Below are 72,089 nucleotides of genomic sequence, written 5' to 3' on the forward strand. Positions count from 1 at the left end.
TTATACGAGCAATCATGATTATGATAGCCAACAATTTTATACTTATTGGTACTTACCAGGCGCTATTCTAAGAGCTTCATGTGCCAAGCATCTTGCTAGCCTCTGGGGTTACCATGGTGAGCAAACCTAACTCAGATTTTGTCTCATGCAGTATTCAGACTAGTGGAGGTGGAAGCCATTATTCCAATGAGTTCACAAATGAGAGGACAATTGCAGACTTGTGTAGGTTTTCTAAGGATGAGTCAACCATTAGTGATTCCATTATTTTCAGTACTGTTCACATACTAAGATAGGAAAGTATACATTTTCTGGAGAACTTTTTGCTAAAAGGGTCAGATTGCTCCTTAACATCTCTGCTCCCTGATGCTTCCATCTGGCCTCTCCCTCTGCGGACTGAAGCAGCTTTTAGCTCCCTGTGTTGAGCCTGTCTCTCCACCTCATTTTGACAGGCTAATTTTTTCTTCTCATCCTAATATTTCTTCCACCTGTTGGGCTTGTTTGGCTACCAGCCCTCCTCCTGTCTCTGGTATAAAAAGGTAATTACAGAGATTAAAGGGAAAATAAGTAGTTAGCTAATTATTAAGTAGCCTTTCCTAAGAACACTGAAGACATTTTAAAATTGTACACAGCTATCTCCCCATTAGGTCATGCAGGCCTGAAAAATAATGAGTAGTTTAAAATCTCTCCAAGGGGAGCATGAGTAGAAAACAACCTCTCCAGGTTTCCAAAACAACCTCTCTAGGACCCTAATAGGTTAATGTGATGGGACTCCGCCTTCATCCCAACTGACATCCTTCCTAGGGAAAATCCAAGTCAGGTGACAGCCAGTGCAAAGACCCTAAACCCTAGGAAACAGCCTTGTATGAGTGACTATTAGTGTTATCCATTAGAGAACAGTGTTTTTTTTGGGGGGGTTATTGTTTTGCTTTGGGGGTTGCAATTGGAGGGGGTGGGAGTCTTTGATAGACTTCATGAGTTTTCTGAAGTCATTATGTTTACTCATTTCACACAGACAAAAATTTTGCACTCCCCCAAATTTTGACTTATGGGTCTTGGCTCTTTAAGAATGAACATGTGTTATGGTCTGAATATTTGTGTCCTCTCAAAATTCATATGTTGAAGTCCTAACCCCCAAGGTGACGATATTAGGAGGTAGAGCCTTGGGAGGTCATTACGTAGTAAGGGTGGAGCCCTCACAAATGAGATTAGTGGCATAGTAAAGAGAACCCAGAGAGCCCCTTTGCCCCTAGTGGTGACAATCAGGAACGTCAGTTGTGACCCTCTTCCTCACTGCCTCTAGAAAGTGAAAGAATGCATCCTGTCTGTCCCTTCCACCACTGATGGTAACGTGCTCCAAGGTGTCTGGGGTGAATAAGACTGTCAAATTGATGCATACCATGTGACACAAGGTGTGCATATTGATTATAGCCATAACCATGATTTTTCTCAAATTAATTTTATGTTCACACATAACATAGTTACTGTGGGATGTTGAATTTTCCAAAGATGGCCAGATTATTCCACATGCTCTCCTTCAATGAGAACTTGCTGTTCTTGATCATGTGGTGGAGTCTGTTTCTCCTCTCCTTTTGCCTGGAAAGACTCCGTGCCTGTTTTGATCAAAGCCACACAGTGGAAATGACCTGGTGCCAGTTCTTGTAGCCCTTAATTGGCTTGGCATGCTGTAAGGTCAAGCTGTGTGCACAGGACCTGGAAGATGAAGCATTACATGGAAAGAGAAACCAAGGGGCACGGAATGGGCCAGACACAAGAGTGAAAAGCTCTCTCAGGACTGGGTCCTCCAGCTGTCCCAGAAAACATTGTGTAGAACAGAGATAGTCTCCCTCAAATTCCTGACCTGAAAATCATGAGCAAAATAAACATGGTTGCTTTAAGCCATTAAAGCTTGGGTCATTTTTTTTCCTAGTCTCAGATCACTCAAACACTGAATAATAAATATTTGAAAGTGACCAACAATTGTCTTTTTTTTAATCACCCTATATTTAGACTCTAAGTTGCATGTTGCAGGCTTTCACAGACTATGAATTCCAAAGAGATCAGATTAACATCCATCTCCAAAATGCAGAGGCCCTGAGCCACCAGCTGCCTGACTGAAAGCCCACAGGCCTTGCCCTGACCCTCACTCTGCTTCACTCCCCTGGTTACTTCTAGGAGCCCAGGTGTGTGTATGTGTTAGTCACTTAGTTGTGTCAGACTCTTTGCAACCCCACGGACTGTAGCTTCCCAGGTTCTTCTGTCTACGGGGATTCTCCAGGCAAGGATACTGGAGTGGGTTGCCATTTCCTTCTCCACTAGGAGTCCATGCTGCTGCTGCTGCTAAGTCACTTCAGTCATGTCCGACTCTGTGTGACCCCATAGACGGCCTCCTACCAGGTTCCCCTGTCCCTGGGATTCTCCAGGCAAGAACACTGCAGTGGGTTGCCATTTCTTTCTCCAATGCATGGAAGTGAAAAGTGAAAGTAAAGGAGCTCAGTCGTGTCCAACTCTTAGCGACCCCATGGACTGCAGCCTACCAGGCTCCTCCATCCATGGGGTTTTCCAGGCAAGAGTACTGGAGTGGGGTGCCATCGCCTTCTCCACTAGGAGTCCATGTGTGTCCTCAAACCATACTTCTGGCAGCAGTCACCATGGACTGTGTGGTGTTACTCCTCTTAGGTTCCAAATCCCACTCATTTTTGTTCATTGCCACTGAGAGCTGTCTCGCCATTGCCACTGCTGAATGGCCTTGTCACCGACGCTGTCCCAGGGCTTGTCTCAGCCACTAATCTCTGGTGTGAGATGGTCTCAGAACCTCACCGTCTCTGATGAAGCCAATCGCTTCACTGCTTGTCCTCACCCCCTAACAAAGCCTCTGTCCTGCTCAAGGAGCCAGGCGGGAAGCAGCTAGTCCTCAGCTGGTCCCTGTCTCCTGAATCTGCTTCTCTCCCCTGGCTGCTACACAGCCCATTCACCTGACTCGCTCTTCTCCTCCACCACTTCCCAAACCAGTGGCTCCCAGGCAATCAGTGGGTGCAAAGGAGCCATCAGAAGGAACCCTGTGGTCCTTTTTCCCAGCTACCCTGCCAAGATGCCCTGTTTGAACAATTCACCAGGATTTTGGGTGAGGGGAAGAGCAACAAATGAGCAAACACTTATAAGTGTTCCTACACTCAATCAAAACCCTTTTTAAGGAGGATGAATTGGAAGAATTCTTAACTACATCTTTCCTCTTAGATTTTTGCATCCCTGCTTGTGTTGCATGACCGCATATAGATGTGGGAAAATGTTCAAAATCTGAAAGGTATCCATACCATATGATGGCGAGCAGCCTCAGAGAAAGGAGTAGAAAAAGAAGATGAAAAGGAACGGCTGAGAGAGGAAGGGAGAAGGAGTCATGGAGAAGGCATCCGGGTTAGAACTTAATAATGCTCTCTGGCTCCTCGGGGATACCCTGGAGCCTCCATCGCTGATATAATTGAATTATTGATGGGAAATATATGATGCTCTGGCTGGAGTTGACAGCTGGAAGACAAGTTGACAGCAATTTGAATTGATTCTGAATCTAACAAAGCGGAGACATCTCTGATTTTCAGAGATGCTCAAGGCCCTTTTGGGCAGAGATGGTGAAGAGATCCAGGTTTTCAAAGGGTCTGGGACTCTCCCTGACCAGGTCTGGAAGCAGCAGGAGAACTTGTCCAGAATCATGAGCTTGCCCACTGATTTTTTTTTTAGTTGGAGAATATTTGATTTACAATATTATGTTAGTTTCTGCAGTACAGTGAAGTGAATCAGTTATGCATATACATATAGCCACTCTTTTTTAGGTTATTTTCCCATATTGGTCAATATAGAATATTGAGTAGAGTTCCCTGTGCTATACAGTAGGTCCTCATTAGTTATTTATTTTATATACAGCTGTGTGTACAAGTCAATCCCAATCTCCCAATTTATCCCTGCAACCCCTTCCCTCGCAATGTTCTTTATGTGTGAACTGCCAGGGGCTCCTCTAGGACTCTGGGTATTTCTCAAGCAGTGTGCAGCCCCCACCCGAATCTGCTCCCTCAGGTCTACTTCCAGTTGGAGCCTGTACTAGGTTGCTAGGGTTGATGTAACAAGTATAGTCGAGCCTCAGTTCCCAGAGGAGATTGGTTCCAGGATCCAAAATCCTATAGTCAACCTCCTGTACATGCCATTCTGTATCCAAGGATCAACCAACTGGGATCGTTTCATACTGTATTTGCTCTTCAAACAAATCCACGTATAAGGGGTCCCACCTAGTTCAAACCTGTGTTGTTCAAGGGTCAGCTGTACCACAGTCTGGGTGACTTAAACCACAGAGGTCTATTGCCTCAGTTCTCGAGGCTAGTAGTCTGTGATCGAGGTGTCAGGAAGGTGGCTCTGTCTGAGGATTCTAAGGGAAGCTCTGTTCCACAATGCTCTCCTTGCTGGGGGTGGTTTGCTGGCACTCTTTGGCATCTCTTGGGCTTTTCCTGTGCCATCCCAACATCTACCTTTATTTCAGCTGGTATTCTCCGTGGGAGTGGGTCTGTCTCCACATCCAGATTTCCCCTTTTTATAAGGACACCAGTCATATTGGGTGTCCTCTAGTGACCATAACTTGATTATCCATTTGATGATTCTATTTCTAAATAATTGTCCAAATAAGGGTTGGAAATATCTTATTACCTCAGTTTGAAACATAGAAGTGTATCAGATCAACACGTGCACACCTTGCTGTTGTTTGTGGTTCAGTCGCTCAGTCGTGTCCAGCTCTCTGCAACCCCACGGACTGCAGCACACCAGACTTCCCTGTCCATCGCCATCTCCCAGAGCTTGCTCACACTCATGTCCACTGAATCAGTGACGCCATCCAGCCATCTCACCCTCTGTCATCCCCTTCTCCTCCTGCCTTCAATCTTTCCCAGCATCAGGATCTTTTCCAATGAGTCAACTCTTCACATCAGGTGGCCGAAGTATTGGAGCTTCCGCTTCAGCATCAGTCCTTCCAATGACTATTCAGGACTGATCTCCTTTAGGATGGCCTGGATGGATCTCCTTGCAGTCCAAGGGACTCTCAAGAGTCTTCTCCAGCACCACAGTTCAAAAGCATCAGTTCTTTGGCGCTCAGTCTTCTTTATGGTCCAGCTCTCACATTCATACATGACCACTGGAAAAACCATAGCTTTGACTATACGGACCTTTGTCAGCAAAGTGATGTCTCTGCTTTTTAATATTCTGTCTATGTGTGTTGTACACCTTAAATTTACATAATGTTATATGTCAATTATATCTCAATAAAACTGGAAAAAAAAGAAGCAGCCAAAAAAAAAAAAAAAGACTCTATTACCAAATAAGGCTCCATTCACAGGTGTGGGGGCTTATAACTTCAACACCTTCTTGAGGAACACAATTCAACCTGTAACAGAGCCCTTTACACCAGATTTCTGCATTGACTCTGGTCCCTCTTCGGATAGCAGACTCTGTATTCTGTCTGCTTCCTTGGCCCAGCCCAGGGGCATCCCAGCTCACTCCCAGAGCTCCATGCCTATCGGCACCCAGCTGGCTCCAGAGTACTCTCAGGTTGGCACCCCAACCCTGAAAGCCAGGGTTTTTGAACAGTATAGCATCCTGGGTCACCGTTGCTAGTCTCATCAGCTTCTACACAGCCCAGATCAATTCTGATCCTCTAGCGTGTGCAGGCACCAGCCCAGCTAAGCTGCTGAATCACACAGAGCATAAATTAGGGAGATAATCAACATCAAGGAAGTGTATTTGCTACAAAGCTCTTGTTATCTCAGAAGAGAGAGAGAAAAAAAAAAAAAAACCTGATTTTCTCAGTCTCTAGGGTCGCCACCAGATCACAGAACTAGCTCTCAAAGAATCTGTGTACCAGCCCAGCCCCCACCTACCATCAGAGTGGCTTTGAGCAAATCACTTATCTTTCTGGCATTTTCTTCTCTCACCTGAAACAGACATGCACTGAACTAGTTGCACTGAACGGACATGCATTTCCAGGTTCTTCAGCTCTGTGATTCAAGGAGGACAGGCAGGGATCTGGCAGGAAGTGCATGTGATACATGGTGACATCTATTTTTCCTGGAAGCTACACAGGGCAGATAAAGTCTCTGTGGTCCATTGGTGAAACTTTAGGGCCCAGCATACTCTCTGGGGGTGGGTAAGGTGCTCAATTGATATTTGTTGAATAAATGCAAGAATCAATTAATGAAGGAATGCCACAGAAATGCAATGTTTTTCAGAAGCTCTACTCTTTTCATCTTGTCTGAGACAAGCTTGAGCAATAGGACCCATTGAAGTCATTTTTGGGTCCCCTAACTAGATCAGAGCAGCTCTGGCATTAGAGGGACTGAGTGGTCCCCTAACAGGGAGCAGGGGCGCCAGTAAGGACACCAGTGGTGAATGGCTTTTTTGAAACAAAGTTTGTCTGTAAGTTTCTAAAATATTCTTTCCTTAGCTCCTGCTCTCTTATTTGGCATCAATTCAGTAGCTTAGCCACCTGAAACTCTGCCATTTAACCAATGCCCCACCTCAGGAAAATTCTGGAAAAGTGGGAAAGCTTTGAACAAAACAGAAATGATGGTTTTGGGGCACTTGTTTGTAGAGGGGAATCCAAGAAAACAAACAAAAATTACCTCAGGATAAAAAAATGTACAATTTTGGACCTCCCTGGTGGCACAGTGGATAAGGATCTGCCTTCCAATGCAGGGGACACAAGTTCAGTCCCTGGTATGGAAGGATTCCACATACCACGGAGCAACTGAGCCCACGTGCCACAGCTGGTGAAGCCCGCAGACTCTAGGTCCTGTGCCCTGCAACAGAAGAAGCCACTGCAATGAGAAGCCTGAGGACCATGATTAGAGTAGCCCCTGCTCTCTGAAACTAAAGAAAGCCTGCGCAGCAATGGAGACCCAGCACGACCAAAATAGATAAATAAAGCAGCATGTACATGTCAGAAAAAAAAGATCCTTTACAAAATGCACAATTGTGTTCCTCTTTCTGCCCCTTCATCTCACTGTCCCTTTCCGTGCTCCAACCTGGACCCTTCCCCCACCCAGGGGAAGGAAAAGAAGATAAAGGAAGTGCAGGAAAAACAGGAGCAAAGGAAAAGGAATGGACCGAAAAAGGATATACAAAGTTCCGGAGAGACTTTGGTCCTCACCAGAGAAAGGGGACTGTGTACAATCAGCAGCTCAGCAAAGAGACTGGAGAACTCTAGCCGCCTCCATCAAACCCTTGCACAGTGTGCCTTTCAGAACTGTCTCATCTGGCCTGGGGCCCCCTGACCGGCTGCGTATCTGGAACACTGTCTGGGGAGCTGGACCGAGGGGCTGGGGTGAGGGTGCAGCTGCCTTGGGGTAGGTACTGCAGGCTAAGGGCCAGGTCAGGAAGATCTAAACCACAACCCACTCCAGTGTTCTTGCCTGGAAAACTCCATGATCAGAGGAGTCTGGCAGGCTACAGTCCCTGGCGTTGCAAAGAGTTGGGCATGACTGAGCACACATGCACGCACTGGGGCTGAGTCTTGGAGATGCTCAGATGGGATGGCAAAGGCTACAGCAGAGGACCAGCAGGCACCCCGGGGACCCACAGGAACCAGCTCTTAACTTTACGTGGGGGCATCAGGGAGCCTTCACAGAGGACCTGAGATTTGGGTACTGAGATAGATATTTTGTTGTGTTGTTAGTCATTCAGTTGTGTCTGACTCTTTGTGATCCCACGGACTATAACCCGCCAGGCTCCTCTCTCCATGGGATTTTCCAGGCAACAATACTGACGTAGGTTGCCATTCCCTTCTCCAGGGAATCTTCCTGACCCAAGGATCAAACCCATATCTCCTGGATCATTGGTGGATTCTTTACCATCTGAGCCACCAGGGAAGCCAAGGAGAAATAGGTGTTTGCCAAGGAGAAAAACAAGGAGAGCATTCCCATCAAAAACACAGCATGTGCAAAGGCACCAAGCAATGATGGGAGCTGGAATATTCTGTCACCAGAAGCAGTTAATTCATGCTGGAGGGCACACCTCAAGGTAGGAAGGAGCAGAAGGTAGGGTCAGGCTGAAAGCTGTGAACTGTTGTTTAGGTGCTGAAGGAGGAGACAGGAATGGACCTGTGAGATCTGCGATCTAGCTAGAGCATGATCTGAGGTCAGGTGACCAGGAAGAGGCATTGCTATGGTTTAAATATTTGCATGTCCCTATACTCATTTGTGTTCTGGCCTGGAGAATCCCAGGGACGGGGGAGCCTGGTGGGCTGCCATCTATGGGGTCTCACAGAGTCGGACACGACTGAAGTGACTTAGCAGCAGCGGCAGCACACTCATTTGTTGACTCCTAACCCCTCATGCGAAGAGCTGACTCACAGGAAAAGACTCTGATGCTGGGAGGGATTGAGGGCAGGAGGAGAAGGGGACAACAGAGGATGAGATGGCTGGATGGCATCACCAACTCGATGGACATGAGTTTGAGTGAACTCCGGGAGTTGGTGATGGACAGGGAGGCCTGGCATGCTGCGATTCATGGGGTCGCAAAGAGTCAGACACGACTGAGCGACTGAACTGAACTGAACTGAACCCCTAAGGTGGTGGTATCAAGAGGTGGTGCTGTGGGAGGTGCTTAGGGTATGAGGCTGGAGCCCTCTTGAATGGAACTGACCCAGAAAAGACCCCACACAGCTCTGTGGTCTCTTCTGCCACGTGAGGACATGGGAGCCTGATCCTGGAAGAGGGGCCTCACCTGACATGCCAGCACCTGGTCCAGACCCTGAGGAGGAAATTCCTGTTGTTTATGAGCTACCCAGCCTCTGGTATTTTGTTTCTGTAACCTGAATGGACAAAGGCAGGAGCCAAGAAGAGAGTGAGCTTCAGAATCACCATAGCAAGGCGCTGGGGCCAGGGGCTCGGCCGATGGCGCTCCTTGGCCCTTAACCTCTCAGATCTCGTCTGTGAAATGACAGGGGATCTACAATCGAAGGTATTGTGATCCAATACATGAAGTGTCCAGAATTGGTAAACCCATGGAGACAGAAAGCAGATTGGTGGTTGCCAGGGGTAGAAGGGAGCAGGTGTTCAATGGACATTCTATTTCCTTTTGGAGGGATGAAAATGGCTTGGAACTAGACAGGGGTGATATTTACACAACCTTGTGAATGTGCTGTGACACTGAATTGTTCACTCTGAAATGATTAACATTGTGTAACGTGAATTCGCATCAATGAAAAAAATAAGAGGCGGTTATTTTTGTGGCGCATAAAGAAGTGTCTCTCATAATTTGGGGATTTTTTTCCCCTTGTTGAGAGCTTAAAGAATATTTTGCATTTTTCAGAAATGACACACACTGGCCTGTCATGGAGGACAGTGCAGAATAAGAGAATAAGTCATTTTCTTTGACAAACTCTATAGCGTTTACAAAATGCTAAAATGGTTTTAATTGCATTAGTTATTGGGATGTATTCAGACTACTGGTTTAGCATATATATTCCCAGTATTGTAAATGTCTCATATGCAGGGGAAAAGCCACTAATGTGAAGCATCTAAAATTTGGAGATTCCACTTAAAATGCTGTAGAGACTTATTCTTTTATCAAGAACATATTGACCAGAGGGTAACATTTTGAGAACTAGACATCCCATGTGTTACTGCTGGAAGGTGGGGAGGAGTGGCTAATAGAAACAAGGAAGGGTGAAGCTTGCTTCTGGAGCTTAGATGCTTCATTCAGCGTTCTCAGTGGTACCAAGACCTGGGAATCATGGGGGCTGCTTTGGTAATGAAATGGATGAGCTAAGGAGGGATTCTGGGGAATGGGGAGAGCGCGAAGATCAGAGGCCTGATTACTATGGTTTTGTGCAGGGTTATAGCTGGGGAGAGCAACCAGGGAGCCAAGTGTTGCTTTGAGACGGCAGAGCCGCCCTAGTTCCTAGAGAGCTGATGATGTCCTTTAAAGCCTTGCCCTAGATTTGCTAAGCAGTCAGTCCTCAGAGCAAGGTGAGAACGCTCAGAGGTGGGACTGAAAAAGCCTTCTTCAAGGATCGTCTTAGCATTTCAGGGTGATTGTCACAGCCTAAATTTCAATAAGGTGGAGATAAATGCAAGGATTCAGATTACAAGTACAGGAAATACCCCGATTCGAGGTCAAGAGACCCGACTTCCAGGCTCAGTCATGTCACCAACTGTGTGACGTCAGGCAGGTCACTGAACTGCTTCATTGCCCACGTGAGAGGGGCCTCAGAAGCCCTCTCCAGCAGTCAGCTCTAAGTCTGTGTCATTCTAGAAGAATACAAACAGGTTGACCGGGTCATCTATGAGCTAGAAGCCTGGGGATGAACGGGTTCTATAAGCTACAAAAGTCATGCAAAGGTAAAGAATTTTTACTGGAGATGGGAAACATTAAGATATGCTTAATTCTCTCAATCATCTATGCGGCAACAGATACTTAGTGAGCTCAGTGCTGGGTGTTGAGAATACAAAGAAACATAGAATAAGCCCCTGACTTGGAGGAGACTTGGACCTAGAGAGGAAACAGCCAAGGACGGTGAGAGTTGGGAAGCGCGGTGGGTGGGTGGGTGGGGGTCTTAGCATGAGGCGGCACTCAATCTGAGTCTCAAAGAATAATATTCTAGCCAAGGCTGATCTGACTTCAAGGAATAGAAATCTCTTCAAATGAGGAGTTGAGGGATCTCCTGGAATCTAAGCCAGGAAATGAGTTATGTAGCCCAGGGTCATCTATCTGAAACGGGACACTGGAAAGAACAGAGGAGACACATGGTCTCTCTGATTTTGAAAAAAAAATTCCTTTTAATTATTTTTGGCTGTGCTGGATCGTCACTGCTGCGCAGGCCTTTTTCTCTAGCTGTGGCGGGTGGGGGCCGCTCTGGTTGCTGTGCTCGGGCTTTTCCCTGCGGTGCCCTCTCTTGCTGCACAGCACAGGCTCTGGGGTGCACGGGCTCAGCAGTTGCAGCTCCCGGGCTCTAGAGCACAGGCTCAGTAGATGCACAGGCTTAGTTGCTCCACAGCATGTGGGATCGTCCCAGATCAGGGACCAAACCCGCATCTCCTGCACTGGCAGGAACCACCTGGAAACCACCCTCTGAAGCACCGGAAGAGTCTGCCTCTTTTTCATTCTCTCTCTCCTGCTCCTACCTTCTCTCCCTTCCTCCACCCCTCACTGTCTCTCATTTCTGACTCCCTCTGTACATCTCTTCCTTTTTCTTTGTAGATCAGCTTCTCTGTGGGCTCATCAGCCTGTAAGTGATCCCCAAAATTGCTGCCATAGGCTCCAAGCCCAGAATCCATATCAACTTCTAGTACTGTTCCTGACTTGCTTTGTTTTTATTTGCTTTGTCACTATCTGACCACAAGGTACAGAATTCATTTGAATTCTAGAATGATTGATCTAGCTCAGTTGTCCAATCCAGGACAACCAACTCACTAGCCAACCCACTGGTCAACTGTCTGGGGCTCAGCTGACCATCTCTGGTCCAATCAACAGAGTGCATAGTATTGGGAAGTCTCTCTTCCAAGGGCCAGGCAAGCTACAGGGGAGTAGCGGGCTTGTTTGTCGATGCTGAATCTAGTGGAGAAGAGAGGAGAAGAGAGAGGGCAAGGAAGCAGTATGAGTGAAGGACCATAAGTTTCTTTTGGCATCATGAAGCATCTTGAGAGGTTCAGTAAAGGGCGCCTCCATCTAGAGGTACTATTTGCATAATAACATCTTAACTGGAAAGGCCTGGCTGCCAGCCTATTAGAACAGGCAGTGGCTGTCAACAGCGGACTGGTGCTTGAATTCGATGATTGAATCCAGCATTCAAGGCTGAATCTCACGCCTGTCTTTAACTGTTATGAAAGCTTTTCATGTATCTGCATTGTTACTGAAGGTTGTGGCCCTCTCTTATCAGGCTCCCCTGCCCTCACGTCTTCCTTTACCAAGTGAATGGTTCTCAGACTGAGGAGTAAGAGTCGGCTCTCCTGGGTCCGGACTGGTTTTCACCTCCAGGCCACCTGTGAAGTGCACAGCACAGCTGTTCCTTCCGGCTGCTGCTTGGGTCTGAGGGGACTTGACTTGCCTGCAAGGATTTTGAAGCTGCATTTCCCCTTTTCAGCCTTTCTGGGGATAAGAAGAGGAAGCTATTGTGGTTGGATGGCACCACCAACTCAATGAACATGAGTTTGAGTAAACTCTGGGAGTTGGTGATAGACAGGGAGGCCTGGCGTGCTGCAGTGAATGGGGTCACAGAGAAGCAGACACGACTGAGCAACTGAACTGAGAGTGTTTGAGCCCCATGGAGGCTGCAGAGAATTCTGGATGAGTGAGCACTAAAAACGGGGGAAGTTTCTGAAAAGCGTTTCTCAGCCAGCAGTACTTTAGCCCTGGCTGGGGTGAGTCTCTGCCGTGCTTTGTGTACAGCTGACTCATCTGAATGACTCCTTTCCTCGACAGAGGGGCTACTGGTTCTTATGGGGCATTTCCTCTGTGCTAGACACTGAGCTAAACATGACATGTATCATGGTATTCAATCATCCATAGTCCACACTCAGATTCACTGCACAAACTTTTCCATCCCAAACATCCTCAGAGTCTACCTATTTCATATGGAGCTCTTGGTACTCTCTGTAAAAACCACCATTTGGAAATAACGCAGAGAAGATGAAAATGGCACATCCTTTTCACATCAAAGCAGGTAAAAGAGCAGTGGAGAGTGTCTAGAATTGCCCTGCCCAATGCAATAGCCACTAGCCACTCTGACTGTGAGCTTTTGAATGGTGGCCTCTGGATTGAGATATGCTGTTAAGTGGAAACTCTAAACTGGACTTCATAGACTCAGCATGGAAAAAAATTGCAACATAGCTTATTAAAATTTTTCATGTTGATTCCATGTTGAAGTGATAATATTTCAGATGTATTGGGTTAAATAAAATTTATTACTGGAGTTAACTTCAGCTCCTTTCTAAATATGGCTAATCAAAAAATTTAAATTATGTCTGTGGTTTGCATTTTATTTCTATTGAGAGGACTGGTCCAGTGGAACGTACTTAGTACATCTCATTGTTTCCTATTGATTAAAAGTTCTAGATGTAATGAAGTTACTTGTTAATTTATAAACTTTTTTCCAATAGAGATGCAGATAATTTCTGTTGAGTGGAACAAATAACCCTTAAGATTTCACTGGTTTTATATCTAACCCAGCAATTGTGTCCTAACATTTCATTATTCAATCATTGTTAATTCCTAACATCTTGGCTTTTCATGTGTTCTTTATACTGGTCACAACATCTTATTGGCTCCCTAATTAATTAATGAGTTTTTAAAAATCCTTGACACATGTTCACTTTACATTTAAGAGTTTTCTCTTAACTTTTTGAAAAGTTTTTTTTTTTTTTTAAATAAGTGATTTTTACTTTTTAGGCCATCATTAATAGCATGCAAGCCACAAAGGTCATTTAAAATTTTCTTGTGGTCACATTAAAAAGTAAAAATTAATTTTAAAAATATATGCCTTTTAATTCTGTATGTGCCAAATATTATCATTTCTACCTATAATCAACATAAAAACATTATCAAGTTTATTTTACATTCTTTTTTCATACTAACGCTCAGAAATCTGGCCCATCTCAGCCTGGACCAGACATATTTCAAGTTCCCAATAGATACACGTGGCAAGTGGATCTTGCATTGGACAGTGCAGGGTTTGACTCTAAACTTAGAAGTAAAGGAATGTAACCAACAAATAAAGTCAGCTCAAGATATCCAGGGTCCACATGTGAGCTGGAGGGCGGTTGTCTTTACAAAGACAACCAGAGGCCCCAGGGCAGAGTAGAGCTGTACCTGATGAGAGTGTGCCCCAGTGCTCAGGAAATGCTCATCCCACCTTTGCGATGAGCATCCTCTGTCTACCCACCAGCTGGGTCCGCCTGAAGAAAATCACCTTTCTTTTGGGTTTCTCTCATGAATGAGTGCTGAGTCACCTCAGTTGTGTCTGACTCTTCGCGACCCTATGGACTGCAGCCCGCCAGGCTCCTCTGTCCATGGGGATTCTCCAGGCAAGAATAGTGGAGTGGGTTGCCATTTCCTCCTCCAGGGGATCTTCCCGACCCTGGGATCGAACCTATGTCTCCTATGTCTCCTGCATTGGCAAGTGGGTTCTTTACCACTGGCGCCACCTGGGTTTTTCTCGGTTTCCTCGTTTGTCACATGAAGGGGTTGAAGTTCTCTGAAGTCCCTTTTGTCACTGATGTGCCATCATTCTCTGAACTCCTCCTTGGGAGCACCCTCTGGGGAAGTCAGCCACTCACTCTTGGAAGCTTCTGGGTACTTCTGAGTCTTCCTCTTGTTCTTGTCATCTCTTGACAAGAGGCTGGGAAATGAATATGGAGCTGCTCGCTCAACCCAGAAGAGGCTGCTCCCTTTGGGCCGGTGGGTAGGATCTCTTGCTTCATGAAGTTCTACAGTCAATCTCACGCAACAGAAGATGAAGGAAGTTAATTCCCTTCTGAGGATTCCAAGACTGTGAAAGAAATTAGGAGCCAGGATGTAACAAAGAAGAAAAAGAAACTCCAGGCTGATGGCTCACTTCAGGAGCTGTTAACTGTCGATTTCTGCAGGTGAAATTCTCTGGAGCCTTAAGATTAAGACCAGGGATTAGTCTGTAGATGTTCTTACGTAAATCAATGAGGGGAAGCCAAACAGATATGCCTTCCTCCAGTTCAACAAGATGTGTATTCTGTGAGGATCCAACAACTAAATAACAGGGAGATGCCTCACCTGCTGGTGCCCAGCGCGAGGGCCTGTGGGACAGAGGCTCAGGGAGGTCAGTTTCTGTATGTAGGTATAGGAACTATCTGAAGATGGGAACTTCCTGTGAGTCAATGGACAGCCTCCGAAGGCTGGGTGATACAGGCCTTTGAGGTTCCAGGCAAATCCACCAGGAGAAATGTTCCAAGTGGAGGCTTAGGACCTGTCCAAGTGCTCCCCTGTTTAAATCACCTTATATTGTTTAATAACAGTTGTGCTTGAATTACTGATCACATGTGGGTCCTACGCCTTTTATTTCAGCTTCTCCAGTGACCAGCACATTATCTGGTCCAGAGAAGCTACTCACTAGATGCTGAATTCATGCATGAATCTATCAAACAGTTCAGTTCAGTTCAGTCTCTCAGTCGTGTCCGACTCTTTGCGACCTCATGAATCGCAGCACGCCAGGCCTCCCTGTACATCACCAACTCCCGGAGTTCACTCAAACTCATATGCATCGAGTTGGTGATGCTATCCAGCCATCTCATCCTCTGTCGTCCCCTTCTCCTCCTGCCCCCAATCCCTTCCAGCATCAGGGTCTTTTCCAATGAGTCAACTCTTTGCATGAGGTGAGGTGGCCAAAGTATTGGAGTTTCAGCCTCAGCATTAGTACTTCCAATGAACACCCAGGACTGATCTCCTTTAGGATGGACTGGTTGAATCTCTTTGCTGTCCAAGGGACTCTCAAGAGTCTTCTCCAACACCACAGTTCAAAAGCATCAATTCTTCGGTGTTCAGCTTTCTTTATAGTCCAACTCTCACATTCATACATGACCATGGGAAAAACCATAGCCTTGACTATACGGACCTTTGTTGGCAAACTAATATCTCTGCTTTTTAATATGCTGTCTAGGTTGGTCATAACTTTCCTTCCAAGGAGTAAGTGTCTTTCAATTTCATGGCTGCAGTCACCATCTGCAGTGATTTTGGAGCCCAGAAAAATAAAGTCTGACACTGTTTCTACTGTTTCCCCATCTATTTCCCATGAAGTGGTCAAATAGTTCACCAGTGGATAAAGCAATGAATAAATAAATACGTGATTCTTTCATCAAATAGTTATTGGACTAGGTGTTTTTTTCCAGGCTTGAGACTGGAGAGTTTAATGAGCTAGGAAAGTAGGAGAATCACCCCTTTCTTAGGTGCTGGACAGTCCTTTCTTCTGACAGTTTCACGGAGCAGAATGGCCAGGAGCTTGTGAAGCAAAGGCTCCTTTCCCTCCTGGTCCACGACTTACTGAAGCCACCTCCAGACAGAAAGAGGAGGCAGGGAGGGAGAAGCAGGGGCAGAAATATTTTCTGTCACATCTGGACTTATCCATTCAGGCCAGTTCCATGTGTCACATCAAGTCACAGCAGGGTAGGCACCTTACATACAAGGGCAGCATTATGATTCGTGAGATGCTAGAGAGGGCACAAAAATAGCTCCTCCCCTGTTGCCTGAAATCCCACCATGAGGGATGTACTAATAATTTCTTTATATCTTAAAGAATAATTCTGATTTTAGGAGTTCTCTATTATACTGCATAAAACCCTGGATGAACAGGCATCCTTAGTGCTTATCAGCTCATGTCTTAGGGTCCTGTAGGAAAAAAAGTCATAGCACAAGATGCCTGAAATAAACTCTGCTGTCTTTGTCCCCTATTGCTGCAGAACACCAGGCCTTTTCCTCCCTGGAGCTGAAGGGTTTAACATCGGGCCAATTTATGGTGAGGGAAGGCAGATATAACACTGACTGCAGGCTATTAAGAGCCAAACAGATCCTCGTGGAGGTCCTTGTGTGAACAAGAGCAGACCCCACCAATCCACAGGGCATAGAACAGACATCTACAATAAAGCCTACCTTGAACTAGAACCCTAGGAGCCAGGTACATCTTTAAAATACATCCTAAGCCTTCCAAATTTGCCAATAACTCAAAGTGATACTACTATTATCATTGCCCCTTGAGGCTATTTTTTATATTAAAAAATAGTTGTTAAATATAAAATAGACTTTGTTCTGGAAATACGGTCTTGGGAGCAAATTACAAGTGAGATTCATTCTCCTAACAATAATTTTTGAACACCTATTTCTAGTAAGTCATTGTTGCGTACTATGTATGCGTACAAAATTGCTTCAGTAGTGTCCGACTTTTCTGTGACCCCATGGACTGTAGACCACCAGGCTTCTGTCCATGGGATTCTCCAGCAAGAATACTGGCTTGGGTTGCCATGCCCTCCTCCAGGAGATCTTCCAGACCAGGAACTGAACCCACATCTCCTGCATTGGCAGGTGAGTTCTTTACCACTGGCGCCAACTGGGAAGTCAGTTAGGTGTTTGCAAAGCCAAAAAGGAAAAAATCTTTTTGTTTGTTAGTACAGATGCCAGAGGAGGTTTAAGGCTTACTTACGATTGTTTGCTAAGGATCTACTCTGCGCCATGTTCTATGCTGAGTGAAGAACAGAATGATCAGTAGAACACAGTTGTTGCCCTTTAGAAGCTTAACTCACTGTCCCTATTGGGTGTAAGTTGGCTGGGGTGTCTCCAGAATGCTTGCCCTGAGTAGGGAGGGTACACTTTTCCTGGTGTCCTCTTGAATGTGCAGATTCTAGCTGAGCATGGTTTATTTTTTCATTGTTGAATTCCTGCCAGAGGTCAGGATAATTTTGGGGTCTCCTGTCAACAAGGAGTGTGTGGTATTTGGGCAATTTATTTATATAATTTTAAAACAATGAGAATGTTGAATAAATCATGAGCCCTCTACTTTCTTGGGCTTCCCTGGTGGCTTAGAGGTTAAAGCGTCTGCCTGCAATGTGGGGGACCTGGGTTTGATCCCTGGATCAGGAAGATCCCCTGGAGAAGGAAATGGCAACCCACTCCAGTATTCTTGCCTGGAGAATCCAATGGATGGAGGAGCCTGGTGGGCTACAGTCCACGGGGTCGAAAAGAGTCGGACATGACTGAGAGACTTCACTTTCACTTTCTGCTTTCTTAAGAGAGGATTTTTTTCTTTAACAGCATCAGTGATGGGGTGGAGATAATAATGCCTCCTGTTACGATACCCTGAAGCCCCCACTTCTTTTCAGCGCAACTCTGAAAAAAGGGCACAACCTGAAACTAACAAGAAAACATCAGGGAAAAATAAAGCACACAATCGAAAAAAGATACAGCCTACAAATCAATTGGTCTGTACTCTGAAAACATGCCAAGACAAAAACCAATACCCTGTTTCAGGTTAGAGGAAACTAGAGAGACATAACATCCTGGATTGGATCTTAGACCCAGAAAAGAAGTCATTAGCAGAACAGACAGATTTGAATAAGGTCTGTAGATTAGATTTTAGTATCACAGGTGTAAATTTTCTGGTTTTGATAATTATATAAGATTTTATATAAGATTATCTTATTTTCTTTTGTTTTGGCTGTGTGGTGGCTTTCAGGACCTTATTCAAGATGTTAAGACCCCTGACCAGGGATTGAATCCAGGCGCCCCCTGCAGTGAAACTGTCGAGTCCTAACCATTGGACTGTCAGGGAATTCCCGTGACTGTCTTTTCTCTTTTCAAATAAATAAACACTCAAGCATACACTGGTAAAGAGGCATCACCTCTCAAATTTACTCTCAAATGATTCAGAAAAATTACTTAGGGAGAAAAATATGGCAATATATTGACATTTGGAAAACCTGGATGAGAGGTACATAAAAATTCTTCATATTATTTTTAAAACTTTTCTCTAAAATTTTACAAAAGACTATTTCATATTTGCTACTCTTGTTAAGAATATGCAGTCAAAAAAGGTTTTTAACTCTGAATCACCTGAAGTTCCACAACGTTGATCCTATTTCTTTTGATGAGAGGACACTCTCAAATTTTCCTAAATGTTTTAAAAGTAAGATACACAGACTATATTAGTCAAAGTTTTAAAAGTAAGATACATGGACTATATTAATATAAAAGTTTTTTTAAAAAATAAAAGACTGATTATAAGGCTTTTTTCTCAGGAAAAAGTAGTTGCTGTTTTGTGTCATTAGGCAGAAAGATTTTATTTTCCAGGAAAAGTAAAATTCCTCACTGGTGTTCTTGCTTGTTCCTTGAAAGAAAAAATAATCAAGTAGGAACATGTTTTCTGTTTACTGAGCTGTTTTTTTACATTACTTGCCAGACTATTCAATTATTATTCAGTTACCTGTTCAGTTTTTTTTAGTGTCTTATTTTTTTTCATTTTGGTTTCTATTCTCTTTCACCTTAGTCATACCAAAACCCGCTTTTTCCAGTTTCTTTCAGATGGCTCTTTCACTCAGGCTCTTAGAGAGCTAATCCTTCCGTTCTTTTGCAGTCTCACCTGTCATTTTTCACTGAGCTGAGATTGTTTTAAAAGTGGAGATGAAGGTCTAACTGCATGGCCTTAGTTTCTTTCCTTTGTGGTGCACTGACGGAGGGACGGGTGGGCAGCTTCGTTCTCCATGCCCTCACCTGGCCCATTCGTCCTTCAGTGGCCAGCTGTACTGGCTCCACCGGGGCTGCATTAGGTGAGGGCAGCTCTCACAGGACGCGAACCAAAGAAAATGAGCATTGCTGTCCTCTGACCATAACAGATGTTATAAGCCAACTTTCCTGGCCATCCATTGATTCTTTGGAGACCAGTCGCAGATTAGATCTTGAGCTCTCTCACCATCGGCTGCTGCTGCTCTGACCTTCAGGGGATCCCAGCCAGGCAACCCTTTTAGACCAAGTTCCTGGTCTTGATCCTGGCCTCCTGGAAGCACGTCCACATTGTCTTCAGAAATCCTAAGAGAGCAGACCATTTCGAATGCCATTACTTCTCCCCATCTGCTAATCAGCATCACCAGCTAGACACTGTCTCGACTTGAGAATTTCTAGAGCATCAGACGGTAGGTTCCAGAAGTTTATGAAATGCCCTTTCCTTTCTCCCACTGGGCAGGCAGGTGGTGGTGGAGGAACGTGCCCAGCTCTTTAAACTTTCTCTGAAGAAACTGTCTCATTTTCCATTTTTCTGGCTCTTCAACTTTGATCCTTAAGACCAAGTATGGACTAAAGTCTCCAAAAATGATTATCTGGATATCTCTCTTGCAAATCTTGGGAAAGAAAACAAAGGACCAACAGCTGTATTTTTATTTGACCTGTTGGTGATGGATAGGGAGGCCTGGCGTGCTGTGATTCATGGGGTCGCGGAGAGTCGGACACGACTGAGCGACTGAACTGAACTGAGGTATTTCTGTGTACGGATCATTAAAAAGTAGATTTTGTACTTTAAACTCAAGTCAATAGACTTTCCCTACAGAAACCAATTAAGAACTCCTGAAGAATCCAAGAAATGAGGAAAAAATATTGAAAAATTTAAGACTTGGTTATACCTAAGGTGCGAAAGGAGATGCCTCGGTGATTTAAGACTGAATGCAACAAGTTTCCTCTAAATGTTAAGGAGTGAGGAAACAGGCTGAATTCGCTGAGGTGGTTTGGCTGGCATGACGAAATTCCTCAGACCCCCCGTCTTCAGCGCAGACCCAGAACGTGCCACCTAACACGCCTGAAGCTTCCCCCTTTTATGTTAGGACACCCTTCGTTTCTCACTTGTTTGTGTTTCCTAACACACCTTACCGGCTCAGTCGTTCTTCTGACCAGAGCTCTGGTTCTTGCTTCCTGCTCTTGCACAATTAAGTGGAAAGGATGGTAGAAGAGTTTTAGGGTGTAATGCATGGGGTGGCGATTTTGAAGTATTGACAGCTTCACGAATTTGCTATTTTCTGTATTTTTAAAACTGTGCCAATTATTTTAGCATTCAAGCAAGCTTTTGAATAGTTTATTGCCCCTCTGTAGTTTGTTTCCATTTAGTTCCTTTCCTTTGACTTTCAATGCCCAGAACTGGATTAATCATAACCCTTGTTTCATCCCTCTTCTTGAATGGATCTGTATTTGTGAACCCACTGCCCTGCTCCCAAGCAGATGACTAGTAACGTATTTACCTTGTCTTCCCATCCTAGAGCCTATCCCTCTCCATAGTTCACCTCTACGTTTTGTACTTGTCATACGAGTCTTTGGTACAGTTTTATCACGTTTGCCTAGGCAAAAGATCTGCTCATTTTTGAACTTTATATTGTACTGTATTATGTAGTTTACTGAGGCTGTTTTCTCACTCAATATTATTAAAATTCAACCGTTATTGACAGCACCGAAGCTGACTTACTTTCACAAATGAAGACTATCTCATTGGGAAAATATTTATCCATTTCCTTTCAAAGAACGCTTGGATTGTCTCCAGGTTTTCTTCCAATTTGAATAGTTTAGCTCTTAATACTCTATTTCAATTCCCTGGGGCACACATGCAAGTATTTTGAGAGATGTGTTCAAGAGAGAGTTGCTTGGTTGTAGGAATATTAATGTTCCACTTTACAAGACAATGCCAAATTGTTGTCCAAAGGTATGTAATTTAAACTCCAATCAACACCATATGTGACATTTCCATCCATATCATGTCCAAAGTCAGGTATGGCCAGACTTTCAAACTCTGTATCAATCAAATGGAGTAAAATGGTAGTAATTTAAATTGTGGTCTTGGTTTGCATTTCTGTTAAGCCTCTTTTAACATATTTAGTGATTAGATATTTTCTTCTATAAAGATGCCTGTTCTGAATCTTAGTCCATTTTCCTACTTTTATTATAATTCTTTATACTCGCTTTTTGTCCAGTCTTTCCTGTTGTTTCCTTCCACTTCCAGGTGTAAAAATTCCTATACAGTTGAATTTATATTAAGGTTCATTTATTGACTGTGCTTTAATGTTTCTAGTTCTCTGGGTCCACCTTTACTAGAGACTTTTCCTTACAAACTTCAAGGTCAGCAAGTTATTCACTTACATCTTATGACCATTCCAAAGTTTGCTTTTAAATCTTTCATTCTTCTGGTTTGGTTTTTTTCTGCCTGGCTTGCGCGATCTTACCCAACAAGCGACTGAACCTGCAGTCTCTGCAGTCAAAGTGTGAAGTCCTGAATGCTGGACCGCCAGGGTACTCCCTGGATTTGATTTTTGTGCATGACGGGAGTTAAGAAAACCAGAACTTGCATTCATTAAATAAAATAAAATTCTGTGTTACCTCTCTCCTCTTGCAGAAGTTTTAATACCTGCTCCCAAACTAATTCAGAATCAGTAAAGTGAAAAACCTGTTGTGACAGGTAAAACATGTTTCTCTGCTTAGGAAACATGATCTGCTAAGCAGATCCAGACTTTTGTTTTGCAGACGGAAGCTTTTTTGGGGGCGGGGGGCAGTTGTTGAAATGTCTTACACACCCTTCTTTTCTCAAGTACCCAAACATTACATATTCTCCTCTTCACCTAGACTTCAGCAATGTGGACACTAAGTTATTATAGCTCATGAAGTAAACACATATCCCTGGGCTTTAACTTAAATTAGAATCCCTGAGACTCGGTGCTGGAAGTAAGCATTTTAGACAAGCCTGATGTGATCAAAAGCATTACAAGTGAAAAGCCACAGGTGTTAAGAAAGCAGAGCCTGTTTCTTCCTACACTCTCACAGGGCTCCTCACCTGAGTGCAGGGAAGTCTTTTAAGTTCTCCTATCTTGATGCCTTTGTACAGACTGCAACCTCCATCAGATTCCACCCATTCTCCAAGTCTGACAAAATCCACCTTAAACACTCACAACAGTGGCTGGCCCTAACCAATCTCTAATATTAAAAAATTTAAGTATCTACTGAAATATTGATAGGTTTTAAAGTTCTTGAATTGGAAATAACTTTACCAATGACTTAATTTTTAGTAAGTTTGGGTTTTCAGAAATTTATGGTACTCATGAGTACTTACATGAAATACTCAACTGAATCCCTGGCATCACCTAGGATTGATAATAGCTGTGCCTAAGTATATCCATTCAATATATCTTGGTTTCTGCATCCAAGACACACATACTTGCTTAACCAGCACGATGGCTGGATATTCTTGCATACTATGGACACACATGTCAGAAGCAGATGTCCTTGATACACTTGGGGTTTGACAGTCAAGAGACTTCAAAGGACCAGGTGAGTAGTATAACCAGACTTGGATGTACACAAGCAACTTTCTCAGTTTTCACTTTTAAAGTAGACCTACCACTGTGATGGGTTCTTAAATACCATTTCTTAATACCAAAAGTATCAGTTTCCTTACAGGCAAAAAAAAAAAAAAACCCGGAGGACCTATGAAGACCCAGTAAGCAGATCTTATGTTCAGGTCTCTTGTATTTTTAAAGGAGCTAGAATTAATCAAGATTGTGATTGCTGTCAGTCACATCAAGATAACAGCAAAGTACTTTATAGATGCAATTTCACGTTCAGGAAAGGATGCAAGTCCAGCCATTTCCCAGGTGCCTAGTCTAAGCCACCATTTTAAGACTGCAGGTATTTCGATTCCACCACTATAATTTCCTATATGGTATGTGACAGACCTCAAATTCTTAGACCTGCATTCAGTCAACTAGACTTTTAAACATCTCACCATCAATCAATAGTGTCAAGTCACTTGGTCATGTCCAACTCTTTGCGACCCCATGGACTGTAGCCTACCAGTCTCCTCAGTCCATGGAATTCTCCAGGTAAAAGTACTGGAGTGGGCTGCCATTTCCTTCTCCAGAGGATCTTCCCAACCCAGGGATGGAACACAGGTCTCCCACATTGCAGGCAGACACTTTACCATCTGAGCCACCAGGGAAGCCCAATAAACTTAAGACCTGACCACAAATAAACCTTTGACTGCAGATTAAAAACTGGCTTTAACTAGTTTTAAAAATATGCTCTGGGCCATGGCAAGATTGGTGACTATTTGTAGGGAAGACAAGAAAACTTCTATAGTTACTAAGCCCCTTGACATTATGTTCTTTTAATCCTCTTTGACCCCCACCCCAACTGGAAAAGCCAGGACCACAGGCCAAAGTGGCAGCAAAATTCAGACTTTAACTGATCACACTGATGCCCACTCACGAGGCACTGCTCTCAAGTGGATATATACATTTAACAACCCCAATACTACACATACACCAAATACAAAACATTGTTGAGGTCTCCAAATTCCTAGGACTGCTGACAGAAACAGACATGAAGCCTGAATTGGGGGCAATTTAAGAAATGTAATAAAATTATTTGATCTCAAGGCAAAAAAAAATCTCAGGTTGAAATCTTTATCTATCTACTGGGCACTACTATGCAGAAACATACTAACAGCTAATATTAATGAAACTTTACCACAATTTCAGAATCAAACTAGCTTAGCAGATGACTGAGGCACATAAGTAGGCAAATGAGACAAGCTTTAGATTTTATTTATAATTTACGTGAATAAGATCCATCTCCTCAGTCTAGCTTCATTCCCTGTAGCTATAAAAAGTTTATTTCATGTCCCTGGCCTGGCGGTCAGGAGAAATTAACAGAAAAAGAAAAGAGCTGTGAGTGAAGATGCATTATCATGTTGTCCCAAATGCATAAGAGATCTTTTACTCCTTGAAAGAAAGACCCCAAGGCCTCCATTGCACTTTTATTTGAATGTAATATTTGGGACAATTGTCCCAGAGGGCTAATTCCCAATTTAATCTGAGGTCATAATAAAACAAACAACAAAACAGTATTTGGAATTTCAGTTTCTCACCCTTATCATCAAGACTCACTGCCTCCCATCATCAGTATTTATTGAGCATTTACAGTGTACTAGGCACAATAGAACATACAGAAAACATTGTCCCTGCTCTTGAGGAGCTTACATTCTAGGAGAAAAAAAAATACACCTCTTTTAAAACGGTTATTTTTGTTTGGTGTTTTCTGCAAGGTACTGAGGAAATAGTTGGTAGGGTGAGCTTTGGGTATTACTTAGCCCCATCATTATTTAAAGAGAGGAAGGGGAAGGAATTTAAAGGCAAAGACAATGACAGACCATTCAGGATAGGTAGGGTGTATAGGAAGATAACACAATCTCATCAACTCAGGAGAGAGTCGCTGCAGTGAATAGGAAGAGGGAAATAGTCTGTGGGATGCAAGCAAAGGAAGCAGGGTGTCCTTAGACATTGAGTGGAGCCAGAAAGATCATGCGGCCTTTTCCCCAAGTACATGGCCACCAAGTAGGAATGGTTGGTGACGAGACAGAGGCTAAAGAAGGTAATCCTGTGTGCCTGACCAAAAGAAGGAAGGATCACAATTGAAGGCAGGCTCTAAGAATACCAAGAAATTCTTAAAAACAAGAGTGATTTGGAAGCACGAAACTTACAGTTAATGCTACCCAATGTCATGATGGGCCGAGAACATTGTGGCTTCCTAAGTTAGAAAATGCCGTATTACCAAAATTTTAAATGGAACATTACTTTTTTCAATCAACTCCCCGTCTCTGAAAAAAATTTTCAGGGGGAGGGGGGAGTATAGGACATGGTTGGGAACAGTAGTAGGTTTCTTAGTAGTATTTTACTGTTATGATAAACTTTGTATTCAAACTTGGTAAAAGCCCATTAGCTGCCAAGAGGGAATAAGGAATAAATTTCCAAAAATGTACAATTTTCTTTAGAGAAGTTTCAGAACCAAAAGACTAATTTACATGAAAAGCTGTAGAGAAAGTAGTTGAAAAGTCCATTCATAAAACTTTTATTCCACTTACATGAACTTAATACACGTGTTCTTAACAATTATGCTTGGATTGTTCATGAAAATCTCATAAGACATTAAACAAAGCTAGCCATCATCTCAAGTTATTTCCCTGTTAACTATTTTTTACAGCACATGCATGTTAGGCAAGTATCAAAAAAAAAAAAAATCACAAAAGCAAAAAAAAAAACTAAAAAAAGTTAAATACATGGGTTTTTGTTTTACTGCTGTGCTTGATATACGTGAAGTAACGAATATCAAGCAATTCATTTTTACTGCATCTTTACTTGTACATTTGTTCTTAGGTTGCCTAAAACATTTAAATACAAATAAAATGAGTGTAGCAAAAATAATGAAAGCAAACAGCAGGTAACTTTACAAATAATGGAATGTGAACCGTTTCTGCCCTTATCCAGAGTAAATTGGGTCACAACTAAAGGAACACTTCTGTAGCTGCAGTCAACGGTGTGCACACCGAGTCTGAGTATTCCACAGATATTACATGGTTTAACATGCAATATCCACGGGCTATCCATTTCTACTACAGCTTTGTAAGTGCTCCAAACCTAAAAAGTACCCACAACTACACTTGTGATTGGAACCAATTATCCCTTTTATTCCCCACCAGGACATACCAATATGCAGGCAGTTTTCTTTGCTTAGACATGGAAGCAGTTTTAACACTGGCCCTTGTGAAGCCACAATGTACCAAAAGTACTATGCCAAACATTTATAACTTGTATAAAAATTCCACATCCCCATATTGGCCACCTCAAGATGAAAAACAGATAACTCCCTAAATGTTAACTGGCTCTACTCCCCTAATATTAAACATAAAAACCACATGGGAAATATAGAAATTCAAATAGAAGTAACATAAACCTGTCATAAATCGTAAACAAAAAACTATTTGTGGGACAGCATGGATGACAAATGGTCTACTGTGTAAATTTTAGAATGAGGCAGACATAAGTTGGAAGGCCGGTTAATTTTCCCCTCCTTCTCCTGCTTCAGCTTCGTCTCCTTGGGTATCCGATGTCCACAACTAATTAAAAAAGAAAGAAAGAACTTTTAGTATATTTCAGCTTGGAAATTTTTTATTATATATGCCAAGGTACCAGAATGTAAGCACAATTATTGGAATGCTTAAAAAAATAGCCTCAAGATATAAAACAGCTCCAGCAAACTATCCAATATCCTGTGATTAAACCATAATGGAAAGTAATACGAAAAAGAATGCGTATATGTGTAATTGAATAGCTTTGCTATACAGTAGAAATTAACAAAACATTGTAAATTAACTATACTTTAATAAATTTTAAAAAACATCTCAGTATAACACATTTATTTCCTACCTAATCATTCTGTAAGCACAGTAAACACATACCAGAGTTGTCTTTAAATAACAAAATCAGATTAAGGAAATTCTTGGCTATTCATAGAAGGTAAAGAAAAAGTAGATGAAATCATAGAAATGCCAATTCTAAACATCAATAGCTATCAGATTATAGCTTCAAAAGCTGCAGTGTGTAAGTTCAGTGCAACTAAACCAGAACCCTCAACTCGGCCCATGCTCAAGGAGCTCAGGCTGACTACTTCTACCTCGTGGCTTCAGACTCCCACTCTAAAGAGAGTCCCACACTCTATATGACATTCAAGAGTCAGGAGCAAGTCTGGACTAAAATACAATTTAACTTTACTAACATTTTTAGTTTAGGAAAACATACCCTTTGTGAGTCTGTCTGATTCAAAATATATAGTTGAATACAAAACAGTATGGTCAGAACCAAATCTTACAAGAGGTAAAAACTGAACTGTCTCAAAGTGGTAGGACTATGAGGCCTATTGATTTTTAGATTAATATTACAGATTTTCATCAGGTTAAAAAGATTATTCTTAAAATTATCTCAGCTGCTTCAAATATTAACAGTTTTTTTTCTAAGTCTTACTACCTTACAATGATTTTTAGAGGTAATTACAGAAGGACTATTTCAAGATGACGCTGAAATTCTATATTGCTTCACACTGGAAAATGAAGGAAGAAGAACCTTTTTAATGTTTTTCTATCCCCCAAATTACCCATTAGTTTTATTAATCAAATATATTTCTGGCCTAGAAAGGAGACTCTGAACAACCACACAGTTAGCTGAATGATCTCTAGAAGTCTGTATGCTTTTATCAAACTGGGAGTCTTGTAAGACAAAATAAAATTATCCTTCAAAATTACCTTTCCACTTCTAACTTTCAAGGATCCTTATATTTTCCAGATAAACATGAAAAATTGGATAAAAGGTGTGTTTCTCTTCCCAGGGTTATGTGTTGACAGTATTTGTCAACTGGATTCAGACTCAAATATTAGTTTCTACAAAAAATTTCTTTGCTTGACATATAAGTGAATGGACGATCAACCGGCTCAGAGAAGGCACATAATAGTGACAAAATCAGAATCTGAACCTTGGATTTTCTTCTTACTCAGCTGTTGTAGTATGCTCTTCAAGTATATATTTCAGATCAGGCCTTCTCAAAAAGTGCTGACAATACAATTCAGTAGTGACTGGGTCTCAAATTCTACCTTTTAGAAGTACCTCATCATTTCAAACCAGAAAAATATGAAAAATTAGCTAAGAAACTGCAGTGCTTCTTTCATTTAATGTACATAAAATTATTCGCTCTTCTATAATGGACTATACCATAACCTCTTGAAAATAACCTTCCAAGTGTATAAGAAGCCCCCAATTACACTTTCTTAACTTTCAGTGTTTAATAATTAACAAGTATACAATATAGTTCAAAAAACTGCTGAGAACATTCAACACTAGAATATATAATTGGTTCAAAAAATTGGCAATGGACTAGATAAAATAAAGCTGAGAAAAATGAAATGTATATTATGATGCGCAGTCCCCAAAAGAAAAGGAATCTTCACTTCTAGCTCTTTATCTGGCACATGACAGATACTTAGCACTTTTTTGCCTGGTCACTTCAAATTGAGTATCTATGTGAAGAATGTGAAAACCCATGGGCCCAAAGAGACGTATCAATCAACTGCAATATGTAGACTATTTGGATTTCAATGCAAGTAAAAAAAAAAACTATTGGGGGGGAGGGAAGACAATATACAACACAAAGATAATACAAAAAAACAAGTGGTAACTGAATGTGAAAAATTTACTATTAAGGAATTAACTGTGTACTTTCTCAGTGTGATACTGGCATTGTGGTTTTAATGTTTTTCAGTCGAGAGCAGCAGGCCTCAACCTTTTTGGCACCAAGGATCTAATGTAGTGGAAGACAATTTTTCAATGGAGCAGGGGCAAGAGATGTTTTGAGGAAGATTTAAGTATATTACATTTATTGTTCTCCTATGAGAATCTAGACAGCATATTAAAAACCAGAGACATTACTTTGTCAACAAAGGTCCGTCTAGTCAAGGCTATGGCTTTTCCAGTAGTCATATACCGATGTGAGAGCTGGACTATAAAGAAAGCTGAGTGCAGAAGAATATTTTTGAACTGTGGTGTTGGAGAAGACTCTTGAAAGTCCCTTGGACTGCAAGGAGATTCAACCAGTCCATCTAAAAGGAGATCAGTCCTGGGTGTTCATTGGAAGAACTGATGTTGAAGCTGAAACACCAATATTTTGGCCACCTGATGCGAAGAGATGACTCATTTGAAAAGACCCTGATGTTGGGAAAGATTGAAGGCAGGAGGAGAAGGGGACGACAGAGGATGAGATGGTTAGATGGCATCACTGACTCAACAGACATGAGTTTGGGTAAACTCCGGGAGTTGGTGATGGACAGGGAGGCCTGGTGTGCTGTGATTCATGGGGTCACAAAGAGTCAGACATGACTGAGAGACTGAACTGACCTGAATGAGAATCTAAGTCACTGTTGATCTGACAGGAAGCGGAGCTCAGGCAGTAAAATGCAAGCGATAGGGCTGGAAAAACTCATGAAGCTTTGCTCACTTGCCCACTCACCACTCACCTCCTGCTGTGCAGCCCAGTTCTAAACAGGCCACGGACCAGTACCAGTCCATGGACCAGGGGTTGGGGACCTCAGTCTACAGTATACAAAAAAGGGTAATCATAACCTGCCACAATAAGTCATTTTTTTTTCCCTAAGAGACTAGACAAAATAGATGTCAGACTATGTAGAGTATCTCAAATTTTATAGCTAAAGTTATTAAAATGCCCTACCCCTAACTACATAAATACTGTTGCTGTTTAGTTGCTAAGTCATGTCTAACTCTATTTTACAGTCCCATTGACTGTAGCCCGCCAGGCTCCTCTGACCGTGGTCTTTCCCATGCAAGAATAATGGAGTGGGTTGCTCTTTCCTTCTCCAGGGATCGAACCTGTAAGTCTCCTGCACTGGCAGGCAGATTCTTTACCTCTGATTCACACCAGAGAAGCCCTACATGAATACAGAGGCAACTTTAGGGTCACCATTTTTAATGGACTTCAAAGATAACTTAAGCATACTTTTGAAACTAAAAGCAAAACTCTCCTGTGACTAAAATGAAAGGAACAGAATTATCTGCATTGAAATGAAAAATAAAATGACCTATATAACTGAAAGCCCAAAACCATGAGTTACAAAATTATTTTAAAGACCTGAATTTTAATAAATATGTAACTAGTAAAAGGGCACATTTTTAGTCCTTCGTCTAATATTTCAGCTTCTGTAAGATGGTTTTCTTCAGTTTTTAAAGCAGATAGGATCTTACATTAAAAACAAAAAAAAGGACTAGAAATATTCCTGTCGTAACATATAAGCACACTTCAGAGATATTAAGAGTTCAGTTTTAGATCACTGCAGTAAAGCAGAAATCAAAGCAAGTGAGTCACATAAATTTGTTTCCAGTACATATAAAATTTATATTTACACCATACTGCACGACTGAGCGACTTCACTTTCACACATTGGAGAAGGAAATGGCAACCCACTCCAGTGTTCTTGCCTGGAGAATCCCAGGGACGGGGGAGCCTGGTGGGCTTCCGTCTTTGGGGTCGCACAGAGTCGGACACGACTGAAGTGACTTAGCAGCAGCAGCAGCAGTCTATTGCACTGTATTATGTGTTTTAAAACAACAATGTACATACCTTATTAAAAAATACTTTAATGCTAAAAAAAAAAAGTTCATCGTCAATTGAGCCTTTAGCCACTGAAATCTTTATTGGAGGGTTTGAATCACTGAAAATCACCAAAATGTGACCCAGACATGAGATGAGCAAACCCTGCTCAACAGTTTCAACAAGTCTTCAATCTGTAAAAACCACAGTATCTGGAAGTACAATAAAACAGAAATGTGCCTATAATCTCTTCATTATTAATTAACCATTCACGGTGCTGTAAGTTACTTACTGTCAAGTTATCTCTCAGTAACTGCATTATTAGCGTGCTGTCTTTGTATGACTCTTCACTTAATGTATCAAGTTCAGCAATGGCTTCATCAAATGCCTATGACCAAAAAAAAAGACATTTCAGTGCTCAAATAATGATGACTACTGAATTTCCACATAACAGGTAAAAAATACATACTGTCTTTGCAAGAGAGCAGGCTTTCTCAGGGGAGTTCAGAATCTCATAATAGAACACAGAGAAGTTAAGGGCCAGACCCAGTCTGATAGGATGTGTTGGTTGCATTTCCTTTTTGCTGATTTCAAAAGCTTCTTGGTATGCTTGCTGTGACTGATCCACAATCCCTGGATAATAAAAGGCACCAAAATGTATCAATGAAAAGTACTTTGTTTTCATCCCTTGAACCAAATCTTTACTTATCCAATAATAAATTCTGAAACACTAAGCTGCAGCAACTTTAAAACTGGCTCCTAAATTAAAAAAATAAGCTTCTAGAAACCTACCCTAGTCACTGATCAATGTCAAGACAAAAATAACTCTGTAACCATCGCAGTATAATTTTTAATTAGTCTGTACTGCTCTACAGTTATGCTGTAATTACTATGTCTTAAAATTGTGAGGAAACATTTCTATACATAAAATTGACTTGTGAGCAATCATACATTTTACGAAACCAATTACTAGGCGGTAGGTATACAGCTGACACTTGAACAACACAGGGCTCAGGGATGGACACCAACTGTTCATACAGCTGAAAATCTGAGTATAATTTTATAGCTGGCCCTTCATGTCCAACCTTGTATAATGTAGTACTATAATACTGTAGCTCACTCGGTAAAGAGTCTGCCTGCAGTACAGGAGACCAGGGTTCGATCCCTGGGTTGGGAAGATCCCTGGAGAAGGAAATGGCAACCCACTCCAGTATCCTTGCTAGGAAAATCTCATGGACAGAGGAGCCTGGTGGGCTACAGTCCATGGGGTCACAAAGAGTCGGGCACAACTGAGTGACTAACACACACACATAATATTTACAGAGAAAAAAAATCACTGTGTAAATGGATCTGTGCAGCTCAGTCTGTGTTCTTCAAGAGTCAACTGTACAGTCTCAGGAAAAAGGAAAAAAAGAAGGGAGGGACAGGGACTGGGGGAAGAGAGAGAAACAGGAAAAGGGAGAAAGAGCAAGGAAGAGTGGGCAGAGTCTATTTGTTGCTCTTCATTCGTCCTTCTAAGCAATTAAAAAACAACAGAACTATTGTGTTCACTACAGAAGAGACCGCCTCTGGCCTCTGTTACTCTGTAACGTCCAGCAAACAGGCTGAGGCAGCCTACCTTTCTTGTCATCACCAGCAGCAACTTCAGCCAAGTAGCGGTAGTAGTCTCCCTTCATTTTCAAATAGAAGACTTTGCTCTCTGCTTGTGAAGCGTTGGGGATCAAGAACTTTTCCAAAAGAGACTTGGGGAGAAAAGAAACAGTCATAGTAAGACTAAAATATTTAGAAAATTGAAAGAATCTGCCATTTCCAAAACACACACCACAACATAAGCGATAAAATTTTAATATCCAGTCATCACCAATTCTACTACTTTTGAAAGTAGTAGGGTCATAAATTTGTGGTTTAAAAGCAGAAGCAATTTGGACAGCAATACTTAAAATTTGAAATTAGTGTTCAACTTACTATTTAAGGTTAATTTGAATACTGGCCTTTCTCTCACAGTGATTATTAATTTACATGCTGATAAAGACTGCATGTTTCAATGAATGTGAAAGCATGAAAGTTGATAAACTTTATTATTATGTGTTATTATGTTTTATTAGTATATATTTAACTTGCAAACTTTTCAGTTTCAAGGTAGTCAAGACACTAAAATGGAAAAAAAAGACAGAAATTAACCTTTTGAGACTATGAAGGTATATGACTTAAGCAGAAACTGTTAATATAATAGACACTACCAGAGTCCATGACAGAGGAAGCAGAACAAAACTTCATTTATAAGACTACAATTAAAGTAATACCTTCTAAGGTAAAAAGTTGTTCAAAGTTCTATTTTTCCTATCTAAATTAAGACACTGGTAGGAGTATGAGAACTAAAGATCTGAAGAGTAAACCTTTAGTTCATTAAAGTGATTCTCAGCTAATAAGATAAATGTTTACCAATCACTCCAAACAAGTAAAACTTCACCCTACATAATTCTGTTCAAAACTGTAACAATCTAATGTTACATGCTAATAATTAACATTCTACAAATGATTTCAGAAAAACATGACTTCACTGTATTAGGGGGATTAAGGCACAATAAACTAGTGATTTTTTTTTTTAAGGAGGAGAAAGATAATATTTCAGCAGTACAATTAGGCAAAATGGCTACTGTTCTTAAAAATTCTCCACTTCCTACTAAATATACTCTATGAATCAAAGTCAGTTTTCAACTGGGCTTAACCCCAAACAAGTCTCAATCTTTACAAGGAATAAGGGTATTTAATTCTTGGTTTCTATTCTTGTAGTTGTCCAGTAGTTTGGTCTATACAGCACTTCCTTATATGCCAAACAGTTTGAAAAATGCTATAACTCTAACTTTTTATGTTTATCCCATTATCTTGTTTCAAATGGTGAGTGGGTGAGTAAGCTTTCATCTAGCTTCTCTCCCCTTCCTACAACGTAAAACTACATATACTCAAATGAACTGGGTAGTTCCAAGTTGGCAGTAGGACCAGGTTGCAATGCATTACAGGAAAAGGTTGGAGGTGACAGAATTCAACCTGAAATAATGTTTCCTGTGATTATTAGTTGGCCTGAAATCAGAAGAGCACTTTGGTAGGTAAGAAAATTCTTAGTACACGACACCCAAGCTGTCATCTCTCAGCTGCAAAAATGTTCTGTCATACATTCCTTCATTTAGTTAAATTGTAAGGCTTCCGTCTATGGGGTCACACAGAGTCGGACACGACTGAAGTGACTTAGCAGCAGCAGCAGGTGATGCTAACGGTAAAGAATGCAACTGCCAATAAATGCAAGAGATGCGGGTTCGATCCTTGGGTGGAGAGGATCCCCTGGAGTAGGAAATAGCAACCCACTCCAGTATTCTTTCTGGAAAATCTCAAGGACAGAGAAGCCTGGTGGACTACAGTCCATGGAGCCACAAAGAATTGGACACAACTGAGGGTACACAAACACAGGCGTGAAACCTCAACCAGACTAGAAATAAAGTAATCCTCTGGGTCTGGAACACCACTGCCTTCTCTGAAGGAGGAATGCCTATAATCGAAGACTTAGGAGAATTCAAACTTGCTGCCGTTTTGTCCGTTAGACACCATCATCCTCTTCTGAGGCATGAACACTGTGAACATTAGGGCTGGTCTTTGAGGATCTGCCGCAACAGCGTAAGAGCGTTCCATTTAATATAGTGGTTTTTAAAATTAAATGCCCAAGCCTTTTCAAGTTTTATATCTTAATACAAAATGCATTATTCATTCAACTATGGGAGACCGTATAGCATAATGGCTTTTGAGTCAGTCTAGGTTTAGACTATGGCACTCCACAACTGGAAGGATCAATTGCACTTCTGACTGGCTAGGCTAAAGGTTACGCTATGAAGTCTAACTAAAGAAAATGTGTATTGTGATTAACCAGAATTCACAAATAACTTTAAACTAAACAGCAGGGGAAAAAAAAAATATATATATATATATATAAATTTAAAGAAGGCTCCATATATCATTCAATTGTGAACTGCTCTTTGGCTCATTTATGTAAATTTAAGATTATACAAAGAATATCTCCAAATGAAAGAAGTGACAAGTAAAAGCCTACCCATGAAATCAGTTCTCTATCTAGGTATTTCTAATTCACATTTTACTGCTTTAACAGATATATACATTTTTTTACATGACTTATTCTCCAAAACTTAAACGCCACTGTGTGAGGCACTGAACAGCGAGCAAGACAGAACAAGGATAAAACACCAAGCAGGGGGCGCTGCAGAAACAAGGGTTCACACAGCCTCGTCATGTCCCCCACCTTCCAATGACTTTTATCTAACCCACTGTGTATTTGTAAAGACGAAGGACACAAACATATGCAGGTAGTTAAGGGTAAATCATTTAAAATAAGTATACAAACTTGGAGAAGTTACTTAGGCAAGGTGTCAATAAATGTCATGAGAATTTGTAACCCATCTTTTACGAGTGGTAGCTTCTCTCTAAAAACCACTGTTTTACATTATGGCAACTCACACTGAGAATTTTTCAATTAGCAATTAAGTACCTCTTCCTCCAAGGTGAACGCTGAATTTACCCATAACATCTGATAAAACAATCACAACAAAAACTACTTTTTAAAGCTATTAACTGGATGCACTCATCTCACACGCTAATAAAGTAATGTTCAAAATTCTCCAAGCTAGAGGAACCAGAGATCAAATTGCCAACGTCTGCTGGATCATTGAAAAAGTAAGAGTTCCAGAAAAACATCTGTTTCTGCTTTACTGACTATGCCAAAGCCTTTGACTGTGTGGATCACAACAAACTGTGGAAAATTCTGAAAGAGATGGGAGTATCAGACCACCTGACCTGCCTCCTGAGAAATCTTTATGCAGGTCAGGAAGCAACAGTTAGAACTGGACATGGAACAACGGACTGGTCCCAAACAGGAAAAGGAGTATGTCAAGGTTGTATATTGTCACCCTGCTTATTTAACTTATATGCAGAGTACATCATGAGGAATGCTGGGCTGGAAGAAGCAAAAGCCGGAATCAAGATTGCCGGGAAAAATATCAATAACCTCAAATATGCAGATGACACCACCCTTATGGCAGAAAGTGAAGAAGAACTAAAGAGCCTCTTGATGGAAGTGAAAGAGGAGAATGAATAAGTTGGCTTAAAGTTCAACATTCAGAAAACTAAGATCATGGCATCCGGTCCCCATGGCAAACAGATGGAACAAACAGTGAAAACAGGGACAGACTATTTTTCTGGGCTCCAAAATCACTGCAGATAGTGACTGCAGCCATGAAATTAAGGCACTTGCTCCTTGGAAGAAAAGTTATGACCAACCTAGACAGCATATTAAAAAGCAGAGACAATAGCCAACAAAGGTCCATCTAGTCAAGGCTATGGTTTTTCCAGTGATCATGTATGGATGTCAGAATAGGACTATCAAGAAAGCTGAATGCCAAAGAATTGATGCTTTTGAACTGTGGTGTTGGAGAAGACTCTTGAGAGTCCCTTGGACTGCAAGGAGATCCAACCAGGCCATCCTAAAGGAGATCAGTCCTGAATGTTTACTGGAAGAACTGATGTTGAAGTTGAAACTCCAATACCTTGGCCACCTGATGCGAAGAACTGACTCATTTGAAAAGACCCTGATGCTGGGGAAGACTGAAGGCAGGAGAAGGGGACGACAAAGGATAAGATGGTTGGATGGCATCACCAACTCCCTGGACATGAGTTTGGGTAAACTCCGGGAGTTGGTGATGGACAGGGAAGCCTGGTGTGCTGCAGTCCATGGGGTCGCAAAGAGTCGGACTCAACTGAGCGACTGAACTGAACTGGAACCTACAAGTAACAAAAGGCAAAAGTCTGGCTGCTTACTGACCTAATGATAGATCAAAAGGACCAAGTGTCAACAAAGTGGTGAATGTTTCTGATGAAATGCTGACTACAAAAAGTTGAGAAAGCAAACTCATCACTCTGTACCCATTAAACAAATACATACAGTTCTTTGTGTCACTTATACCTCAGTAGAGCTCTTAAAAAAGTTGACACAGGGATACATGACAAACTTAAAATCTTTTGATGACATAAAGGTAAAAACCATTAAGATTTAAACAAAAATAGCAAGAAAAGACTGGATTAAAGGTTAAATTTGGTTCAAAAGGCTATATGTGAAAGAACAGAATTGTGGTAGACTGACATGGTGAAGGCAGATGGCCTTCACCATGCTCCTGAGTCAAGAGGGTTAACTTTGTTGATTAGCTTTAACCAAACAGAATGCGATAAAGAGGACTCCTATTCCAGTTCCAGACTTAACCCTTATGAGTACTAGCAGCTTCCTCTATTGCTCTCCTTGAGCCCTAAGCCAGCGTTAAAAAAATAAACCAAAAACTATCCTGCTAGAGAGAAAGGTCAAGTCAGCTCCAGTCCTGAGACATGTTTAGTGAAGCCACACGATACTTCAGACCCAGCTGAAGACAGCAACGAATGACTACAGCCAACACCATGTGAAAAACTGTCCAAAAGAATCCAGACAAGCCACAGAGTCATGAAAAAGAACTAAATCACTGTTTTAGTTTTTATCGGTTTGTTATGCAGCAAGAGACAATTCAGAAAAGTAGTAAAAACATCAGTAATAAATGGCATTTTCAACACTTGAATTAAGCACTTTTGATGGATTAATATATCCTTCCATAACCTCACTTCTGAGGTACAAACTACAATTAGCCCCATCTCATAGAAGACAACAAACAGGGCCCAGCAGTGTACTTGCTCAAAACTACAACTAAGTTGTAAAGGTACAACTCCGATGAGGCAATATGACCCGTTCTACATTATTCTACATTTTCTCTGCCTACTAAGCTGCAGAACATGACTCAGAGACAGTAAATAGAAATCAAAGTTAAGGATGATGTTCTAGCTGTACACTGTGCTGATGAGCCCAAATCTCTAAAAATAGACTTCACTGCCAGTCCAATGGTTAAGACTCCTCTCTTCCACTGCAGGGGACAAGGATTTGATCCTTGGTGGGGATCGCTTCTCGGCCTTTTGGCTAAGATCAAGTGATCCTTGGTGGGGGAACTAAGATGTCAAACACCCCACCCCAAAATATCTAGAGAGGCTGTGACAAACTGGAGGGTATCCAGGAAAGCAGGCAAGAATGTTGATGAAACTAGAAAGAGTCATGAAAACTGAAAAAAATATGACATGAATGGCTCCAGAAGACAAGATTAAATTTAGGCAGAGGCAGATTTCTGCTCAGTATGAGAAAACTTATGAAACAAATTTGGAATAGGTCACCTCATTAGATAGCACGTTCTACTCTTCTTACAGAAATTTTAAAGGAGCAAATCACTATTTTTCAGAGATTCATAAATCAGATGTGGTTTCATTCAACTCTGAGATATGGAAGATATAGAATTTACTGAATTAAGTTAACTAGAGGTGATTAAAGTATGTTAATTTATCAGACTGAACAAAGTTCAATTTTCCAGATTTAAAAGCCAGAGGAGAAAAGCATGATGGAAAGGACAAGACCATGATGGGAATAAAAACAGAAGGGAAAAAAAGGAAGGAAGCTGCACTTCTTAGAAAGCAGCAGTGATAAGAAAAATTGGAGAACAGAAAACAAAGAGGAAAGAACTAATAGCTATTTTCAAAACATACATAAACCAGAATACCGTGCGCTAGATATACAATACAACCGCCTATGTTTCATTCATGTATAATAGTACAATGAAGGTGATGACAACTGGGACACTGTGACAATCTGAATTTAAAAGGAGACACAGTATTATACAAGGAAAGAAGCAAACAAGGTGCCAAAATTTCTTATAAAACTAAGGTTAGGCTGACTACTAATGTACCTTTCACTTGTAAAATTCTCCATATAACATAGTACACTGACTTTCTAATTTAAATGTAATTTATAACAGAAAAGGATTTTCATGTCAAACACACTTTAATATCATACACTTAACTGAGGCTACCATGTTAACACATAGGACCTTGCTGAAATAGAATTTGATTTAGATTCACAGTAGTTTCTCAAGCACTTAAAAAATGTTTTTGATGATAGCTACTGTCTTTTAAAGATAATCATGGTCATTTAAAAAATACCTAAAATCAATTTGCTGAATTAATATATGTTCTGACTTTATGCAGTAGTCATCTCAATAACGGGACTGGAAGCATAAAATCCACATCTGAAATGTCTCTGTAAATGGTTCATAATCCAAGCTAAATACATGATGTAATTCTGGAGAGGTTGCTGAACCTTAATCTCATCAACAGACAAATTATGTAGGGTTTGAGATTTTAGAGTTAAAAGATTTCTTTTTCTTTACAGCATCAAGTACAATTAACTTCTTAGGTTGTAAAAACACTTAAGATATATGGGGTGAAGTAATGATTTCTGCCCCCAAGTTAAACTACCCAAGGCAGAATATATAAACAATAGTTTCTAACACATGTCTTGATCCAAATGTCAATGCTTTTGACTTCAGGAGTGTACTAAGGAACCTCATAAACTGACAGGTTATCTAGTTCTGACTGCCCTTCTTAAAGGCTCAACCTGCCCCCACTACAATAAACATTTAATCCTAATCATGGTCAAATATTTCTAATAAAAGGTTTGTAAAGTGAAAATCCAGCTCTATTCTAATGATATACCTCTCTCACTGTCCTTCAATCTGACTACAGATTGAAATTAAGAGTAAAACATCAACTCTTTAGGAACAATCAAGACTAGAGAATACCCTAAAACACCAAAACTGCTGCTGACCTGGTGGTGGCAAAGCCCTAATTTCTGGGCATCCAAGCATTTCTTGAAGCAACAGTTTGGGGTAATAGAAACAATATAAACTAAAATCAGGCAAACTTATATCCCTGTCTCATCATTAATTTTGAGATCTCAGGCAAGTTAATCTCTCAGAGCCTTAATTTTCTCACCTATAAAAGAATTAAACGAAATTTAATTTTATACAATGATTTATCTTTTAATAAAAAACATACAAATTGATTAAAATGAAACTCTACTTCAAAAGGCAGCCATGAGGTCTAAATGAGTATTAATATAAATAGGAAAGCATCAGTCACAGTTCCTGACAGAGTAGGCACAGATGTAAATTAGTACTCAGATGTAAATTTAAGACCTGGGGATCCTAACATTCAAAAATCTGCTTTAGTGTGCTTGTACTCTCAATTTTAGTACTCTACTTCAGGTTCAATCATCAAAAGTTTGTTTATCTAGTAAAAGTGGTGAAATAATGCACAAAAAACCCTTTCATTTAAAATACAGGATTAAATTATATCAAAGTACAAAAGATAAAAGAAACATTTTCCATTAGTACTTATTCTTTTTACAGCAAACATGTAAAGGGCACGAGCTATGGAAACACTGCTTACTAGCTATGTCAACTTGACAAAGTTCTGGAATTTCTCTGGGCCTCAGGTTTCTCATCTGTAAGAGAGATACTGGAAGATAGGTGCAACTTCATGAATCTCCCCTAACAGGACTCCCAGGGTCCACAGATCACTTTTAAGAACTGCTGACTGACTTAAAGCCATCTGAACCATCCACTTTTCAATATACCAAGCTCGAAAGGTATGTTCTCCCTCAAGCTAATTCTCAGCAATACACTAATTTCTGCCAATATCAACAATGGACTAATAAATTATGTTATACTCATAAAACACTATACTGACATTAAAAAGAAGTTGTGTGCCAATACGGAATGAAGCATAAAACATACAAAGTGTTGTGTGTGTGGATACAACTTACAGAACAGTTTCTATATGATCCTACTTGTATATATTCTTCAAGGACAGAACTGTTTGCACAGGCACTATAAGTTCCCAGGATACAAAAAAAAAAAAAAAAAAAGAGACTGTTAGAGATTACCTCTGAGGAACTGGGATGATGTAGGGAGAGTTTAATTTTTTAACTTTGTGTCCTACGCAGTACAACACCTGCTATTCAAACAATATAAAGTAAAATTTAATTATGATTTTGCACCTTCAACTTTTCTTGTATGTATTCTCAACCTGCTTACAGGCTTCTTAAAGACACACATTTTGCACATATTAGGCACTCAAATATCAAATCCCAAGGCCAAATTAACATGCTACTTTAACAGCCTCATTGAAATGTAACAGAGGAAATTTAGAACAATCTTGACTATCAAGAGCTCATCATTTCCCAAACCTCTAAAATAGTTTAGGTAAACTGTGATGCAAATTACTGAAGTTGATATTGATGGTTAGATAATGAATATTTTGCTCCAAGAGGAAAAACATTCTGTTTCTTTAAAGACCTAAAGTCAATAAAGTCAAGTCACTCAGTCGTGTCCGACTCTTTATAACCCCACAGACTGTAGACGATCAGTCTCCTCAGTCCATGGAATTTTCCAGGCAAGATTACTGGAGTGGGCTGCCATTTCCTTCTCCATTAAAGACCCAGAATCGTTCAAAAATGACAGGTGTCTGGTTGCTGTTCTAAGCACATATATTCAGAAATAGCAGCCAAAGGACAAGCTAGGTACATCCTATATGCTTTCAGGACCCCTGGATAAGCTCTAGGTTCTATGTAATGACTCTAGAGGGGGTAACTAAGGAAAACAAAAACAACAAAAATTCACCAGAGATAGGGTGGGAGAATAGCCTGAGGGAGTAAGGTGAAGCAAATCTGTTTGGAAGTCGGAACACCTTGATTTTGGTAGTAAAGCTCTGCCACCAAGATCAAATAGGAGTTTCAGACAGAAAACCATGATACACCCCCTCATTCAACTACAACAGCATTCTTTCCAAAACCTTCTTTCCAAACTTCATCCAAGGAAAGCTTCTCTAATGCACTGAACACTTTCCAACCCACCATTCTTCCTTTATTAAATGAGAATCAGACATTATATAGACTATAATGGGTATTTACTAATTTTTTGAGGTGTTTACTATGAAGAATGACCACCTGCCATGAAGCACTCATATCACTGGGCTATAGGCTATGATTTGGCTTGTCAATTAGAATGAAGTCAAAGTTGCTCAGTCGTGTCTAACTTTCTGTGACCCCATGGACTATACACAGTTCATGGAATTCTCCAGGTCAGAATACTCGAGTGGGTAGTCTTTCCCTTCTCCAGGGGAGCTTCCCAACCCAGGGATTGAACCCAGGTCTCCTGCATTGCAGGAGGATTTACCAGCTAAGCCACAAGGGAAGCCTGTCAATTAGAATACATGAAGCCAATTAATGAAAATAAATTTCAAAGGAAAATTACAAGTTATATAGCTGGGATATCTTCCCCTTTCAAAAAAGTAATCCATTCATTATAAAATGACATTAGCACTTTGGCAAACTATATTTAGCTCTATGTGGCTCAGATGGTAAAAGAATCCGCCTGCAATGCGGGAGACCCAAGTTCGATCCCTGGGTGAGGAAGATCCCCTGGAGAAGGGAATGGCAACCCACCCCAGTATTCTTGCCTGGAAAATTCCATGGACAGAGGAGCCTGGTGGGCCACAGTCCATGGGGTTACAGAGTTGGACACGACTGAGGGACTATCAAAAGCATCTGCCTACAAAGCAGGAGACCCAGGTTCGATCCCTGGGTCAAGAAGATCTTCTAGAGAAGGAAATGGCAACCCATTCTGGTATTCTTGCCTGGAGAATCACAAGGACAGGAGAGCCTGACAGGCTACTGTCCATAGCATCCCAAAGAGCCAGACACAACTGAGCAACTTCACTTTCACTTTTCATTGATTTATTTATGGGGCACATCTATCTTAAAAAAATTTTAATTGGTACTTTTATACTACAGGGTGTTTTTAGAAGTCTCACTGCTGTTTAAATCTGAAAATATAATGTCCTAAAAATAATGGTTTGGTAACAGAACAACAGCATGTGTATCCTAATATGATACACCAAGGAAAGGAAAGCACAGTGTCATTCCCAGGAATTTTTCCACAAAATGCACAATGTGAATTTACTCATGAGAAAATCACCAGATGAATCCAAACCGAGGAATAGTTTAACAAAAAAAGAAACTGGCCAGAACTCTTGAAAAAAGTGGCAAATATGTAAAAAGGCAAAGACTGGAAAACTGATACAGATTAAAGAAGAGTAAGGAGACAAGACAAACTGTGATCCTGGCCTGAATTCTGTACCAGAATTAGGCAATTACGGTGGTACACTCTGTAAGTGCTATGGGTTACATTATTTTATCCATTATTTTATTAATTTATTGATTTTGATTATTAAGAGAACCAGGTAAAGGATATATGGGAACATTTGAAATTATTTCAAAATAAAAAGTCAAAAAGTAACAGGCTAGAAAAGACCATTTAATTACCGTATGTAGAAGAGGGTACTTTCCCTTTTGGTTATTTAATATTACAATCATTATATAAAAAATTTAAAGAGGAAATTTTCCTACTAGCATTCTTTTTCTGGAAGATTATCATTGAGTTCTGCTCTCCAACCTTATAACGTTTTCACGCTCATCTGGGTTTTTCCAATTTCCTTACTGGGTTGGTAAAACTTATGTTTAGGAGATAATATGAAAACGAGTGATGTATTTGTAAATAAAAATATGAGAGGTGGAGATGAGGTTCCCAATTCATTTCAGACTACATTCCACAACTGGTCACACTTTAATTTCCATTAACATAAATACACCTTAAAAAAAAAATCACTAAGCAAATAGTAAATAGTCCCAGAATATCAAAGCAAAATAATCAACTTCTAATGAGACATTTATGGACTATAATTTGAAAACAGCTGGGGAAGCATCTCCTTTGGCCTGACCTCACTAGATATGTGTACATTGAAAAGACCAAGCCTCCACAACCCATTCCTCTCTTTTAGATTGTACTATTGCAGCCCTTTTCCATGAACACAACAAAGAAAAAGAGGTCAGAATATAGATATTACACGTTTATACCAATCAAGCATAAAAAATGTCGATGATTAAAAGGTGCCAAGAACTTGAAGCACAAGGCATTCAAGTGTGATTCCTGTTATTTTCAAGTATAAAACTCTAAAAATACAGTTTAAAACTAAAGCCATCACTTTTAACGAAAGTGTTATTCTTCCCAGCTTGCAAGATGGGATTTAACCTTCACTAAAAACACACTTCTAACTTCTCTAATATCCAACTCATCAAACAATTCAAATACATGAAATTCCAACAAAACAAAAAGTGGTCACTCTTTGCAAATTAAATGCAACTGGATCTCTCGTAGATTAACAAACACCCATACTTTGCCAACCAAGGTCCTTCTAGTCAAGGCTATGGTTTTTCCAGTGGTCATGTATGGATGTGAGAGTTGGACCGTGAAGAAAGCTGATCGCCGAAGAATTGATGCTTTTGAACTGTGGTGCTGGAGAAGACTCTTGAGAGTCCCTTGGATTGCAAGGAGATCCAACCAGTCCATTCTAAAGGAGATCAATCCTGGGTGTTCATTGGAAGGACTGATGCTAAAGCTGAAACTGCAATACTTTGGCCACCTCATGCGACTAGCTGACTCACTGGAAAAGACTGATGCTGGGAAGGACTGCGGGCGGGAGGAGAAGGGGACAACAGAGAATGAGATGGCTGGATGGCGTCACCGACTCTATGGACATGAGTTTGAGTGAACTCCGGGAGTTGGTGATGGACAGGGAGGCCTGGCATGCTGTGATTCATGGGGTCGCAAAGAGTTGGACACAACTGAGCGACTGAACTGAACTGATACAAGTCAAGCAACTAGACAAAATCTTGTGCTTCAGCATCTTGATCTGTGAAAATGAAAAAACCAGGTAGGGCAGATGTTCCTTTAAGCCTAAAATCCATTGATTCAATAAAATTCACCTCCCAATTTAAAAACTCAGAAGCCCCACCAATGTCATTTTAAATATCCTCATTATGAAATTTACTTCAACAGCACAATGTAGAAGGTAAAAATTCTGGTATTGCACAATTCCCTCATGCACAGAGAATTTCCCCAAACTTTCACTTTATTCTGTAGAGCCCCTAAAATTGTAAAAAGAAAGTGGCTATTTTCGTTGAGAAAAAAAAAAGGCCCATCAATTTGGAAATTATTCTCTTACTCCCTCTTGTGGCTGGATTGCTTTCTTTTCAATTACAACTTCATCAGCTGCTTCCAAAAGTGCTCCACCAAAACTGCTAGAGAATTAGGTGGTGTCAAGAACTATTTTTGGGCTCCCCTGGTAGCTCAGCTGGTAAAGAATGGGCCCGCAATGCAGAAGACCCAGGTTCGATCTCTAGGTCAGGAAGATTCCCCTGGAGAAGGGAATGGCAACCCACTCCAGTAATCTTGCCTGAAGAATTCCATGGACAGACCATGGAGTCACAGAGTCAGATATGATGGAGCAACTAACACACACGCACACATGAACGGATTTGGTTGGTATGTGTACACTTTTTGACTTTCTGTGCAATGCTGGCACAGAGTAAGATTTTAGGTGTTCTATGAATGATAAGGTCACACTGCTATAAATGGGCAGAGTTGCTTAACTTCAAGGATGGGATCATACAGGACTCTGACCAGACACTTAATTGAATGCATTTCCATTAGTAAGAACTGGTAAATCTGCACCATATAAATTTTAACATATTAACGAGAAATTTGATAAAGCCAAGACTCAAAATGCACCTCCTAAAAATTAAGATGGTGAAACATACCAAAAAGAACTGAGTATTGATTGGTAACTGCTAAAAATGACACTAGGGGGTTTTCCTTCTCCCCTTCCCCGGAGCCCTTTTCAGAGCTGGCATTAATGTTGATTAAAGTTTCTCACCAATCAAAGCTCCATTTTCCAAAATTTCCATCACAAAGGATGTTAAAACTTGCACATGCACGTTGTATATTATGTACAGCTCCCTAGTGGGACCAGATTTTATCAGCCGCTTTTAAAATAGAAGGCTGAAGACCAGTTCTTCTGAATTTGACCAACACAGCACTTTCCCCTCTAGGTTGTTGAGATTTTTTATGAACAGAGGCTTTTTTCCCCCTCTGTTAGTATTATTTTTTAATTTTACTTTTTACAGCGTTTGTTGGTTTCTGCTATAGGGCGACGTCAATCAGCCATAACTATACATATATCCCCTCCCTGGTGGGCCTCCCCGCACCCAATCCTACCCCCTAGGTCATCAGAGTGCAGGCTGGGCTCCCTGTGTTACACAGCAATATCCCACTATCGGATAGTGTTGAGTAGAGACTTTTTATATTTATTATGCTTTTCTTTATAGCACACAGCTTATAAAATAGCAGGTAATCAATAAATATTAAACTTATTAATATTCTCTTAAATTTATTTTTTCTCTTAAATTTAATATCCAATAAAGTAAGCCTCAATACAGTGATATCAAAGCAGCACAGAAGTAATATCAAAGAAAGTAAGCAGTATATTTGCTATTTATATCAACAGAGATGTATTAACTCTACATAAAATACCCTACAGGTAGATGATACTATTATCATTTCCATTTTGAATATGTGGAAACAAAGAGTCACAGAGATGAAACACTTGCCCAAGGTCATAAAAAATGAAGAAAATTCAAACCAGCAAAGTCTATGTAGACTGTGATAGGTTATGCCACCCTTTTAAAGAGAAGCAACAGTTTACTTTTTTAGAAATGTTACACAAGATTATTCTTCAAGTCTTATCCCTATGATCCAATTAAGTCTGACGATAATGCTCTCTCATCAGGGGGAAACTATCAAAGAGGAAACTGAAAGGAAAGGTCATTACAACAGCATGATTCTGATGTCATAAACACAGCAGAAAAATACTCATCAAATTACTGATTTGAGAACTTGCTTGTTCTAAGTATACTACAACTTACCTACATAAATCAATGTCCTCAACTGTCCATTTCCCAGAATAACATTTTGAAAGTAATGTGTTTTGAGTAGGATTTTTACCAAGTGTCCCTTGGTTGAATGTGGTTTGAAATTCTGGGCAACGGTTTTTAATGTATGTTTTAAGAAGCAAAAATAATTATGAGCTGACAATTCACAAGTCTTGAATCAACAAGAGAAGCAGATCTATCTCAGAAACACGTTTATATTTAATCACCTGGATGAGAAACATTCAACTCACCACTGGATTCCTTGGTAATACTGCTAATTTGAAAGAACTCCTAGATCTCCCAACTTGTTTGCAAGACACAAGTTAACTTCCACTAAAACATTTCTAACTTCTCTAACGTTCTCCAACTCATTAAGCAATTCAAGTCAGTCAAATCCCTGTACTACAAAAATTGAGCATTCCTGGGACTCCTGGTTTTAAAAGAATGAACATGCATACAAGTCAACCCTTTGGACAAAGTCTTAGCTTGACTTACTTAACTCTATAAATTAACATTTGGACTATCTTTATGTTCTTTGTCATCTGTTATAAACATTTTTATTTGGAGGAGAACAGAAGAAAGCTCACAAATTCTGTTGCAAGAAACTAAGAAAAAGATTATATGCTGAACTCTTACTAATCTATTCAAATAAAAACAAACATGAATGTGTCATCAACAGGACCACACTGCTACCAAGTCAACTATGTTCATCCATGCTCTGCTGTCCCCAGGACCTATACTATAGCAAAAGAATGTCAACAGAATAAACTAGTGAAATCTGCCAAGATATAAAACTCTTTTATAGCACACTACCAGTTATGTCATAATATATGTCAACAGAAAATGCAAAACTGTCATCAATGACAAACTGCAACTGCATAGCAATTTTTACACATACAAGTTTTTCATTATTATAGGGAAATGCTCACTAGAGAATAAAATGGAGAATGACCTGTTGCAAAGAAATGAACTTAGTACAATGGTAACTGACAAGAATTGGGTGGCTAAGCATGCCATTTTTCTCAAGCCAAATTCAAACTTGTGCCATCTAAATATTAAGCATATCGTATTCCTGCAGCGTGTTTTACAAATTAAATACAAATGTCAACGGTCCTGTTTTTAAGGGGAATAAAGGAGTAGAGCCAATCCTGAACTCAAAAAGAACTTAAGACATCAAGATTAAAGAAAGTTATTAGATTGGTGCAAAAGTAGTTGCAGCTTTGCATTGTTGGAACTTTGCCTTTGGTATTGGAATACATTCTTAAAGTAAATGTGGTTATGTTATACATTATTTTCATGCGCATTTCTTGCTTTTTTTGCTAATGACATTACTTGCTATTTATTTTAGACTGCAGAAATGTTAAGACAAAAAACAAATTACAGCGATTTTTAAATTCAAGTTCAAAATGTGTGGTAAAGGAGCAGAGACAACTCACAACAACACATTTGGCCCAGAAACTTCTAACAAAGGTAGCTCAAGAAATTTTACAAAGGGGGTGAGAAGCTTGAAGATGAGGAGGGTAATGGCCAGCCACTGAAGCTGATCCCCTTACTACAGAGGAAACTGCTGAAGAACTCAACATCCACCATTCTACAGTCGTTCGATATTTGAAGCAAATTGGAAAGGTGAAAAAGCTCAGTAAGTGGGTGCCTCATGAGCTGACCAAAAATCAAAAAATCGTTGTTTTGAAGTGTTCTCTTATTCTAAATGAATCATTTTTCGATCGGATTGTGACGTGCAACAAAAAGTGGATTTTATGACAACCAATGACGACTGTATCAGTGGCTAGACTGAGAGAAAGCTCCAAAGCACTTTCCAAAGACAAATTTGCACCAAGAAAGGTCATGGTCACTGTTTGGTGGTCCGCTGCTGGTGTGATCCACTACAGCTCTCTGAATCCCGGCAAAATCATTATATCTGAGAAATCTGCTCAGTAAATTGATGAGATGCATCAAAAACTGCCACGCTTGCAGCCAGCACCGATCAATACAATGGGCCCAATTCTTCTCCATGATGACACCCGATCGACCGCCAATACTTCAAAAGTTGAACAAATTGGGCTATGACTACAACGTTTTGCCTCGTCCGCCATATTCACCTGAACTCTCACCAACTATCATTTCTTCAAAGCATCTTGACAACTTTTTGCAGGCAAAACATTTCCACAACCAGCAGGAGGCAGAAAATGCTTTCCAAGAGTTCATTGAATAATAAAGCATAGATTTTTATGCTACAGGAATAAACAAAAACTTTCCTCTATTGGCAAAAATGTGTTGATTGTAATGGTTCCTATTTTGATTAATAAAGATGTGTTTGAGCCTAGTTAGTTATTCAAAATTCACTGTCTGAAACCACAATTACTTTTGTACCTACCTAATACAAATCAGGGAGAAGGAAATGGCAACCCACTCCAGTGTTCTTGCCTGGAGAATCCCAGGGATGGCAGAGCCTGGTGGGCTGCCGTATGGGGTCGCACAGAGTCGGACACGACTGAAGCGACTTAGCAGCAGCAGCAATACAAATCAGAGTAAAGAAACCCTCAGGCCATAAAGATGGAAACTGGCAATGGCTTGTATCAGGGACAAGAAGACCAAACAAGAGCCAAAGGCACAGAAGGAAAGCATTGCTTTATAAAAAGATAAGAGTAAGAGCTATCTGTATGCAGCACAGAGCTGGGACAAGAACAGTAAAGATAACAAGTCCAAGTGAATGACCACCACTAGCAATATAAAGTTTATAACTTAGCTTCTGTCCATTAAAATTAGGTGAAGTTTATTCTTACAACATCACTTTCTTGCCAATATGCTTCTGAGTGGGAGAGTAAAGGATACAACTACTATTAGTAGAATGGGAGTGGCAAATAATCCTGGGTACTGCTGCTGCTGCTGCTAAGTCACTTCAGTTGTGTCCGACTCTGTGTGACCCCATAGACGGCAGCCCACCAGGCTCCCCCGTCCCTGGGATTCTCCAGGCAAGAACACTGGAGTGGGTTGCCATTTCCTTCTCCAAATCCTGGGTACTACCCACAGGAAATGTATCATACAAATGAGTATCAACATGAATGTAAAGAGCTGAGAACCAATGATGCAGCCAACACAGCAATTAACTTACAATTAGAAAAAGAACTCAAAGTTAAGTCCAAGATGTCATTGTTAAGTAGAAAATGTGCTAAAAATTAAGAGGTTAGAAAGAATAGGTAGTTTCAAAAGGAAGAGGAACTCCTGATTGCAGCACACTCAAGATGACAGCAGTGGTTCAGTGCTTAAAAATCTGTCTTCCAATGCAGGGGAAGTTGGTTTGATACCTGGTCAGGGAACTAAGAGCCCATGTGTCAACAGACAACTAAGCTCCACATTCTAAAGCCCGCACACCACTGCTGGAGAGGAGCCCACAAGCCACGACGACATATCCGACACACTGCAACAAAGATCCCACATGACACAACTAAGACCTGAGGCAACCCAGTAAATAAATACTAAAAAGAAGAAAAAAAAATTCCCTAAAGAGCAGTGTTTCTACTCAATGCAAAACCGTAATAAACAGAGATGGAAATCAGGATGAAATCACAATAGAGATTATCTCAGGAATTAAAAAAAAAAAAAGTTCTAAGGCCTATGAGCATTTCAGTGGACTACATTAAGTTTTTCTGAGCTTGGCTGACATCAGAACACCCATAATTTTGACTTCCTCTTGCAATGCAGGAGATGCGGGTTCAATCCCTGGGTTGGGAAGATCCACTTGAGGAGGAAATGGCAACCTACTCCAGTATTCTTGCCTGAGAAATCCAACAAAGGAGCCTGGCGGGCTATACAGTCCATGGGTCACAAAACAGTTGGATACAACTGAGAGACTAGTCAACAACAAATTATATTCATGGCGGGGGGGAAGCTATGCCTTTCATAGGTTAAAGACCCAATTCCACTGAAAATCTACTTCTGATATTAGTAGGAGAAAGTTGGCTCTGATTTTCTTTATAAAAGCAGAACTATTTTTGCATGTCTTGGAAGAGGTAAAATCTGGCATTATTTCCTTTGGGTAAAGTTTTCGCAAGGCCATTAAGTCCCACATTCATTAATTTATAACATAATTGACCCCTTCATGCTCTAACCAGCACCCTCTCTCTCTTCCTAATCTCATCTCCTGCAAAATTACTGCAAAAGGGTTTTGAATAAAGCAACTGTTTCCACCTAATGTTCTGATAGAATGAACCATCACTTAATTTGCTGTATTAACCAAACCTCACTTAACAGACTGACTTTACGCCAGGTCTTTTTCATTCCTAGTTCAGTTCAGTCGCTCAGTCGTGTCCGACTCTCCGCGACCCCATGAATCACAGCACGCCAGGCCTCCCTGTCCATCACCAACTCCCGGAGTTCACTCAAACTCTTGTCCACAGAGTCAGTGATGCCATCCAGCCATCTCATTCTCAGTCGTCCCCTTCTCCTCCCGCCCCCAACCTTTCCCAGCATCAGAGTCTTTTCCAGTCATTCCTAGGCAAACACCAATAATGCCCATGTCGTCGTTTTATCTTTGGGCTACTTTAGATATATTTTTCAGCTACTCTCTGAAACCCCCTTTAGTTTCTAACAGCAGTTATACCATTATTGAGTCCTTTATTTGTTCCCCAAGCTATGCCATTATACTTGGATATAATTACTTAAAATGCTATGCTATTTTTGTTATCAAATTTAAGTATGAAAAGCATTTCTAATGCAATTACGCTGAATGTTCTGAAATGACTATATTTAAAGGACACACACACGTATCACTTGGGTTATCCAAACAATTGAAAGATTAGAAAAATTCTGATTATTTTCTTTTAGCTTCTAAGTTCTTACTCTACTATGTAAACTCAAATTACATTTTATAAAGGTTGCATCTCTTTTAGGGGTAGCTAGCAAGCAATGGCAAGCCACTCCAGTACTCTTGCCTGGAAAATCCCATGGATGGAGGAGCCTGGTGGGCTGCAGTCCATGGGGTCACTCAGCCGGACACGACTGAGCGACCTCACTTTCACTTTTCACTTTCATGCATTGGAGAAGGAAATGGCAACCCACTCCAGCGTTCTTGCCTGGAGAATCCCAGGGACGAGGGAGCCTGGTGGGCTGCCGTCTATGAGGTCGCACAGAGTCGGACACAACTGAAGCGACTTAGCAGCAGCAGCAGCAAGTTATTTCGGAAAAGGCAATGGCAAGCCACTCCAGTACTCGAGCCTGGAAAATCCCATGGATGGCGGAGCCTGGTAGGCTGCAGTCCATGGGGTCGCTACGAGTCAGACATGACTGAGCGACTTCACTTTCACACGTTGGAGAAGGAAATGGCAACCCACTCCAGTGTTCTTGCCTGGAGAATCCCAGGGACAGGGGAGCCTGGTGGGCTGCCGTCTATGGGGTCACACAGAGTCGGACACGACTGAAGTGACTTAGCAGCAGCAGCAAGTTATTTTCAAACTGTAGGTCTATGCACATTCAAAGAAAAGGTCTTAGCTCCACACTAGAAATGGGCAAATGAACATACACATTCGTTTTAACTGAAAATGTACAGAACAAGTAGGAACACGTTTGAACTACTTTTCAATTAACCAACTAACTAGGATCTTCTACTGTACCACTACTGAGATGTTACCATAGATTTTTTTACTCATAAAGCTGGGCATTTACTTTTTGGCCACACTCTGCAAAACATGTGGGATCTTAGTTCCCCAACAAGGGCATTAACCTTCACCCCCTGCATTTGAAGTGCAGCGTCTTAACCAATGGACCACCAGAGAAGTCCCCAAATTGGGTGTTTTTAGAAGAAAAACTGAAAAGCAAAATTACTCTTGGTAATCTATAAAGATACTCTAGGGTATCTTTATTTCCTGACCTCTCTAAATTAAAATGCCTCTGCTGGGGCAGAATACAATTTCTTTCTCTTTCTTGGGCAGATCAGAAGAGCTGAAGAGTTTGTAAGTGTACATGTTCCTCCTATACTTTAAAGATTTTTCTTAGGTTTTTCTGCTTGAATTTCAATTTTTAATCCTGTAATCTATTCTTTAGTTCACTTTTTAACTATCTTCCCAGCTCATCTAATCACTAAACCTCTCCAGGTCATCTGTCTCTCTTTCTAGAACAGGCAGGAAAGACTTCATTCTTACATTAAGTATTGCTAGGCTGAAAAAGGAGAGGTAACCTGTTGCTCTTGACCAAGCTGTTATTCTTCCCCTTTCCACCAAACAGTAAACACCTATTTTTCCACTGTTTCTTTCCTTTACATTTCATACACCTCAGACTTCCCAAATATACAAACTACCTCACCAGGTACAACAGTTAACCATTACCAAGAAAACTCTTAAAGACTGCTTAATTTTACTACCAAAAGACTGTCCAATGGACTTCTTCCTGGAAGGGACTGCTGCTATCTCCTATGTCACGTAAGGTCATTGTACTTTGAAACATACCAAAAACAGTTATTTGACAAAAACATGTAAATTTACAGTCAAGAAAATGAATGTAACACTGCACAATTCTTTTGAGAAGCCCTTATTCCAATAAATGAACTGTCTAGTGATTTTCAACTTAAAACTCTTATATAGCAGTTTTTAAAGCCCAAGGCACTTCCCAGCTTGCTCCTGCTTAATGGCAGTTCTATGGAGATAAAAACCAGTGCCCAGCAACCACACCTTAAAAATGTAGAGAAGCATAATAAAATGGAACTCAGTCAAGTTAACTGAATCACACAACAAATATTGTTGCCAAGTGTTATAAATGACAGACTCACGATTTTACTAATTCATGTCCTAATAAGGAAGCCATTCTTTAACTTATTCCAGTGGCTTTCAACTCTTAAATGAAACCTTTGAAAACTTGCTGGCTAGTATGGGCCCTCTGTCCTTGAAAGATACACAATTTTTAAGGTTTCTTGGATCTTTTAAATTTCATTCTTAGATTCCCAAGTTAAAGAGACCTGTATTAACTTATAGGCAGGTTTGTACTACTGTCACTGCTTTAAAGAGAAGCCCCAAACTGAGATAAATGGGGCACTAAGAGCTCTATCTGATTTTCTCCACAGCAATCCTATGGGGTAGGTATTATTCCCATTTAACTGAGCTCAGTTTTCTCTGATGAATAATATCTTCAGGCCACCTGGCTATTTAAAAGTAACACTGGTTACAACGCAAAACCTGCTCTTTTCAGGCCATTATATTATTGAGTTTGAATTAAAAACAATCTAGTATGCATATGCTCATTTCATTTTACATTTCATCATGTTCAAGATAAAACTACCTAATTTTTGGCTTCTTGTGACTTTAGGCAGAAGAGGTATCAACCCCTTCCCCCACTGACACAAGAACATTTGGTCTAAGATCTGCTACAAAAGGCTGACTGCATTAGTTCATATACTGTAATTTCGAACTTAACAACACAAGGAAGAGAATCATAATTTTGCATAAAGAGAAGTTCATGTTGTGAAGAATAAGGCCAGTGGCCATGCTCTACAGTAATGCTCTAAAATTTCTGTACGAAGTAACATGGTCCCTGCTCTCTCACTGCTTAGTAAATAGTATAAATTAAACAAACACTTGATAAGTACACGTAACCAGAATGGCAATAACCTAGTAAGAGTGAAGGGCTCTTCAGAGAAACTTTGAACCATGGAGGTTAGTTCCTACTAATAGGAAGACAGAATATTTTCTTAGGCAGTATAGAACAATGAAGTCTGGTTCATCAATGATGCTATCAGCCTATAATATTAATTCCAAAAAGCAATTATCTGCTTATTTTTCTCAAATTAAAAGTCAAAGAAAAAAACTAGAGCAATAAAAATTACAACTGATTATAGTTTTATTACATAAGATATTGAGATATAATTAGGCACACGTTCACTAATTATCAAGCAAATCAGGTCAAATCATTTTTTCTCTAGAAATAACAGTTCTGCTATATTTTATTCTTCCATTTTACTTAAAAGGAGAAAAGGAATTTTATGCAAGATGTTTCCCAAGTCAACAGGACCTGTTTGAAGAAAGATGACTGGGAAAAGAAGCCTGCCTGTAAAGAATCACAGTATCTGTAAATATCCAAGTTTCCCCAAGTTGAAACAGAAAAGGCCTTGGAAAATTAGCCATACTGCTGACCTAGTTCCACCTCTTTACCAAAAGAAGCCAAAAGCTCATTTACTTAACAAATAATTTGAGTATCTACTATATATTAGGAGGGATGAGCCATGCAAAGATCACTAAGGGAGCTTCACTTCTGAAAAGACTAAGGTTGGAAGCAAAAGCTTTTTAGAATTCTTTGAGCCTTTTATATAGTAAAGAAATTAAACTTTCACTTTTCTATACTTTCAAAGTGGAAATTTCATTTAGACTTTCGAACTGGAAATTTCATTTAGACTTGGTGCGAAGCCAGGGTGCTATTCTGAAGGAAAACAACATAGTGATCAGCAACCAGTATCGAAATCCCTTAATAATCATTTCAACAGGAGAAGCTATTCAGATTAATCCAGATATTCTCACCCACTGATTCAATGCAGTATTTTTTTCCTTGATAAGGAAAACAAAGGAAAGTAAAGCTAAAACTGCTACAGTCTTTTCCTAGGAAAAGTCTCACAATGACAGGAGCTTTTATACTTTTTGTGTGGAAAACATGCAAATACCTACCTGGAATTGCAAATAAGCTGTTAGTAGAGGATGAATGTTATTACCACATCCCCTTTTATTCCTAAAACTGACTTTTGTCTTAAGGGAAATCACAAAACTCTTAATTATTTAATCTATCAGGTACAATAACTGGGGGAAAAACATTAGAGTGAACAAAATTAAGTAACAGTCAGGTTCTTACCAGTAAACAGAGCAAGGAAGGTAGGGAAAAGTCCAATAGCAATTTTTTAATTATAGGGAAACATGCTATTTCCAAATTTTAAATATTCTTACCACATTAGAAAAGCATAAGATAAGCATTTGTCATTTAGTCTTGATAAAAGCATGGAACTCCCTTTTCATTTTAGAAATGAATGATAGCTATCAATATAAAGATTTCAAGGAAGCAATCAAAAACAAACTACCCACAAGATAGACAGCACATGAGAAGACTGTAGCCCACATTAAAATAGTGAACGTTATTCTTTAAAAAGGCCGTCGGAATGATCATTTGAGAAAAGTACTCATAATTTAGGAACTGAAGCTATTCCATTAGCGTTAGACTACTGTAAAGGAATCATAATACCATTACCATTTTAACAAAAACTCCAAACCCCATCAGAAATAATTCTATATTGCTTGTTATAGTACTTCTTCCATGAACAAGATTCAAATATTAAGAAGTACAGTTGGATTTTCAGAGGAAGTGGGATTCAGCCTCTCTCTGTATACCAGAGCTCTGTCAAACAGAGACCCATGTGTATGGAAGAGTACCTATCTGCAATATAAGAGTAATCATTTAGTTAAACCCACTTTAAATATTATTCCACAAACTTCCAGTTCATTAAAAATGAAAGTGTTAGTGTACACAGGCTGTTATATGATAAACGGTTGCACGGTCCAACAACTTATCCTCATATTTTAACTTTTCTGACACAGAAAGTCGCCATTTGTAAGAAAATTTTAGAATTAACCAAAATTTAATGTTCAAGTCTTTTAAGCTATTTAGAGAAGCAATGCTTCAACGGAGTAGACACTAAATTCTTAAAATACTCCTTGACTGAACCTGGAAAATCAAGCTTTGAGTTTTTCATAATCTTTTAATGTGGTTGTCAACGTTCAAAGTTGACTTCCAACACTTAAATTCAGAAAGGCAAAAACAACTGTCAAGCCAGTTTTCTGCACGGCTGACTCATTGTATTAACATTTCAGTGGCTAATGCAGGGGAGGTTACTAAGTCTACAATATCTTACATAAAGATACGTAAAATTTCTGCATCTATATACTTTAAAGAAAATCAGCTCTAGAACTACTACGAATATTCTAACCACAACTGAAATGATAGTTCGATCACCTTTTCAATTAGAACAAAATATACTACTAATCTATTTGAGCTGACTGATAATCATCACAATTCATTTCATACAAATCTAACCACAATTGTTCTAACATTTTAGTAATGACACTCTGAAAGATTTGGAAATCTAGAACACCCCATTTTTAAAAGGAAAAGAGAAACCAAAGAAAGAAAAAGTTGAGAGTAATGTAACTGATAATCATTAAAGAAACCTTGTATTACAGTGACACTAGACTGAACGGTTTCTCACCAGTACATCATTGCAGATATCTCTTAGCTCGGTCTCTATTTTCTCTCTGTATTCTCGAGCCATCTGCTGTTTTTTCTCAGCACCTTCCGTCTTTTGCTCAATACTGGAGACGACCCTCCAAGATGACCTACGGGCTCCTACAACATTTTTATAAGCAACTGAGAGAAGATTCCTCTCCTCATTGGATAATTCAGCTCCTTGCTCAGTTACAGACTTCATGCAGGCTGCCATGTCATCATATCGTTCAGCCTGCTCGGCCAGTTTGGCCTTCTGTACCAGCTCGTTTTTATCCATGACTGGATGTTCTGCAGGGGAAAAAAAGTAGCATTTAGATTTTTTTCCAGTAAAACAAACAGACTAAAAATCATACCCTTTGTAAACATGTTAACACTTCAAACTTAATTACCGATGGAAGATTCTCTACATGTGGAATTCAATGAAACTTCACAAAAGGATGATTAGAATAAGAAAAAAAAAAAGAAGTGGCATACTCAGCGTGCATAGTGTACATCTAAAGCCATCAAAATCGGTTCAGCAAAACTAAAATTACATTATCTCATCTTTGTTCACAAGATTCTTAATTTCACATAAAGTTGTAGCACACTTGACCAAAAAGGCTGCCTAAAAAACCAACCCTTATCTTACTTGGTCAAAATCTCAACTCTAGTTTCAAATATCACTGGGTAATCCAAAATTAAGCAGTTTTTCTTTAGTGAGAACACCACCTCTGAAGAATATTACCAAACTTTCAGAATCACGACTCCTATCAGTTTAATGTAATTCATGTCCTATTACTGTTAATATCTGCTCGTCGAGTGTTTAAATTTTAGCTGATAACACTCCCACCCCAAGTCCACTGATCTTTGCAACAGCTGATCAGCAGGCCAATTTCCTGGAAGCAATGACCATATTGCTTACTTTAACACTGTGACTGTAAAACCACCACCAAGGATCAATAACTAAGGCTTCATTCATCTGAACCTTGTTATATGCACATGAACTTAAAAAAAAATCCATGCGCCCTGGAACTTCAATGTAGACATTAAATGCTTCCCAGTGTGATCAGTGATGTCATTGTTCAGTTTACTGCAAACTTACTGCCTTGTTTCTAGTAGTCAAAAATTAATTGAATACATTATCACTCAAATTGTTCTTATCAAGACTTCCTAATTCTTTCTCATTTTAAAGCTCTGGACTTTTCAATTTCCCCGTTATGTTATTCCTTAAGACATCCTTCTGAAAGATCCTAAAGCAGCACAGAAACATACTAGCCCCCATAGTGGTCCCAAAGGGTACATGACTTACGAAGAATAGAAGAGTCACTGTCACTCACTGTGGGAACTGACTCCCTTTCATCACCTTCCCAGGGAAATCCCACAAAACATTTCTTTTTAAAACACCAAATCGGAACCAGTCCTTTGTATTTAAAGAAGTAATTTAGCTAGCTTAAATAGGAAGTATACTGTTTTCAATGTCAAACCCAAAATTTATTATCGCATAACCTCACCACCCCTTTCTTGCAATTACCAATTCTCCCCCCCTCTCTGGCTAATGCTACTTCTAAAGAAAATTATCTACAACCAGTACAAAGGTTCCTCTCCCAAACCCCTCGGTAACGAGGGGAAGTGGACTAGTTTTCTCAAAGAATAAGCAGCGATCTCGGGAGTCGCCGCACCCATTTAACCCTTCACCGGCGGAAGGCTTCGAGGTGGGTGAAACGACAACGGGCCGTCTGTGGCTTTAAAGGGCAAACCCTTCCGTCCGCGCCAGCCGCAACCCCCCTCCTTGGCTCCGCCCAGGCTGGTGCCTCCGCGCGAGTCCCCGCGTCTCCCTCTTTGTCATGGCGGATCTGTGTCAAGGAGCCCAACCTACTGCCTAGTGTTAATTCCCCCACCGGGGCCCGGGCGGCGGGGAGGAGACGCGCGCCCCCGCCTGCGCCCGGCACCGGGAGCCGCCCGCCCGCCCGCCTCGGGGGCACGGACGCCGGGGCCGCCCGCCCGCAGAAGCGGAACCGCGAGCGGCCGGCCGCGGACACACCCCACTCTCCCGTCGGCGTCCGGCGCGGGTCCTCCTTTAGTCTCCGGGGGCCCGACAGCTGCAGCCGGCGGGGGAGGGGGCGAGCCACACCCAGGCGAGCCCGGCCGCCGCCGGCTGTTACGCGCGGGCTCCCCCGCCCCGCCGAGCGGGGTCCCGGTCGACACACACCCGCGCAGGGACCCTCAGGTCTACCAGGCCCCCCAGCCCCGGGAGGACGAGCGAGCCCCGCGGTCCCCCGTCCTCCCCACCCTCATCGCGCTCCCCTACCTGGGCTCCGAACCCACCGCCCGCTCCACGCGGAGACAGAAAGCCAGCCCCATCCCCCCGCCACCCCCGCGGAACCCGGGAAATTCGGCTCGAGGTCTCGGGCGAGCCCCACCCCGGGGCCGGCTCGACCGAAGCGCGGCCTCGCCCCGCGCTACCTGGCGGGCGCTTCCGGGCCGCCCTGGCGCGCAGCCCCGCGGCAGGGGCCGACCCTCCCGCCGCCGCGCCGCGCCGCCGCCGCCCGGGTGGGGGAGGAGGGCCGGGTGCCGCCGCAGCGCGGGGCGCGGAGGCCGCGCCGCCGGGAGGGCGGGAGAGGCGGGGGGAGGGGACGCGGCCGGCGGGGAGGGGGCGGCCTCACCTGCGCCACTGCGATGCCCGCGGCCGCCGAGTCATTCTCTCTCGGGCGGAGGGGGCGGCGGGGCTGCGCGGAGGAGGGGGCGGCGGGGGGGCGCGAAAAAGGAACGGATCGCGGCCGGCGCTGCCTCGGGCAGCCTCGCGAGGCCGGCGACCGGGCGGGTCCCTGGGGGAAGCCTGGCGTGCGGGCGCCCTTCCCACCCCCTCCAACCCCCGGGGACCGGATCAGACCCGGCGCCCCTCCGCGCCGAGGCGTCGATCCGGAAGCAAGTAGCCTAAGGCGGCCGCGAGCCGCCCGCCAGAACCCAGCGGAAGAGAAGCCGCCGCCCGTCTCCGCCTGAGGAGACTCCGCCTCAGCCCAGCGCCGCTCACAACCGCGGGCGAGCGAGGCTTGAGGGGATGCGGAACGGGGACTGCTCCCGCGCCTTCGGATGCTGGGCCTGGGATAGGACGAAGCGGGGCGAGGCGGCGGTGGCGGCCGAGTCCCTTACCTGTGTCCGGAGTAGGTGGCGACGGACGGACGGACGGCGCTCAGCAGTCTCTGGGCGGCAGCGGCGAGGCTGAGACTCTGTCCCTGGATCTCGCTGCTCACAGGCTACAGCCGCTCCGCAGACACGGGGTTTCCTCCAATCACCAGCCCCGGCAGCAGGGGCACCACACGCACGATGACGTCAAACGCTGCTATGGCAACCGTTGATTGGTGCCCACAGCGCTGGGGGCCCAGAGCAACCGCCGCTCCCCAGCGCGCGGCCGTCCTGCCCGCCCGCGTTAGAGGGCGAGCGGAGGTGCGCGCGCGTCCCCTCCGCTCCCAACTCTCCTCCCCTGCCCTCTCGGCTTCCAACTTCTCTACTCCTGTCCTGAGGGTGTCCGAACAGAAAGTTCTTTTTTTCCGGTCACCAGTATCCCCACCGTTTCCCTCGCCTTCCCCTCGGATCCCCCACAACCCTTCTCCGGCTCGCTGCTCCCAAACCAGCAGGGAAGCAATTTTTCCCCGCCCCCACCTTAGGGTTCGTGCGACCCTTCTGCGCCTGCGCCAGTTACTCCCTCAAGAAGGGGCGCCCGTTCGGCAACATCCGGGACCTTTCACACTCCCCCCATCCCCTCCCATCCGCCTGGCCCGCCCCGCCCTCCGTGCTTCGCGGCTGTAACTGCCCCCCGGGGCCATCCGGGGGGCTAGGTTACGAGAGCGGCTCCGCGGCGCGGGCATTATGATCTGGACTTGGGGGTGGGGGGCACTGTCAAAGGGTCGGGGAGGGGCGATGTGGCGCGCTAGCCCCCCAGCTTCCCCCGACAAGCTCGCCGGGCGGGGCGATCGGGGCGCGCGGCCCCTCCCTGTCTCCTTGCCGCTGCCGCCGCTTTACCTGCCGCCTCAGGGACGGCGGCCGGAGGCCTTTTAAGGCTCGGGATGGACGGAGGCGTCCGGTCCCAGTACGTGGGCTGAGCCACCGGTTGGTTTTTCCAGTCGGGGCCGGGGCACCAGTGCGCAGTGACAACTGCGAGGGGACAATGGGTGGGCACCAAGTGGGGGGTGAGGTGTGGCGGGCGGAGCTGGCGGGAGGTGAGGCCTGGGAGGAGCTCTCCCAAGGCCTTCAGCCTCCGAGAGGGAAAGACGGCGTCCTTAGGTGGAAGCTTTGAGGGGGCCCTGGAGGCCGTAACATGACAGGAGGCAAAGAGGTTTGGCTGTATTCCCTCGTTTTTCGTAGGCTGAATTTTTTCTGTCCAAAATAAAGCTTTCACTGAGAGACCTCATGCTTCCGTGGTTTAAAACGTGATGATTACCTGTTTTCTCCCGAGACGGGGACGTCCGGGTTGACCCAGCGGGCGGTGGGCCGCGGGCGGGGCGAGGAACGGGGACCGGGAGCCAGGAAGAGAGGAAAGAGAAGGGCGGAAATTGCAGGTGCCGCGTTAACCTGCCAACCTAAAACGGTAGGGCCTCCACCCAGCCCACCTCAGGAAGTTCAAAGACATGCATTCACTGTGTGAATGTCTTTGATCCGTCTTCCTTTAGGTAAGTGTTAGAACTTAGAAAAGGTTAGTGGCTGGATGACCTACCAAAGCAATTGCAAACGTCATTGAGAGTTTCTAGAACTCAGAACTCTTCCTCCTACCCATGTGTGAGCTCCATCTTGGGCTCGTTGACTTTTCCAACATCACTTTATTGAGCAGCTGCTGTGGTGGTTTGGTCGCTAAGTCGTGTCCGACACTTGTGACCCATGAATTGTAGCCCGCCAGGCTCCTCTGTCCACGGGATTCTCCAGGCAAGAATACTGGAGTGGGTTGCCATTTCCTTCTCCAGAGGATCTTCCCGACCCAGGGTTGAACCTGGGTTTCCTGCATTGTAAGCAGATTCTTTACCAGCTGACCTACAAGGGAAGCCCCTAAGCACATACTCGGGCCCTGCTTTAGGCACAGCTGACAGAAGAGCCTTCCAGGAGTTCAGCCTCAAGTTCTCCAGAGGATTGGATTTGTCAGTAACCGTCACGTAAAAGGTTTCCTCACTCTTCCAGCGCCTGGTGCTTCGGAGCGCCTTGTCTGTTTTGTATGATGGGTACACGACTGTTCTACAAATGACGTTTGGCCTGAAATTCCAACTGGCAGTTAGATAGTAAAATATAAACGAGAAAGAGGGTTTTCTACTGACCAGTTCAATTTCAGTGTTTTTAATTTTCCCGTCGGAACAGATTAATAGTAGATAGAATGGATGAACAAATTGATCAGTTTTTTTCTGGGACATTAAAGTCACCTTTCTTTGACTCCCAAGCAAATTCTTTTAGGGAGTGACTCACTTAAAATGACTAATATTTCAAAAGCTTTCTTTAAAAGAAATTCTGGTCTCTAGTTTTATACCAGATTTCAGCACCAGAAAGAAGATACTAAGTTTAAAAAATCTTTCCTAAAAGGAAATGGATGGGAGTTCCCTGGTGGCCTAATGATTAGGATTCCAGGCTTTCACTGCCATGACCTGGGTTCTATCCGTGGGATGAAACTGAGATTTCTCATAAACCACACCCCATCAAAGTGAGGTTGTTTAATGTCTCAATATAGATAGATAGATAAAACATATGCCCTTTGTTTTAGAGAAAGTTTAGGGATTTCGCTGCATAAATAAAATGTGGATTTATCTTAGGAAACAGCTAAATTAGATTTTTGCCTCCTGCTTTAAATAGCAAGGCTTTTTTGGTGAAAGGACAGGAACTATTAGGTTTTACAAACTCAGATCAACGTGTTCATGAGATAAAGTGTAATGAGATTGCAGGGAAGCCCCAAGTGATAAGTACTTTGAGGAATAGGAATAACATATGGCAAGGATAATTGAAAACAAAGAAATAGAACCTGTGAACTTGAACCCTAGGACATTTACTAGAAAGTTTCACTAGTAGTCTGACTTGTTTTATTTTCTTCACTGCTCAACCCTGTTGGCTCAGTCAAGTTGCTTAACCTGTGTCTTGATATTACTGTCAATAAAGTACTAGTAATAAAAACAACTCATTAAATGATATTGAAGATTAAATGAAGATATGTATATATATATGTATAGGGCTTCTCAGGTGGCACAAGTGGTAAAGAACCCACCTGCCAGTTCAGAAGACCTGCCAGTGCAGATCCCCTGGAGAAGGGCATGGTAACCCACTCCAGTATTCTTGCCTAGAGAATCCCTTGGACAGAGGAACCTGGCAGGCTACAGTCTATAGGGTCGCAAAGAGTTGGACACGACTGAAGTAACTTAGCACGCTTGCATGTGACTGAGCACTAATAGGGCATATCCAAAACCATGTTCTCCACTTGTGCTTTGGTCCGCAAAAACCTCCTTGTTTTAACCTCTGTTCGATCTGTTAATGGACCTCTATTTGCCAGTTGAAATAGAGAGGATTCCAAGGCTTTAGAGGAGGGGGACCATAAGATAAAAGGCTGACCTTTAAAGGCCTTCAGGGACTTTATCGAAGGATACCTTTTCTTTTTTAAGCCACTGAAATTTAGGTTTTATCTGTTGTAACAGCTCGCACTGTAATGTCTGTAGATGTCATTGGCAAATCCAAAGCATGGTAAGAGTTTGTTTTGTTTTGAAGAGGAAATGTGAAAGGAAAAAGGCACAGAAAAGAAGTGAGAGTAAGGGCCTCTGCTCTTGTGATAAGAGGTATTTTATGTATTCTCAACTAATCTATTGACTCCTAGAATGACTTTAGGAAAGCAACATTTTCTCAATTCTTAGTCACTCTAATAGTCTCACTGGTTTTTAATTTACTATTCACTTGATGCCATCCTTATTCTTTTGTATACTGTTTTAACCTTGTTTTTCTTAAAAAAAAACAAACAAAAAAACTTGTTTTTCAGTCCATAACTTTTAACTCTGTCCTGACATCCCAGTCTCTAAAATGGTGTTCTGTGATACTTTGGTCGCAGACTGGGTTTTTCACATGCTGATTAAAAAGAATAAAAATGTAAACCAATAAGAACCCTAAGTCGACTGTGAGCTCTCATTTCATACCTTCACCAGGCCCTTAACTAGGGCCCACTGGTCAGAGATTATGCTGCTTTGGAGGGATAGAAATGCATGAGTCATACTCCCTCCCTGAAGCAACACATGGTCAAGGGACAGACCCAAACACCAAATGCAATTACAGAGAAGCACAGCGAAGTAAGGGCTCATAAAGGTAAGCAGATTGTGTTTTGAGAAATCTGAGCTGTGAGCACTGTCCATGGAGAAGTGAGAAAGGTTCCCTGAAAAACAAAACGTCATATTCATCCTACAAACTACTTATTTGACCATCAGCAGAGTCAGTTTTGCTTTTTTGCCTCCAAAGGCATTTTTAATTCCACAGTGAAATTTTATTTGCCTTATATTTTAAATTTACTAATTAATGATCAGTAAATAGACACTATCTCCCCCACTTTCCATTAAGTACAGAGAGACATTTTCTAAAGTCTTCTTTTCCTATAGTAAATCATCTTCAGTTGCATGCTCTTCTTTGGAGTCTTCAGATAGCTCTCTATTTCCTTGCACTATAGAGTTTTTTTCAATCTTGTGTTGAGGTGGTGATTGTTTTCCTATTACGTATCAACAAGAGAAATTCCTTCCAGTTTTAGAGTTGGCCAACAGGCAGGTGAAATTTCCTCTGCTTCTCTCTGCCATCCTCTTGAAAAGATAGATAGATCTAAAGTTGTCAGAGCGTGCAGGAACACACTCACCTACCCAAATGCTGGAATCCAGTGGACATTTACATTTATCACTTGTGGAGCAGCCGTCATGACAGGATCTTCCCTTGACCCATTGTCCAGTTGTCTGCAAGGAGGGGAATTTATGTTGTCAAGAATCAGAGGTTATCTGGGGTTCGTCTTTAATCAGCTGTGATAAATGGAAAAACTGCAGTCTTGAATACTGTGGGCTGTCAGGGTGCTTCCCCACAATGCTTTATCTGAAGCTCCTTATGCCAGGGGTCTATTCATCACATTCTGTAGCCAGCCACCCCTGCCTCCCTGGTTCTCTGTAATTCTCCTGTGCCTTCTCGTGGGATCTGGAGATTCTGATTGAAGAACAGTGTGAAGACTTAACTTCTTCCTACCAATTTTGCTCTTCTTTCTTGAGGATAAAGTATTCATGATAAAGTTTCTTGATTTAGTTCCCTCTGTACTGTAGTTAGTGGAAATACCTCTTGCAAATGATTGAGTCTTAATTTTCAAAAACTTTTTCATGGAACTTTAATGGGAAAATGGGAAAGATTATAGCAAAGATCGTAACTTGGCACTTGGCACTATTTTAATATCTTAACCTTTAAGTCTTCAGTTGCAGTCTCCAGTATTATGGGATTTATTTTAGATTCATAACAAAATTGAGAGGAAGGTACAGAGCTTCATATAGTTCTAGCACCCACTTATGCATAGCTTCCCCTATTTTTGACATCTCCCACAGAGTGGGATATTTGTTAAAATTAATAAAATTGAGTGGTATTTTCTTAAAATACATTTACAGTCATTATCACCCAAAGTTCAACATTAACCTTTAGGTTCACTCTGAGTATTGTACATTCTACAGGTTTGGACAAATGTGTGATGTTATATGGACTTCTCCACTGGCTCAACAGTAAAGAATCTGTTTGCCAATGCAGGAGACCTGGGTTCGATCCCTGGGTCACGAATATCCCCTGGAGAATAAAATGGCAACCCACTCCAGTATTCTCACCTGGGAAATCCCAAGGGCAGAAGAGACTGCAGGCTACAATTCATGGGTCACAAAAGAGTCAGACATGACTTAGCAACTAAACAACAACAGCAAATTATAACATATATCCATCATTATAGTGTCATACAAGGTAATTTCACTATCCTAAAAATTCTCTTGTCCATCTATTCGTCTTTCCCCCTAAGCCATGGTAACCACTGATCATTTTACCGACTCCATAATTTTCTCTTTTCCAGAATGCCATATAGTTGGAATCATAAAATAGCAGCTGTTCACACTGGCTTGTTTCACTTAGAAATTTGCATTTAATATTCCTCCATGATTTGTTGTTTTATTGTTTGTTTATTTTTAAGGATTGAGTAATATGCCATTATCTGGATGTACCGCATAACAGTGATACACCCATTCACCTTACCATAGGACATCTTGGTTGCATCCGTTTGGGCAATTATGAGCAATGCTGCTATAAACATCCACATGCAGATTTTTGTGTGCACATTAGTCTTCAACTCCTTTGAGCAAACACCAGGGAGTGCCACTGCTGGATCATATGGTCAGAGTATGTTTAGTTTTGTAGGAAACCACAAAACTGTCTTCACAGTGACTGTATCATTTTGCATTCTCACCAGCAGTGAATGATAGTTCCTATTGCTCAACATACTTGTCAGCATTTGATGTTGTCAGTGTTCTGGATTTTGGCCATTTTAATAGGTGAGTAGTGTTATTGTTGTTTGAACTTGCATTTAGCCAATGACAAATGATGTGGAGCATTTTTCATATGCTTATTTGCCATCTGTATATCTTCTTTGATGAGGTGACTGTTGAGGTCTTTGACCAACTTTTTAATCCAGTTGTCTTCTCCTTGTTGAGTTTTAAGAGTTCTTTGTGTAATTTGGAAAGCACTCTTCTATTAGTCTGTTGCAATTATTTTCTCCCAGTCTGTGGCTTGTCTTCCCATCCTCTTGATCAATTATATTTTTAATATATTTTTATATTTTGTAAGCAAAGGTAAAAACTTTAATTTGGTGTTAAGCATTAAAAGAACTTTTGGAAGGTACCATTGAGATTAGTGGTGCAGAAATGAAGGTACTGGTTAATGATGCTTACCAGAAATATTTTCTGAATTCAAAAATCATTTTATATGAGAGATCCTCATACATACAAAGCAAAATGAAAAATGGTACAGGTACTGCCATGTCTGATTATCCCTTGGAGCTTTCCATCATTTGACAATCGTTTGAGGCAGGTGAAAGCAGCTGGGAATTCACAGTTTCAAAAGTGCATGATTTACAATTCAAAAGTAATCATGGAGTGAAAAGGTTAGCAGAAGAATTTGTCCCTTTCTGGACTATATTTCAGCCCTGAGGACCCAAGAATAAGTGAAGGGAACATTTGGGATTCATTAAGGGTTGAAAATAGAATAATGCATATATATTAGAAGACTTAAAAATCCTCTCCCTACCCCCTCTCCCCCTGCCTGCCCCTGAACCTTTAGTCATCTGGAAAAAGAATCAAGGGCAATGTGAATTTCTGGCAGTTTTCCCAGGACCTGATATAAAGTTTTTCAGGACCTAAGAGCAGAATTTCTGTATTGTAGTTTTCTTGAACTGGGGCACTCTCTCTCAACTTGAAATTATTTTTAGGAGTAGTTTACACACTTTCTTAACCATGAAATCCTAAAGAATCCCTGAAACATGTTAATATTTCAGCAATTTGACAGGAAATTTAAAACAAACCCACTCTATGGGACAGGAGACGGTTGTTTTGGATCAGTCAGGTGTGTGTTTTTAACATGACTAACTCCTGTACAGCTAATGCCTCACTTATTTGTTAAACATTGATTTTTTAAAAAGGCTAATATAGTCAGAAGACTTCAAACTTGGTCAACTAAAAAATGAATAAGCAACAACTATAAGAACATTTAAATTGGTAAGTGACCAGTAAAAGGAAAGGACACATGTGTTGAACTGTTTCTCTAAATCACCATTGGCCAAAAGATCTAGCTAAGCAATGTATAAGATGAGGCCACCTTCCTTTTGTGACTTTCCTATCATAGCAGTGCAGCCAGCAATAGCTTATGCATGCAAGCAGCATAAATAAGTCAAAATATTCTGCTCGGCAGTGGCTGTAGATATGAGAGGGTAGGGATTAGAAACAGAATGAAGGTTAGAAAGAACAATTAACCCTTAGCTGCTGCCAAAGAAGACTTGATTATTTTATTAGGGTAAGTTGAGTGTCAGGGGTCAGGGAGAAGTGGGTGTTTGTCTTGACTGAGAATTGAGGGGACTATAGATGTAGGAAAAGCCCCGACGTCTATTGCAGAGAGTCAAGAGAATGGAGAGTGAGTTCTAAGACAGGCTTTTGTATGGTACCCTACTGTTCTTTGCTGAAACATCTCTGGGCCTTTCTGGAAGGGCAGATAAATATTATCAGGACCAGGGGATTCTGGAATATCAGTGAAATACTCAACATCATCATGGATGATCTTCATTGTCTTTAGGAAAACAGAACCCCATCAATGGATCTGGGTCCTGGAAAGACCACGTTTATTCTTTCTTTCATTCTTGAACAGATGTTTGTTGAGCAGCTACTTAATAAATACCAGATGGAACAGGTGCTGAGAGTGGGAAGACGGAAACAAAAAAGACACTGCTGGACCATAATAGAGTCACATTTTGGTGGGAAAGACAAACATCCACTCTTTGTAGGTAACTAGTAAAGACTGGTTGAATGGGGGAATAATAACTAAATAAATAAATGGATTTTTTTAAGATAATAGCATGTTGGAGATTAGTAATATTGCTATGTTTGAATAATAACCTGAACAAATGAAATTCACTGATAAACAAATTCTCTTTATTTAAACCTAGAAATAGTAGGAAGTATTTCTTTTTTAAGAAAAACTGAGTCAGTTTTCTTTATGTTCATTTCTCTGCAAAGGACCCTGAAAGAGATTTGGTTAGTGATGAAGTGAGATAGGAGAGTCAAAGGAGAAGAGAAACAAGAACTGGATAATCAAGTTATGTATAAATATTGAAAATAAAATGGACATTGTCATTTTTGAAATATTTACTTTGTTCAGACCCAAGACACAAGCTTGAAAGAGGCTATTAGAATTAAAATATCACCTGCAGCATGCCAGGCTTCCCTGTCCTTCACTGTCTCCTGGAGTTTGCTCAAACTCATATCCACTGAGTCAGTGATGCCATCCAACCATCTCATCCTCTGACTCCTTCTCCTTTTGCCTTCAATCTTTCCCAGCATCAGGGTCTTTAACAAAGAGCTGGCTGTTCACATCAGATAGTCAAAGTACTGGAGCTTCAGTTTCAGCATCAGTCCTTCCAGTGAATATTCAGGACTGATTTTCTTTAGGATGAACTGGTTGGATGTCCTTGCAGTGCAAGGGACTCTCAAGTCTTCTCCAGCACCATAATTCGAAAGCATCAATTCTTTGGTGCTCAGCCTTCTTTATGTTCCAACTCTCACATTCATACATGACTAATGGAAAAACCATAGCTTTGACTATATACACCTTTGTTGGCAAAATAAGAATTTTTTTTCTACTAATAATTAGGGATGTTTTCCCCCTTTAGTTTCTTGAGAAAGTAAAGTTATGTTTATTAAATGAATGATGAATCAATTAGTGAGTACCGGGTGTTTTTTATTTTCATAGAAAAATCATCATATTTTTTGTTCAGACATTTTAAGAAGATAAAAGCTTGAGAACCATCGAAGAAACAAATTTAAATGTGGTCTGTGGAAGAGTTTGCAAGTTTGCTCCTATACACCTTCTTCCTTTCTTCTAGAAACATTAATAGAATTTCTGATACTGCCCACCCAGTTAAGTGTGCCTTGGAAATAAGTGACACCTGAGAGATATAAGGGATGTTTGATGTGAGACTTCTGGGAAGTGTCCAGAAAGGGAAAGGATGCTCACTGCCAGAATGTGGACACAATGAGGGCTGGGACAGCCTGGACCCAAGTGGAATATCAAGGAGAATGGAGCAACCAAGCAAAAGGGGCCTGGGGTTCTCACAGCTTCCTGGAACTGCCATACTAGTCTTAACCTGCATTTCTGTTGTTTTCGTTAATAAGATTAAGCATGTCTGTCATATGCAGTCAAATGTAATCCTAGCCAGTAGTGGCATGCTGCTGCTGCTGCTAAGTCGCTTCAGTTGTGTCTGACTCTGTGCAACCCCATGGACAACAGCCCACCAGGCTCCTCTGTCCACGGGACTCTCCAGGCAAGAATACTGGAGTGGGCTGCCATTTCCTTCTCCTCTAGTAGTGGCATAAATAGTTCTAAAATTGTTACCTATTTTGTATGCTTGTCACGGATTCTATGACACTAGTTTGAGATTCATTTCTCTGTTTTGCCTAGCTGCTGTTTTTCCAGTAGTCGTGTACAGATCATAAAGAAGGCTGAGCGCCGAAGAATTGATGCTTTCAAATTGTGGTGCTGGAGAAGACTCTTCAGAATCCCTTGGACAGCGAGAAGACCAAACCAGTCCATTCTGAAGGAAATCAGTCCTGAATATTCATTGGAAGGACTGATGCTGAAGCAGAAGCTCCAGTACTTTGACCACCTGATGCAAAGAGCTGATTCATTGTAAAAGACTGTGATGCTAGGAAAGATTGAGGGCAGGAGGAGAAGAGGGTGACAGAGGATTAGATGATTGGATGGCATCACCAACTCAATGGACATGAGTCTGAGCAAACTCTGGGAGATAGTGAAGGACAGGGAAGCTTGGCATGCTGCAGTCCATGAGGTTGCAAAGACTCAGATACAACTTAGTGACTGAGCAATGACAACATTGGATGTCCAGTTGCTCTAGCATCATTTTTTTCTTTTTGGAAAGGTATCCTTCCTCCATTGAATTGCTTGTGCACCTTTGTCAAAAAATCAGCTGGGCACATTTGTGTGGGTCTCCAACTGGGGGTTTGATCCCTGGGTTGAGAAGATCCTCTGGAGAAGAGAATGGCAACCCACTTCAATATACTTGCCTGGAGAATCCACAGACAGAGGAGCCTGACAAGCTACAGTCCATGGGGTTGCAAAGAGTCGGACAGGACCGAGCTACTCACACACACGCGCACACACACAGTTTAGTTCATTCCTTGTTGTTACTGAATAGTATTCCATTGTATGGATAGTCCACAGGTTCTTTATCCATTCACGCATTGTTCGACATCTGGTTGTTTTTCGCTTTTGGCTCCTATGAAGAAAGCTTCTGTGAACACTGACATACCAGTTTTTGTGTGGACACCTGCTTTCATTTCTTTGGGGCTAATATCTAGGAGTGGGACTGAGGACTCTTATGGTAGGTATATGTTTAATTTTATAAGCAGCCATCAAATTGTTTTCATTCGCAAGCAATGTATGAAAATCCCAGTTGTTCTGCATCCTTGGAAACAGTACTGTCAGTCTCTTTAATTACAGCTACCCTAGCACGTGTGCAGTGCTATCTGATAGCAGTTTTAAAATGCATTTCCCTAATGACTAATGAGACCAGGGATGTTTTCATGTTCTTACTTGCCATTTGTATATAATCCTTTCTACATGTTAATGTTTTTTGTCTTATTAGGTACATATCTTAGAAAATCAAATAAGTATTTTGAGGGAGATTACCTTTAAAGGAGTGCTGAAGTGGTCCTTCCCAGCTTCAAAGTGTATTAGGTCTTTAAGAAAACCAAATTTGCTCCTCTTTTTTTTTTAAAAAAAGAGAGAACTACTTTCCTAATTTATTTGGTGTATATATTTGGATTCTTGTGTATAATAGTAAGTTATTTAAAGAAGGATATACAACAGAATGGGCTTCCCAGGTGATGCCAGAGGTAAATGACCTGCTGCCATTGCAGGAGATGCAAGAGACACAGGTTTGATTCTTGGGTTGGGGAGGTACCCTGGAGGAGGGCATGGAAACCCACTCCAGTATTCTTGCCTGGAGAATCACATGGACAGAAGAGCCTGGCAGGTTGCAGTCCATAGTGTTGCACAGAGTCGGACACAACTGAAGCGACTTTGCACTCACATAGTGTAAGCACATACCGCAGAATAATTAAAAAGCACATAGTGCTTACTGTTCATCCTCTGTTGAATTAAAGTGAAAATGATATTTTGGTGATCATATTGCTAACAGAAGGGGCTTCCCTGATGACTCATCGGTAAAGAGTCCACCTGCAATGCAGGAGATGCAGGAAACTTGGGTTCAGTCCCTGTGTTGGGAAGATACCCTGGAGAAGAAAATGGCGATCGACTCTAGTATTCTCAGGAATCCCATGGACAGAGGAGCTTGGTGGGCTACAGTCTGTGGAGTTGCAAAAAGTTGGACACAACTGAGCGACGAGGCACACATTGCTAACAGAATGTGAAGGACTTAAATTCTTCAAGCCTACATGTTAGCAAATAACTCTTCTTAGTAATTTTTCTGGCCCTTTTCAAAGGTAATCATTCTTTCTTCTAACTTTGAAAAGCCTCTTAACGTTGCCAAGATGTGCCTCGTGGCATACCCCTCCTAGGGATGGCAGTAAGTGCCATGATCCAGTAGGGCAGAGACACTGGTGACAGATGGAGGATAGTGCAATCTTCTATCGTACTTTCTGTTTCAATCCAGTGGATTGAAAACCAGTAGAAGATTTGATGCCAGAGTACACCAAGCACATCTGACAAGAATGATGTGGAAGTCAGCAGTTGGTTA

The 72,089-nt window shown here is 41.5% G+C and overlaps 1 protein-coding gene and 1 long non-coding RNA gene across 3 annotated transcripts in view; one reads left to right on the forward strand and one right to left on the reverse strand.

The window, feature by feature from the left end:
- Nucleotides 1-24,285: 24,285 nt before the first annotated feature.
- Nucleotides 24,286-59,843, reverse strand: YWHAZ (tyrosine 3-monooxygenase/tryptophan 5-monooxygenase activation protein zeta). Of its 2 annotated transcripts, none has more exons than XM_055431714.2 (6): nt 59,705-59,843; nt 56,559-56,863; nt 32,105-32,228; nt 30,956-31,119; nt 30,779-30,874; nt 24,286-26,455 (listed from the first exon to the last, which is right to left on the reverse strand). In XM_055431714.2, the coding sequence occupies exons 2-6, from the start codon at nt 56,850-56,852 to the stop codon at nt 26,396-26,398; spliced, it is 738 nt and encodes a 245-aa protein (XP_055287689.1). In that variant the 5' UTR covers nt 56,853-56,863; nt 59,705-59,843; the 3' UTR covers nt 24,286-26,395. The 2 variants fall into 2 exon arrangements, with proteins under 2 accessions (XP_055287689.1, XP_088700822.1); XM_088844696.1 differs by lacking the exon at nt 59,705-59,843 and adding an exon at nt 59,218-59,474.
- An 8,157-nt stretch (nt 59,844-68,000) lies between these two features.
- Nucleotides 68,001-72,089, forward strand: part of LOC148775221 (uncharacterized) — a 9,143-nt gene continuing 5,054 nt past the window's right edge. The window contains exons 1-2 of the long non-coding RNA XR_016039300.1: nt 68,001-68,095; nt 69,773-70,712. This is a non-coding gene — a long non-coding RNA (uncharacterized LOC148775221). The remainder of the gene's footprint in view (nt 68,096-69,772; nt 70,713-72,089) is intronic.

This window comes from Moschus berezovskii, chromosome 16 (genome assembly GCF_049115385.1).
Source record: "Moschus berezovskii isolate FMDL1 chromosome 16, NW_MosBer_1.0, whole genome shotgun sequence".
In the NCBI taxonomy this organism is placed as follows: domain Eukaryota; kingdom Metazoa; phylum Chordata; class Mammalia; order Artiodactyla; family Moschidae; genus Moschus; species Moschus berezovskii.

Bases quoted from the DNA above. Each gene is read 5' to 3' on its own strand.
- YWHAZ (XM_055431714.2), bottom strand. From the start codon at position 56,852: ATGGATAAAAACGAGCTGGTACAGAAGGCCAAACTGGCCGAGCAGGCT. The intron at 32,229-56,558 runs GTGAGAAACCGT...TTTCTCCCCAAG, and splicing joins ATATCTGCAATGATGTACTG to TCTCTTTTGGAAAAGTTCTT. The intron at 26,456-30,778 runs GTAAGTAACTTA...TTTTTTAATTAG, and splicing joins TACTGAGAGATAACTTGACA to TTGTGGACATCGGATACCCA.